At 44.1% G+C, this 71872-nt stretch overlaps 3 protein-coding genes across 3 annotated transcripts; 1 reads left to right on the top strand and 2 right to left on the bottom strand.

Annotated features, from left to right (window-relative positions):
• The first annotated feature begins 22281 nt into the window (after positions 1-22281).
• Positions 22282-22854, top strand: atoh1c (atonal bHLH transcription factor 1c). The gene has a single exon (XM_085361094.1). It carries the CDS (start codon positions 22282-22284, stop codon positions 22852-22854), a length of 573 nt encoding a protein of 190 aa, XP_085217220.1.
• Positions 22855-23358: 504 nt separating this feature from the next.
• Positions 23359-62136, bottom strand: LOC146627405 (wings apart-like protein homolog). Its single transcript, XM_085361650.1, has 20 exons — positions 61833-62136; positions 60706-61169; positions 53183-53924; positions 51045-51433; positions 47734-47858; positions 41365-41460; positions 41100-41270; positions 40874-41010; positions 40420-40531; positions 39889-40134; positions 39487-39598; positions 39295-39392; positions 37791-37867; positions 32831-32967; positions 32613-32728; positions 32294-32467; positions 30923-31139; positions 30746-30834; positions 30277-30372; positions 23359-26014 (listed from the first exon to the last, which is right to left on the bottom strand). The coding sequence occupies exons 2-20, from the start codon at positions 61145-61147 to the stop codon at positions 25949-25951; spliced, it is 3642 nt and encodes a 1213-aa protein (XP_085217776.1). The 5' UTR covers positions 61148-61169; positions 61833-62136; the 3' UTR covers positions 23359-25948.
• Positions 62137-65636: 3500 nt separating this feature from the next.
• On the bottom strand, positions 65637-67040 carry LOC146627404 (nuclear factor 7, brain-like). Its single transcript, XM_085361092.1, has one exon. The coding sequence runs from the start codon at positions 67038-67040 to the stop codon at positions 65637-65639; it is 1404 nt and encodes a 467-aa protein (XP_085217218.1).
• Positions 67041-71872: the final 4832 nt, after the last annotated feature.

Genomic DNA, 71872 nt, shown 5'->3' with positions numbered 1-71872 from the left:
CGACTCCGTTTCCTTCATCGCCGCTCTGACAGACCCGTGAGCAGCAGATGCAGAGCAACAGCTGTCAATCAAACGCGCCGTAGCCGAGGCCGCGATGGAGAAGGGAGAAGCGACTAAATCGCTTTTTTCCCCCCACAGCAGGAAAACAGAAGAAGCGATGACACATCTCAAACCCGGATGCTGCTGAGGAATATGAGATGAGATCTGGTATGCCAGTGAGCAGGAGTTACTGTTTAAGAGGTGGAAATGAACAAAAATAAGATACATCACAATACATCTCAGTATATGTAGTAATATAGATGAGAAAAGCGCGGAGCCACAACACCCATCAGACAGAGGTCACGTCGCTACCAAAGGCTCCACCGAGAGTTCAGCAACACGTCACCAAACAGAGACTTTAACCAAAACAATCAAACACCAACAAAGTTAAAAAAAAAAAAAAAGAGGACGACACAGGGTTTCTTTTTTTTGATGATTAAACAAGAACATGACCTGATATTAAGACTAAGGACCACACATCCAATAGTCTCAATGCTTTTTCATTTGAAATGGTCTCCATTTCTGTGTCTCCTCAGTCTGGTAAGTCCCCTGTGTGCGAGCCCGGCACATGGCTGTATCAGTTTTTACTTTATGTAATTTTGACTTTGAAGTTTTTCAGATTTTTATGTTTTTTGTTGGGTTTTTTTAAAGTTTCAGCCCTTTTAATTATTATAGCAGAATGATGGTGAGTGTCGCTTTGTTATATGTCGCAGAATCATTTCTCATCCAAGCCATTTACACACACCACCACCATCAGCAGCACCACCACCATCAGCAGCAGCACCATCAGGCTAAGAGCTGTTTCCTTTTTTGGAAGACTTCATGTAAACATGCAAAGGTTCAATTTCCAGAGTCCTGATTTCTGTTGCAACGTTATATGTTGTTTTGTCAGATGCTGCCCTCGTGCACTGCACGTGACGCATCTTTGGTGTCGGTGCTTTGATGCAGAAAATATTGGCTGCCAAGAGATAATAGGCTGGGACCTGGTTTCATGATTCCACTTGCTTGGCTAGTAATAGTCACTAACAATGACTTTGTTATTAGGTTTAAGTTTAATACACTCCCTAAATGACAGGCTGGGAAGGGACATCCTGTCTTTTTTAGTGACACGGTGCAGCCAACATTGAACAGCCTGCAAATAAACCAAATAAACCTGAAATAAGTGGAGCTGAAATACAATAAGCTTTAATAAGCAGCGGTGAGTGAGTTGGAGTGATTTTTGCCCGGGGTTTCACTTCTCAGGTAAATCAGGTTGACCTGAGAGGAAAAATACTGCAGCTGCTGCAGCCTGTGTTTCTCTTTCTTGATGGAAATCAATTCTTCAGTAAAACCAGTTCACCACGTGTCTTTGTACAGCTTCACTCCTGCTTCTTCCTCTCTGACTCCAGCTCTTTAAATAAAGTTTCACACTCCTGTGTCAGACTGACTCACAAGAAGGTTGAGGCTCCAACGCTGTCAGCGTGCAGTCTGTACGAGCCAACACTCGACTGGTCACCGAGCAGGCCGTGGCCTTTTGTGACCAGGTGGGAGCCAATCACTGCTCATTAAGCCTGTACTGCTTGTTTACCTGCTGCCGAGAGACAACACACAGAAGCAAAGTCTGTTACATACACGAACACCCACAGGTATCAAACAGAGATGGACAGAATTACCCCCAAGGCTATTCAACCCAACCCACACACACTACTGCACACTGCCAGTCCACAGCTGCAACACAGTTTTTGTTGTTTAATTTAGCACACATGTCATCCTCAGTCTGTACGTGAGGATGAGTCTCTGCATTGCAGATACGCAGAGTTAGAAAACTAACTGCAGAGCTGTGGTTCCTTTCTCTGGCCTCAAACTGAAACACTCCAACTGTTCTGCAAACGATTGTTTTTATTTTTACTATACATCCAATGACCTGTGAAGGCTTTTCTTTTTTTAAAATTGTTAGTCATCAAAATGCATGATGTGATTTTTACATCTTATGTCACCATTTCTGATTTTTTAAGCTTCATCATTTGAGCTTTGCCTGCTGCCATGTCGGGTTTGCAGCTAAAAGTGAGAATATCTGCAGAGAACAAAGTTTTCAGTCAACACTAGCACATGTTAATCCGTACAAACTTCACGGATGATCTTTACTACATGCCATCTTTTCTTTAAAAATACTCAGCTCAAACTTGCAGAGGTTTGCAAGGCGTAGAAGAAAACAAGTCCTAGAAAAATAAAAAGTGAGTGAGAGTGAAAATAATTGGCAAGTGGGCAAAAGGCAAAACCGAGTACAAAGCGCTGAGATCTGCAGGGGATGAGAATGGCGCTCCCCTGACTAATAAACCCGGGACTTATTCCACCGCCACCCCTCCAGCCTCCTAATGCAGTCTTTGCAGGTCTATAAAATCGGGCTGTTATTGTCAAGACAGCAAAACAAAAAGACACTTTGTGTGAAACGCTGAGATGGACGAGGCATCTGGTAAAGCTTTTTACAACGTTAACTAAATGTTAAAAAGCTCACTTTCCTTCTTTTAAAAGGGTAACTGCCACATCTAAAAGGGGAAACCCCAGTCATCGCACTCTGCTTGTCCAGACTCAGGTCCTTCTGCTCAGCAAAGCTTTCTAGTTCCTCCTGGTTATTCCTGAGACCCTCTCAGGCCAAATGAGACAAATATAATCTCTCCAGGCCCGACTCAGGGTCTTCTCCCAAGAGGAAAGCATTCAGGACTGAAGCAGCTGATGTTCAAGCTCCGCCCCCTCTAAGGTTGAGCCCAGCCACCCTAAAAACGTCAAATATTTGTTCTAGAGGTCGATCATCTTTAAAACACAGCTATAGAGCACGAAGATAGTTTTCCAAAAGTGACCCATCAGTTCATCAGTCTCTGTTCACACTCGGAAGCTAATAAGCCTAATATCAGTGGGACAGGCTGTATTTGACAGACATTCTGCAAACCTCCCGTTTCCAGAAATCCAACCCACTGTAGCAGATGATGGAACCAGTCCACTGAACTTGTCTCCTTCCTGTGTGCTCCATGCTTGAGCTCAGAGTGCAGGTACAGCGATGTTAAAGCAGCGAGGCCAGGCACACCTTCCAAAAGATGCTCAGTGTTTTAGATTCCAGCTGCCTCGCCGGGCACTTACTGATATTACCTGTAACACCCCTGCTTCTATGGTAACCATTCAACCACAGCCTGTCAGTGATATAATCTAACTGAAAACACCTGTGTGAGTGGATCAAGTCTCTACCGCCACTTTCAGTAATCTCACTTCATCGGCTCTTCTGTTTCCATCAGAGAAAATGCTGCTGCAGTCAGTGTGCTGACAATTTGTACGATTTTCCCCTCAAACAGACAAATTGTCGCCTCGTTTTTTCAGCTCAATATTTACCTGCTTCACTCGCTTTTCCACTGAACATTCACACACACTCACACACAGCTAGTTATGCCAGGCAATCAAATCAGCATCTCATTCCCAGCTGGAGCTATAGCAGCAGGACACACTCACACACACAGAGCTCATCACCAGCCCTACTTTCAGCTCCCTGGTGCCTTTAACTAGCCTGGAATTTCAAAATTGAGGGAATCGATTTTCCACACACAGTACCGTACGGCTTTAAAAACACCAATGAGCAGGGAGCTTTTAGTGGCGACTGCCCACAGGTGCACCGTTCAAGTGACTGCAGCAGGAACTGATGAAACCGTGCTAGTGCCTGGCTCAGTCATTTCAAGCCACACGGGTCAGGAAAAGGAGATGTTGGATCCAGAAACAGGTGCGGTGTCATTTTTTATGAAACGCACATCACAGACTGAGCAGTGAACCACACAAGCCTCTAGGTGCCAATTTCAAGCTACATGCGCATACGTCCACGGATCTAATGAGAGTGTTAGCTGTTGTATTAGGGTGATTAATTAGCAGAGCTGCTAAACAGACAGCATGATGAGAGTGAAAAGTTGGCTTGAAATGACAAAATTCTATATGTTTAGTAGCTGCAGGGGCACAACAATCACAGAGACTGTGTGTCTGGTCTGAGATTCTCTGTAACATCACAGCTCAGGCTAACACAGTCAGCAGAGCCCAGACCAGCAGAGAGTCGACAAGTTGACAAGTGTCAGTGGGGAAAGTTCAGTGGAGGATTCGGTACTGAGACAAAGTTGTGTGTCGTCAGCAGAGGAATGGAAGCAGAGACCATCGCGTCAGATGAGCTAAAGGGGAGCGCGGAGACAGTAAAGAAGGGGTCCAAGCACAGAACCTTGAGGGACTTCCTCGGAGCCTCTCATAGTGGCAAACTGTGCTCAGTTGGAGAGCTTGGACCGAAACCAGGAGAGCTGTCAGCAGCAGTGAGAGTGTCTTTAGTTATTTTGACGACATACGGACATGGAGTTGTGTGGCTGCTGCTTTTTCCATGATGCTACATTTAACCTGGTTATCTTCATAACCCGACCGGTGTGCTCCGGATGATCTCTTAGCTACAAAAGTTACATGTTGATACGAGGTGTGAATAGATTAGGTTCTCAGAGCATGTGCTGACAAACTGACCGGAGTCTTCACTAAAATCTTCAACCTTTCCTTGTCATCAAACACCGTCCCGCCCTGCCTCAAAACCTCCACCATCATCCCCATCGCCAAGAAGACAGCTGTGGCCAGCCCAAATGACTACAGGCCTGTTGCACTTACGCCTGTAGTGATGAAGTGCTTTGAGAGGCTGGTCTGTCAGCACATCAGGGCCGGTGTGCCTCCCACTCTGGACCCCCACCAATTTGCCTACAGGACAAATCGATCCACCGAGGACGCTATCACCATAGCGCTCCACACTGCGCTGAGTCACCTGGAGCACCGAGGAAGCTATGTGAGAATGCTCTTCCTGGACTTCAGCTCAGCATTCAATCATATCATCCCGGAGATCCTGGTCCAGAAACTGTCTCACCTGGGACTCTCCACCCCATCTGCCTCTGGATCAAGGACTTCCTGACAAATAGACCACAGTCTGTCAGACTCGGCCCCCACCGGTCCAGCACCATCACACTCAGCACCGGGTCTCCACAAGGATGTGTTTTGAGTCCCCTCCTGTTTACGCTCTACACATCCGACTGCTCCCCTACCCATCTCTCAAACACCATCATAAAGTTCGCGGATGACACCACAGTGGTTGGACTCATCTCAAGGGGGGATGAGTCAGACTACAGAGATGAGGTCAACAGACTGACTGAGTGGTGTTCAGTTAACAACCTCCAACTGAACACCACGAAAACTAAAGAACTTATCTTGGACTTCAGGAAGGGCAGAGCAGACCCGGCCCCACTCTACATCCACGGGAACTGTGTGGAGAGGGTACGCTCCATGAGGTTTCTGGGCGTGCAGATCTCCGATGACCTCTCCTGGACTGCAAATACCACGGCGGTGGTTAAAAAGGCCCAGCAGCGTCTCCACTTTCTGAGAGTGCTCAGGAGGAACAACCTGGAGGAGAGGCTGCTGGTGACATTTTACAGAGCCACCATAGAGAGCATCCTAACGTACGGCATAACAACATGGTATGCAGGGTGCTCAGCTGCAGACAGGAAAGCACTGCAGAGGGTCATCAACACAGCCCAGAAGATCACTGGCTGCTCTCTGCCCAGCCTGGAGGTCACTGCAAACTCTCGGTACCTCAGCAGAGCTGGCAATATCATCAAGGACCACTCTCACCCCAGCAACCAACTGTTTGAACTATTACCGTCAGGCCGACAGTACAGGTCACATAAAACCAGGACAAACAGATTCAGGGATAGCTTCTTTCCCAGAGCTATCACCGTAGTAAATAAGCACAAAAACAATTGAACCTATTCCATACCGTCACTGTCATTATATTAATGCTGCTATCCTGTATATATTGTACATACTATTGTTTGAGTACTTACGATTGTTTTTTGTACTTTTTATATTTTACATTTATATTTATAATTGAAACTTGCACCAAGGGAGTGGCACTCCAATTTCGTTGTACTCTGTACAATGACAATAAAGGCTATTCTATTAATACGCCTTACTGTAACCAGAAGACAGCTTTCTTAACCATGAACATGAATCTAGTGAGCAGTTAAAACTAGAAATTTCTCACTCTGGTACACACACACACACACACACACACACACACACACACCTTAAATGAGTCTGACGGTCAGAGCACAATCACACACTGACAAACATCAGCATCGCTACTTTTACACTTAAAGTGTGAGAAGTGTTTAATCCATCAACTCTGTACAAACAGCGCCCTCTATTGGCCAACAATAACACTTTGAAACCTGCTGTGTGCAGGTGGAAATCACGTTTCTATATCTAAAAGAATAAAACTGATAGGTCATAATTTGTTTATTTTCCATAACCTGTCAGATATTTGTTTGTCACAGCCCTTCAGTCCTCCTGTTACACCTGCCTGTTTTTCACGCTCTCTCTCCTCTCTGTGTATGTGTCCATGGTAACAGCGCCCTACCTTTCAGAGGCGGGATCCTCTTAGTCCCCGCCTTCCTGTCTGTCACACCAGGAGTAATCAACTCACCTGCTCTTCATCTGACCGATTGACTGAGAACATTCCTTCAGCCTGTGATTAGGTGTTAAACTAGGTGCAGTAGATGCTCACCTGTGTTCATGTGTGCGCGCCTCTCATCATTCTCTCTTCTGTCCAGGAGCCTGACCTGTTTTCCACAAGGAAAAAGAGACGTAGTGGAATCTATCCAATCATCAGCTTGGATATTGTACACAGAGACAGTGGATGTCTTCCCTTTTTGAAGGACACTGTAAACTGTTTCTTTACATCACTGTAAATAAGTTCTGTGTTTTCAGTCCTTCCCCCTCTCGGAGTGACGTTGTTTTCCCCTGATTACAAGGCACATAAAGTGCATAAAGAGGTCTAAGATTAGTTTTGCCTTTCCTTTGACTAAATTTGTACTTTTTAACTTTCTTAATATTTTTTAAGATAGAAAGTTAACAGAAAGACCCAGGGGGCCCAGGCCCCGCCAGGGAGGGAGCTAGTGGGCTGAGCCCAAGGACCTATGTGCACGTGTCATGAGGATATAATAATGAGAGTGTCTAAGCTGTGGAATAAAATATGGAGGCCATGAGGGCGCAGAGAAGGAGCACGCTCCGCCTGGAGCAGTCCTTCCCTTTAAATCTAAGCTCTCTTCTTCCTCTCCTGTCCCGTCTTTCTTATCTTTCTCCGTCTCTGAGTGACGTTTGCTCTCCTTCTTTTCTCTCCCCCTGAAATACAGCAGTTTTGCTAGAAACACACTGTGAGACAAACTGCACACAAGCATCCTAAAAGGCTGAGTCTGTTCATCTGGATGTAGCGTTTTCAGTGGGAGAAACGTTTCATCACTCATCCAGGTGACGTCTTCAGTCTCAGCTGACTGCAGGCTTCAATCTTATAAACAGAACATTTGCATAATGACTGAAACCAGCCCAGTGAAGGAACAATGGGCTGGGAGGGCAGTTCCTTTATCCACAGCCACTGATCATTCATCGATGGCCATGAGTCCCATTAACAGAGAGTTGGGGAATGGCTGCAATCACAGCATTGTAAGATGGGGACAGATGTACCCTTAGGCCCCTCCTCGATTCAGAGATGGTCTTTCCCTTTTCACATCAATGGCCTCTTTGACTCCGCCCTCAAACCAGCGTTCCTCCCTGTCCAGGATGTTACATCCTCATCACTGAAAGAGTGTTTACTGCACACAAACAGTTTGTGTGTTTGCTGATAGAAATGCTGCATTTCAAATTACCTAACACTTAAAAAACACTCACTTGTTTTCTCTAGCACTAGCTCGATGCTGAGGTAGCACAACTTATGGGACACCTGCAGTCGTTCCAGTGTTGTGCCCAAAGATAAAGAAAGACAACCCGACCCACTATGACACACAGCTTTGATCTCCTGGTGATTAATAAATGAACAGCACTTCCTTTCACGTTTTTCCTGTTTAGGCTCAAATCAGTTTGATGTTTAGAGGCTCGCAGTGACGTCAAACAATAACTCCACTAAAATCCGTTAAACCAAAAGCCTGTTTTTAAAGTGTGAGAAGTAGAAACTACAGATACTTGTTTAAAAATGTCACGAGTCAAAGTATAAAGTAGTCAGAAAAATAAATACTCAAGTAGAGTACAGATACCTGGAAATTCTACTTTGCTACTTCCCACCTCTGCCATTTTTAAAAATTCAGGTCAAAGTTTTCTTGAGTTGTTCATAACTGATGTAATATTTTTTATCTGCCTGATTCTACTTGTTTCACTTCCAAATGAGTGGACTGAGCTCCTCCACGGATGACCCAGGATGACCCAGAAGTACCCAAACCACCTCAGATCAAAGATCTCTAAATGTGATTTTTAAGAAACATATTCTAAGATAAATCTACAACGGAGAATAAGAACCAGGAAACTAAACTAAAGCTCATTTTGTGGCCATAACTCCACACGCTGCCTGAACGCAGCACCCTGTCTTCATTCAGGGTATCGACCCGGCGGGACGGAGACACACACTGTCACATTAAACAGGATGGATGCTCCTGGACTGCACACAGGGAGCTATTATACCCAGTACAGCATCATTTATAACCACAGTGCACAGTGAAGGGGAGGTGCGGTTTCCAATTTATTAGAAACACATAATACGACACATCAGAGGCAGATTTATCCAGTCCTGCCATCCACTTTAGTATTTAGTTTATTTTTTTTAGTTTTTAGAAGTATTGTACTTCCAATAATTCTACTTCATTTTAAAGAATATCACCTTCTAATACAGTCATTTGCCTCCTTTTGGTGCATTCAGGGACCTTTGGACACCTGATGTTTCCATTCATGCTAAATTAACAACAATGAAAGTGTTAAAATGGTCAGAGCTCACTATTCACTACTAAATCCTCTCAACATGTTTCTGTGTCTCTCCCACAAAGCCCTAAAGACTCCCATCCTCCTCCTCCTCCTCCTCTCAGTCCTGTCAGACAGTTTCTGAGAGCCACAGCTCCCTCCTTCGGATCGCTCGTGCACTCTTTTACTTGTGAGGACCCCTCTGAGGTAACTGTATAAAATAATCCCACTCTCCCCAACTCTTCACTTCCAAAAGGATCTCGGTCTGATTATCACTACTTTCCATAAATGTCCTCATTTTGGCAGCGCACTTGTTAGATTCCCATGCTCTCTCACCTTTCTTAAACTTCCCAAAAATTATCTTGACATTTTATCCATTTTTTTTTTTATTTTGAAATTTTCTGTACATGTCCTCATTTCTAAATGAGGACATGTCCTTCCCTTTTTTCCAAGTTATGTTGGTTTCATTGGACATCATTAACGGAGAGAGGCTGGGAAGCATGGAGGTGAGATATTGACATCAGGCATCATCATGATCATCATCGAGTCATTTGTCGTCTATGAAATGTATTATTCAAGAAAGTTTTGAATGTATTATTCTCACATTATGTGCTATGGGCAGCACTTGGAAACTGTAGGGAGAAAGAACTCCCATTTAACAGGAAGAGACCTCAAACAGGACCAAGCCCAGCCATCCAATGACCACAGGAGAGGGGCCTCATAGCTGAAGGCTCTGCCTCCCATTCACACAGAGAGCGGTACCTCCGTCTACGAGGTATTTAAGATTTTGTATGAGCCAATAAAGGGAACCTAATATGGCTAATGGTGCTCTTAGAAGACCCTCGTAAAAATGGATATCTGCTATCCAAGCAGGCTGACTGTGCTTGCAAGAAAGAGCCATCTTGATGATCTTGGACAACAAAAGAAGAGTTTATACAACCCAAAAATCTAGTCCCTCGCTTTCCAGATCTACATATTCATATCCAAACATCCAACTATAACATCCTCCATTTAATTTTACTTACAAACACAATTATTTTAAGGCAGAAACACATTAATAGAAACACGAAGAGAAAAGTGAACATTCAAAGTTGTAATTTGACTCCGCTTCCTCTGATGGACTCCCTCTCTCTCCTCTCAGGCAGTATTCATAATCCAGGCTGACGTTTCTGTCATCTCCTCTCCCTCCTGCCTCGCGCTTCTATAATTAATCGCTGGTTGGTGGAGGTTACAGGAGCAGCGTCAGTCGGGGAGAAACAGGTAGAGGCCAGAGGGTCAAGTTATCACAGTGAGAAAAACACGGATCGTCTGTCAAAGGCGGAGACAGCTGAGAAAAGTGGGAGAGACGCAGAGTTCAGAGTAGCAGGGAGGAGGAGTGAGGTCAATAAACAGCGGATAAAAGGAAATTGGAAATGGCAGCAGCAGGAGTGGAAGGGTGGGATGTGAGGTACAAAGGAGGAGGTGGGAGTGGTGTCGGTGCAACGACAAACACTTTGTTTGTTATAGCTGCAGTTTGCAGATTTCTGCTAACATGTCACATGCAGGCAGTCATAACATGTTTCCATCTCAGGACGGCGTCTTCTGGTGAAAGTGGGCGTTGGCATCATTTCTCTTATGCACCAAAGTTATGTTACTTTCATTCTGTGAGGACACTGTTATGGCTCAAACATTCAGTATGACTCAGCAGATGCGTTTGTAAAAAGCCAGCTCACTCGTCATGTTCGGTGGCTGAGAAATAAAAGAACTGACTCAATGATAGGATGACAACCTCCTTGTGACAGGGATAAATCGCCTGTTGCACTGAATTTATTTGCTTTCAGAGATGAACTGCAGGTAGTTCTGGTGACCAACCAGAGGCTGAGCATGCAACATCTCCACCTGATCACCCAGGTCACCTGGTGGGAGGCAACCTGTCTCCAAACAATAGCAGTCTGACTCAGACCGAGTTCAATTACACTCTATTTTGCACGTAATTGCATTTCAGGTTTCAAATTTAGACAGATTGGCAACACTTCCAATCGATCTGAGTCAGTTGGTTGATGAGTGTGACTCATCTGCAAAACGTTTGCCAACTAAGACAAAAACACATCCCTGCAGTGTTAGAGCCTTGCACTGGTTCCCTGTGCACTACAGTCCTGTACGAAGTGGCACTGTTTGTGTTTAAAGCTTTAAATGATTTTGCACTTAAATATGTGGTGGATATGCTACATATAGTTAGTCATTTTAAGAGGTTATTTAATAGAATAAAGGATGAATATTGTGCCGATAGTGTTAGGGCAGCTGTCCCTTTAAGAGTTCTGATACCTGGTGACATCACAGGAAGCAGGAAGTAGTAAGGTTTAGTGAAGTTTGCACATGGCCAAGGAGACTGCCATGAATCCACTAGTGATGGGATTTCCGGCTCTTTTTAGAGATCCGGCTCTTTCGGTTCGGCTCACTAAAAAGAGCCGGCTCTTTCGGCTCCGAACCGGCTCTTCAGGTTGTTTTGTTGCTTTAATTAATTTATTATTAACAATAATATAAAATTATGCACAAAAGGAATTACTAACATAAAAACAAGTGGTTTTATTTATATATGTTTATATATAAATATATGCGGTGGCCCCTAGAGACAAAACACGTACAAACTCCAAAACACATTTCTAGCATGAACTGAACTTCCAAAGCCGAGCTACTAGATCACTTAAATTACACAATTGAAAGCATGTGTGTATTGTTTGTGTATTTATACACAGGCACTCATATATATATTCAAATAATTTAAAAAAAAGTTCATTTACCTGTTATTACCACACACCAAATCCGGTCGTTGGTACTTGCTGGCTTGTGTAGCCACAAGATAACAAAGGCTCAACACTGCGCCCAGCATCCTGGAGCACTTCTGTTGTCTTTTGTACGTGTTTTGAGTTTTTATGTGCTTCTGAGTTTTTACGTGCTTCGGAGTTTGTACGTGTTTTTACGTGTTTTGGAGTTTTTACGTGTTTTGGAGTTTGTACGTGTTTTTACGTGTTTTGGAGTTTGTACATGCTTCAGAGTTCGTACGTGATTTGAAGTTTGTATGTGCTTTGTCTCTAGGGGCCACCGTAAATATACTTTTATTTATTCACTCCACATAAAATGTAATAAATAAATCATCTAATACAAAAATCAACTATTCACATTTCAAGTTTTAACTATTTACATTTTCAGCTTTTTCCTTTCACAAATTTAAAGTGAAAAGAACACAAAACACTGCAAACCACAACACAATTAAATATAAATTATAATATGAAAACTAAAAGAACATGCATATTCTCTGTCATATGGACCTGCATGAATAAACTTTCTCAATCCTTTATCATCTGCAACTGAAAATAGTTGTGGATGATTACTATACCTTTCTAATGTTGTTGTCCCTGCCTCTCTTTCTCTCTCTCTGGCTCTGTTCCTGTGCTACTGAGTGTAACTACCGCCCCTCCCCCCTCTGCCCAGCATAAAGCACAAGGCTCGCGTGCAGAGTGAAGCGGAAAAAAAGTGCGAGAGAGAGGCTGAGAGAAAGAAAAAAAAAAAAGAAAACCCACGTGACGGCTCGCGATAAGGAGCCGGCTCGCGTCGTTCACGTCAAAGAGCCGGCTCTAAGAGCCATTTCGTTCGCGAACGACCCATCACTAGAATCCACATGCATCTGCCTTCAATCCTTCGTCTTTTGGAGCATCGTCTGTATGTATATTGTTTATTTGATGCTTATCTGTAGTTCTGTGGTTGTATTTTGTGACATGAGGGAAGTTTAATGTGTAACTTTGATACGTTGTTGAAACCACATGTTTAGAGCACGGCTAATGCTTATTCTTGCAGCTAAAGTGCTACGCTATGTTGATTTAGATAATTGTAGACTTGTAGGTACAGTGTATATGTAAGATTTAAAGAATATACTGTAATTATAATTGTGTTATGTTTGTTTCAGTTTCACACTTTCTACATCATTAAACCTGTGGACAAAGAGTAATGGTCTTCAGAGTCTTGATGGAAGAAAAGTGTTGAACCTTGCTGCCGGTTCCTCTTCTGTGCAGTGTGAAGAGGGAAAGACAGTACAAATATACATTCCAACTAACCATGTTTTACATATCTGGCCAAAAACCAGACACACGTGTAGTATGCCAAAAGTGAAAGACAACAGAAGTCGTTGGTGTTCAAACATCCACGATGTCCTATAACTAAACAACAGCTGGTTATAAGCTAACATTATGCCAGCTAATGTTAGACTCAAGTGTCCTAAAGATCACAGATTCCCTGTGATAAAGAGTTTGGTTATGTTCTGACATGATATGAGAGTTTATTCACTAAGTATTAAAAGACAACAATGTTAGATAAACTTCAAAGTCATTAATTGATGCAGGCTAGCAGCAGCTAACAGAGACTAGCAGCAGCTTACCAAGAGAAAAGTTTAGGCTATGCTCGATAACTCACCGCAGTATCAATGTCACTGGACAGAAGTGAGCTTCAGTGACTCTTCGGCTCATATTAGACTCCTTTCCCAGTTTTACAGCCGTCCCCAGAGTAAATAAAGGAGGACATGTGTCACCCGGCATTGTCAGCTGAGGTAAACAGTAGCCTGACAGCCTTGCAGAGCTATGGAAAAACTTTGGATCCAGTCCAGAGTCACTTTGCTATTTAAGTGCACTTACTACAGATGAAGGCTTGTCAGGGACACTGGGGTGAAAAATGTAAAATACTGCAAAATGTGTAACTGACCATTAATGGAGCGGATCCATGTCTTATTTCCTGATTTAGTTGTGCTGATATTATTCAAACAGTAGGAGAAACCAGCAAGTACAGTCTGTATTTACTACCCTTGATCTTTCTTGACTGACTAAAACTTGTTTGTCCTATAGCAGTCACCGTAGTGAGGATTATTCACTTGAATTGGGAGGTCTTTCTGTCTGTCTTCATGCTGTTTTATTACTGCCTTTATGCACCAAAGTCTCTTTGAAGATGGCAACTGACCATGACACAGGAATTATACTTCTATATCAGAGATATGTTGCATTCAATTCAATTTTATTTATTAAGCACCAAATGAAAACAACAGCTACATCTAGCTGCTTTTGCCATGTTGTAACTCAGAGATTCCCAAAGTGTGGGGCCCGCCCCCCCAGCCATTGCGGGGGGGGGTATGAAAAGGGGAAGAAAAAACAAACAAACAAACGCTTGGACACTGCTAGCACGGGGCGCCCACACAAACGCAAAGCAGGAGATGAAGCTGAATATGTTTCCAAACCAACTTCATTCTAAGCTAAAGACTAGAAAATATAATGAAGCAAATCTTCCCTTTGGCTTCACCTGCACAAGTGCCGAGGTCGGTCTCCCTGCAGGATTGCTTTTCCTTTCGTCAGGAGCAGCTCTGGGCTCTTCAAATCCCAGACAAACTGTATTCCACATGCTTGATTTTTAGTTCACAAACACTTGTCGTAATGACTAACTACTCCTGACATGTTGGAGACGTTAGCTCTTTATACAGTAAAGTTACAGCGGGATACAAATAACATCAGGCTGATCCTGCCACGATTTGTTCCCCCGGTTCAAATCAGACAAACAGTATCCTACAGCTGTTTATGTTTTTGAACCCATTTTGCACAGAGAGGCATTTTTTAAAAATGTATTGACAGCAATGTTGAACATTATTACACAGGAAAAAACAACTACAGTAAAATAATCACACCGTGATGCCTCTGTCTTTCTAAATGGAGGGACAGTAACTGCGTGTGTATGTAAGCGTGTAAAACTGAAGATAGAGACAAAATACTGTTAATTTTTCTGCTATTCTGCAATTCATCTCATGTAAACAATAACGTGGCGCACAGCGTGACGTGAAAAAAGGCACATACCTTCAACGTTGCGTGACGAACTCTGTATTCCTCGTCCACACGTAAACGCAAAAGAGGAGTTTTAAAAACGAGCACTGCGCGAACATTTTTCTTGTAAAACAAAGGGGGGGGCTAGCAAAAAAGGTTTGGGAACCACTGTTGTAACTTATGCCACAACTGAAACCCCATTTTAACCCTACACATCATCCTTCTACGTAACCTGACGTGCAGCTCCTGATAAGTTTAAGTACACATCGGGTCCACAATGACATGAATGCTGCGGAAGGTTGCGGTGTACGGATAAAAGGCATTTCCAGTTACGACATCATCAGGCTTGGCCAACTCCAGGCCTCGAGGGCTGGTGTCCTGCAGGTTTTAGATCACCCTGGGTCAGCACACCTGAATCACATGATTAGTTCATTACCAGGCCTCTGGAGAACTTCAAGACATGTTGAGGAGGTCATTTAGCCATTTGAATCATCTGTGATGGATCAAGGACACATCTAAACCCTGCAGGACACCGGCCCTCGAGGCCTGGGTTTGGACACCACTGGTCTAAATCAAGTTTAAGTGATCACAGACAAAGTCCCTGTTTTCAAAACAACTATTGCAACTTTAATGCACACAGTCGAGGGATTTTGCTGCAGTCTCCAACTGCTGCTCTTTATAATGTGACTGTGGCATAAGCCAACAAGGAGTCTTGCAAACACAGAAGCACAAATGTACATTTGCTTCAGGAGTGACAGTGAATGCATCACAGCACAGTCGAGAAACAAACCATTAATAAAATAAAAACTCACTTTTTACTCTCTAACATGCACACACACACACACACACAGAGACTGCAAACGTCCTGAGGGGCCGATAGAGGAGGCCGATCTTTCATTAGTGGGGCAACACGCCTGATTAAACTCCTCGTGGCCACACACACACACACACACACACACACACAACACTGAGCTGGACTGATCAATGATTAATGATTGGACCTGCAGGGAGAGAGAGCAGGAGGCTCCTGTGATGTGTAGTGAAACAAATAAGTGTGTGTGCATCTAAAGAAAGACACAATGAGGGAGGAAGGAAGGTTCAGTGGTGTGAAATGAGACAAATGAGTGTGTCGGGGGCTTTGTGTATGTGTGTGTTCACTGTAGTGTGAGGCTGTTCTTCCATAGGTGTTTGGCTATTGATCTGCGCTTGTTTTCTGTGTGTGTGTTGGTGGTTCCTGTGTAATCACAGTATCAAAGCATTTTTGTCACTCCGGAGTCCTGACACACACCGAGCCGGCGGCCGTCGTGTGTGGACGACCGTCACCTGTAGCGCTTCCTGTGTGGCTCTGTCAGCATGTCAAATTGCACCTCTTTGATTGGCTCCCTTTTCTTTCTTTTTCATCTTTTGTGCAGCCGAAACTTTGTAGTCATGTTTGTTATATGAGACAGATGACACACACAGAACATGGTCGGCTGGTTCGGCTTGTTTCCTTCTTTCTTAGTTCTGTCTCCTCGTTCAGTCCGACATCTTTAGATGTTTCCAGCTCCGAACGCTTCTTCGGTTCAAAATCAAAACTTCAAATTGGTCAAAATTCCTGAAATAAAAGATCACTGTTCTCTCCACAGCTGTTACAATAATGTGTAGACGACGGTTAGTGACATACAGTTATGGTCAGAAGTTTAATGACTTTAAAAAAAACACGAAATAGGTGCACAAGTTTGAATTTTTCTACAGGGTCTACAGGAACAACACAGGTTCAAAGGTAACATAGAGGCTCAAATATACCAACATTTGGTTAAATTACACCTCGATCAGACAGTTTTGGTTTCCATCAACAAGTTTCTGGCATTTTCTTGGTGGATATTTGATTTTTAGAATTGATTTTAATTAGTTGGTTTATTGTCACTGTTTAGGTACAGTCTTAAAGGGCTTAGTATAAGTACTTAAGTATAAGTATAAAAAAAGAAAAATGACTACTCCATGTGAATGCTCACTGTTTTTAACGTGCTTTATAAATAAAGTTGGCTTGGCTGTTCTCCATCTAGCCATTGATTTGAGGTGAAGTTAAAGAATTTGGAGGTGGTCCTTCTTCTTCTTCTGCCAGTGTCACCAGTACCAAAACAGCCCCCGAACACGATGCTTCCACCACCATGCTTGGTACAGTAGTTTTATCTGACTGTACAAAACTTTACCAAAAGACAGTTTGGCAAGTTCTAGAAGAAGAGCCAAGTTACTTGGATGACACACTAGAATACATACATATTGTTCTTACGTAAAATTGTTTGTTTCACAAATGTGAATTGTTTGATTTTGGGATCTGTAGTTGTTTAGAAATGGCTCCAAGAGAGCTTCCACACTTCGACAGTTCTGATCTCCACTGAGTTACTTGGACTTTTAAACTGTTCTGAGTATTCATCAGTCCAACGAGTGCTGCCATTTTTATGCTGCAAAGAGAAACTACCAATGTTAGTCAATCACGGTCAAAGATACTGTAGAACCTTCAGCATGACGTGAAAAAAAATTAATTAAAGGCCCAGAATGACTCTGACCTTCATGCCGATGGTTGGACAGAAATGTCTGACCACAACTGAAATCCTGCTTTGTAGGGTGTGACTCAGAAGTGATGTGCCAATCTATGAGAACAGTGTTCACACTAAATCAAACCAGTTACTGTGATAGGCAGGAGGGGACCTTCAAGACCTTTAATTCCATTAATGCTCATTGAAACTGAGTCTTGGGATTAAACATGTCCAGTCAGCTTTCTCACTGAACACGTGTTAACAGACACCTCTGCACTGAATCGTATCTGTTATTAACCTCTGTCTCTCTTCCACAGCATGTCTTTATCCTGTCTTCCTTCTCTCACCCCAACCAATCACAGCAGATGGCCCCGCCCCTCCCTGAGCCTGGTTCTGCTGGAGGTTTCTTCCTGTTAAAAGGGAGTTTTTCCTTCCCACTGTCGCCAAAGTGCTGCTCATAGGGGGGCATATGATTGTTGGGTTTTCTCTGTGTGTATTATTGTAGCGTCTACCTTACAATATAAAGCACCTTGAGGTGGCTGTTGTTGTGATTTGGTGCTATATAAATAAAACTGAATTGAATTGAGAATTAAATAAATTTTATTGTCTTTTTTAATGAAAGTGTCAAACTTTATCGCAAACTTCTGACTTTTCTCAGCATTAGTAACAGCTCTCACGTCGTCCTACAAAAACACACTCTTTGCTCCACATTCACGTTTCGGGATCTGGTCACTCTGCCCGGAGTGAACTATCACATTAGTGTGTTTGGTGCTAAATTGACTCAGACTGGTTTGCTTTTTAGCCAATTTGGGTGACTTTTAGAGTGTAATGGTGCCTGGAAAAATGAGGAAGCTTGTTAAGATTTCAGCTTTTGGCAGATGGGTTTTCAGGTCGACAGACTGAGTGAAAATAACCTGCAAAGAGAAGCAAAAAAATGTAAGCATTTATCAGACAGCTGGTCTCTGACACAAGACACTGAAATGAACATTAAAAATTACAGAGTGATACCACTGCGGTCATGGTGACTGACATTCAGCCTGTCTGTTACTGACACGCTGGGCTTCCTGTTCACACTGCAGGCTTTTATTCCAAACTCAACAAAAAGAAGCAGACAAAGATGAAACGCATGCTTCGCCCAGGCGGACATTTATGATTTTAGAAATCTTTTTTTGGTCCCAGTATTTACAGCTGTGAGATAATTCATGTCTCTTTGGTATTTTATAGTTTTTTGTCAGCAGCAGTGAAAATGGAGTCATTGTGATAACGTGACCGTCTCGAGCCAGGATCAGGTAGCTTTGAACGGTGGTGAATAAATGTGGGGTAAAAGATTTGAGTTTATCTGGACAGAAATGACTTATTGTGTTAAAGTCCACTGTGGAGAGAAAGCTCAGCTGTGTTGCTTCAGCAACTCTGTGGGAAAAGGGTTTGATCTGCAGCCCATGTCGGTCCGCTGGCTCCAACGAGCCGTCTCATTGGGTTTAATAAGGCGCAGCGTGTTAACGAGTGAAGCCAAACCTCTTACCTCTAACTAATAACCGCTCGTTCCATGTTTGCTTCCCAAACAGAGGAATGCAGATGTGCTTTCTGTCAGCATCAGAGAGCAATTCATTCTTTTCATTTCAGGGCTTTTTGTTGTTAAATTACCTGCACATCAGTTTAGGAGAGCAGCTCGTGAACTGAGCGCGCCTCGAAACCTTTTTTGTCCAAAAACTAATGGAAACACCCTCGTATTGCACTGTGTACACAAATAACTTAAACAAAAATAAAGCTGAAGGTGAAAGATGTTCCCACCTGTAGCTGGTGGCACATGTGACATGTTTGCTACCTGTTTCATCCACAGGAGCAGATCACCTGTATGCTTTCCTCTCCTTCCAAATAATAATAATAATAATAATAACTGCATTGGCATATAAATACTTAAAGGCAAACAAAGCAGAACAACATGTCAGGTTAGGTTGTGCATAAGTAATTTTGAGTACAGTGTAATTTCTTGGTAATTTTGTGGGAAAATACAATAATTGCACATCTTACTCTGCAGGTAGACTGTAGCGTTTGTCGTGGCCTTAATGATAAAGTTTCCCCAAAAAACAATAGCATGCTAAAAAAAGACCCCTCAGTAATTCGAATTAAACAAAAAGAATCAGTTTAACTTGAGAATATCAGAGGAATGTTTTAAACATGTGAGCTTGTGCGCTTTCAGATCTGTGTGAAATCAGCTGAAACACACACAAAGTGTTTTTCTGTTTAACTTTAAAAAAATTAGAAGTTAAACTTTTTGCAACAAGCCCAGAAAAAGCCAAACTTGCAGATGTGCAGCAGGTCGGTGTGGCGTGTACGTGTCATCTGCACGGGCGCGTCACAGCGGTGGGAGGGTTTGATCTGCGGCCTGTGTCCGCTCTCTGGCTGCAATGAGCCGTTTCATTGGCTTTAATAAAGCGGAGCGTGCCAGCAACTGTCAGCTAAGGCGTGAAGCCAAACCTCCCCACGTGCTCCAGATTGGAGGATAAAAGGAAAATGAGCCAGGGGCCCCAGACAGCGAGGGTCCCCCCCACCCCCGGCCATAAGGAGTCCATTATGCTCCCGTGTGTCACGCAGCCATTTTTGTGGCATCTCGGTGGCACGCTGTGGCGTTTGCAAAGGCCCGGCCCGCCAGAGCGCTGGCACACGGCGGCCGGGACACGCTGCTAAATCCCATTAGAGTCTGTCCAGAGGATACGAGGCTGCCAGCGGCTGTCAGTCATCGTCAGGCTTTAACCTCCGGGAGCACAACACTTTTAATTAACCTTAAAAGCAAGTTCCAGTGACGAGCTTTAATACATCAGACAAATGTCTCAGCAGCCTGCAGAGGGAAACTCAAGGACGCTGCAGCCGTGAAACGCTGAGCTTTTTAATCAAGTGTGTGATGCTAACATCATCCCCCAGCCATTTAGGAAAAAATACTATTAAACCAAGAAAATGTCTTCACCTACGTGCTCTGTGTGGCATTTATTCATGTCACTGTTGCATGAATAATTAATGCTCAGCCCAAAGTCGGACAGGATTACAAGGCTGGGACGAAAACCTTCTTCTTCCTTAGTCCTTCGCTGGCTGGAGACTTGAATCTATATTTACACGTTTAGTTGCAAAGTGGAACAAAATAAGAATTTATTCAACTGCAGTCAAAACGATTTCTCCAGTGAAAGTGCGGTTTAAGGAAACAGATGTTGTTCCAGGGACCTGGAGGCGATGCGAGGTCAGAGATGTAGTAATCATCATGTCCTCTACTCCACTTGTCCAGGCGACTTGTCCACCTGTAGAGAAGCAGGGAGACATTTTTGTCCTTTGCTGAAACAGAGAAGAGGCCTAACTTCTTAGAACTTGGTTCTAAAGATGATCCAAACATCATTTGTTTCACAGTTTTCAAACCAGGGTTCTCTGCTGCAAGCTTAAATGTCCCAACACCGGCATGGAGGGAGAATCTGTTTAGTCTGGACACAAAAAGAAGGATTGAAGTTTTCTCCCAGCTCATTACAGACAAAACTTAGATTAATTCTGATCTGAAGGACAAATGTGTTCGCAGAAAAAAAAGTTACCTGAATTCTGTGGGGATATTACAGGTAACTTAAAAAAAGCCACATGAAAAACAAGATCCTAAATGACCGATTATGAGGGAAATTATATTTCTGTAAGAAATATAAACACTGTGGACTCTTCCTCACTGAGCGCGCCGGTGTTTCATCACCACAGAAGTAAGAAAACAAGTAAAATCTTGAATTTGAATAAAGTTTCTGCCTCAACACGTGAAAAAGAAACAGATGTGATGTCAACTTTCAATCAAATAACAGAAAATAAGACAAAAACCAGTGAAAACATCTGATTAATCACGATTAGAGATCATTAAACATGGCTGCTGTGTGACAGGGCGGCCTCAAACTTTCCATTTAAACATGCGCAGATTGGGAATTTATTAATTATTTGCTCCCAAACCTTCACTCGATGGTCAGCTGAACCTTAGAGTTAATAACCTGCGTCTCTTTTACAAAGTTCACATTTAAAATGTGATTTTCTGAAACACAAAACCTTCAGAGGAGGATGATTTAAAACAACAACAACAAACATAAACAACAAGAAAAAAAATTGTTGATGTAGAATTTCCTTCATCTTTGAATACTGAATGAATGATGCTCCGTCCTGTGTGGACCACAGTGCGCCCTCTGGCAGGCCAGTTCTGGTCCCAAACCACATGTAGATTTTTTTTCTTTTTTACTTTTCGGTTTTATTTTCATGTTTGTTTTTTTATTTTAATTTTACTCTGCAGAGTAATAATGTTTGAATGAAGAAGAGAGAATCTATTCATCTGCTGTTTGTTTTACAAATGATCCCTTTTCACTGATCTTCATCAAATTAATTCATAACTGAAATTTTGACTTTTTTTAAATGTGTTTGCATTAAACTGGTCGTGCAGCTTCTCAGCATGAATGATTGTTCCAACTGTTCCATGTTGGGATGAATGTTTCTGTGTGGGAAAGAAACTAATTGTGCAGATTTCTGGTGACAGAACAGAGAAATACTTCCTTCACTAACATCTGTGTGGTGATGGAAGCAGTGCGAAGTGTACCAGCTGTACTCAGACTAACATACAAACACGTTTTCTTTAAATCTGAGCGCTAAAATGTTTCACTGCTTCTTAAATGATCTGCTGCACGACACAAGTTTGCTTTCAGCTCCAAACTCTTATTACAAACGTGAAGTTTGTGTGAGTGAAACTTCACACCGTGGCTGCTGGCGCTCTCCGTCCTCCTCCTCTTCAGCCCTCAGCGGCGCACTGAGACGCTTCTAATCCTCTTTTGATGAACTCGGTTAATCGACTTCCAGCTGCGCATCTGGCAAAGTTCACTGAGCAGCACACGACCCTGTCCACGCCCCCGAAGCACGCAAGGCCCCCCACTCCATAAATTCTCCCATCAATGCTGAGAAACGTGAAGGGTCCCGGTGAGGCTCAGCGGCTGTGGCCGTTTGGTGAAGGAGGAGAAGGAGACAAGAGGAGGAGAAGAGGAAGAAGTAGACAGTAGGACAAGGAGAAAGGGGAGAGCGGAGGAGGAGCAGAGATGCCTCCGCGTAAAAGCCTCTTCGCTCCCTTCGTGTCCGTGGACTCTGAGTGCGGTCCCGGTCCCGCGGCCTCGGCTCTCCATGCGGATCTCCACGCGCTGCTGCAGCGGAGCCTCGCACCGGACCGCTCCGGGGACTACCGAGACCCCCCGCGCGCCATCGTGGAGCTCCGGCTTGGTCCCGCCGGGGGCGCGCTGCATTACCTGCCGCCGGACACGAGCGCTCTAGAGCGCGCACAGAGACGCCGGCGTCTAGCGGCCAATGCCCGCGAGCGGCGCAGGATGCTCGGACTGAACGTGGCCTTTGACCGGCTCCGCAGCGTTATTCCCAACACGGACAGCGACCGGAAGCTGTCCAAGTCCGAGACCCTGCAGATGGCGCAGATCTACATCTCCACCCTCAGCGAGCTGCTGCAGCAGGGCGCGGGCGGAGCACGCAGCCCGGGCACCGACAAAGCGCCGGCGGCCGGGGATCCGCCTCGGCCCGAGAGGCACTTCCACACGGCCAGGAGCAGCGGCGGAGGCCCGGGGTGCCCCGAGGAGGACGTGCAGGGGGGACGTGAATATCTGTGATTCTTTCAGCGTCAGACATTAAAGGACCAAAACGTGTTTCACGTGTTCGAGGACTCAGACACCGAGGACGACAGAAAGAAAAACTCTGTGCCAGAATTACTCAAAGTATCAATTTTTATTATTTTAAAATTATGTACAGGTAACCAAAGACATCGGTCTGCAAATTGGTACAAAGATCAAGTTTTCCTGCAGGCGGCTCGTTAAGAAGCTCTCTGTCTGTCCAAAAACAACAACACGGCTGGGAGAAAAAGGCTTAGAAAAAAGAAAAAATAGAATCAGATTCAGAAAAGTAGAGTCTACGGTCTAAATTTAAATTTAACCCCGGCCCACCCACGACCCTCCCCAAACTGCCCCCTCCGTCCCAAACTCCCTCCATCGCTCCCCTCCTACATGAGGAGGTCCAATCTATTTACAGGAAACTATGTACAAAAAGCTCTTCCATTCATTCTTCCAGACGTCTGTGAATAAAGCTCTTGTAAACTTTTCATAAAGGAGTGTGAAGTTTTAACGTGTGTGTGTGTGTGTGTGTGTGTGTGTGCGCGCGCGCGCTGATGTCCACAGACAAACAAATACAAAACCACATGAACAATGACACAATCTTTAAAGGTCAATTCAATGTCATTTTTTTTCCAGCTCTAAAGATGAAATCAAACAGCAGCAGGAGCTCACGGCGCTGATGACAAACGCCACAGAGCACAAAGGAACAGACGTGACAACTTTCAACGTTAGCTTGCTCAGACGATGCTCTCTCTCTCTTAATCTGGACCTTTAAAAAAATCTGTTTTCGAGAAAAGAAATTCAAAGGCGAATCTTTAGCTTAAAGCAGGAACGAAGGAAACCAAGCTAGCGTCAACCACTGCAGGTCCTCTAGCATCCACTTGAGGCTCCAAAAGCGAGTGGGTCCCCACACACTCGCATTAAAATGCGACAGATTTACAGCAGTAATTAACACGCGCAGCCTGCTGGAATTTAAAAACCTGTTTTGGCCTCTATGGACAGCGTCTGTGTCCTTTATCTCACAGCAGTGACCTTTAGTGCCACGGGTTTGCGTTTCAGCGTTGATGAGCGACTGTGGGGACCTGAGCGTGGCTGCAGACAAAGAGCCAACACTAAAACGATGCTCACGGCCATCTTTCTTCTTTTCTTTCTTATTCAGGTTTCCTTTATAACAAGCTTATTAGCTGGAGGTCATTAAAGGGTTAATAAAGCAACTGAAGGGACGCCTCAGTTTGAGGCGCCCAGTGAGAGTTAGACCAAGGCTGTATGGTTTTAATGGAGTGGGCGGGGCTTATCCGAGACATCTTCCAATGAAATTATTGGAAAAAACAGTGTTTCTATTGTGTGAAAGACTCACATGTTCCCCTGGAGTTTCGCTCTTTTGAGAGTCTCCAAACTGACGAAATGTGACACTAAACTTAAATAACTTTTTTTTTAGCTTTTTAACAACAATGAGGCTGGAAATCTTTTCAAACTAACTCATATCTATTTATTCTATTAATAAAGCCTTTAGTTACAACGCTGCACTTGAAGGAAGGAGGAACAGAAATGACTCGTTTAAGGCTCCAGACTTCCCTTTCCCCCATCAGGGAACATCTCTGGAACTTCAGCTGCACTGACGGTGCACAGAGGACAGGAAAGGCCGGGGCGGGTTAAAGCTACAAGTGCAATGGCTGACGTGTAATGAGTGGCTGTTTGTACTGTAAGCGCTGCTGGAGTTTTGACTTCTTCACAGGTGCGCCATCTGAAAAGGCTTCAAAGATGAAAACCACAGAAGGTCCAACGGAAAAGCACGGGGCCGATTTCTATCATTTACAAATTCCCAATCCAACCTCAGCATCGCTGAAATGTACGTTAGAGAGTGATGCACTCTTGGAAAGTCCAAACACAGGATTTGGAGTTAAACTGCGGGTTTGAGGATCTTGAGCTCCAGCTACAGTGTTTCCTCCTAAAAACACCTGAGCAGGAGGGACAAACAATCGACCTCCTCTGTGAAAACCCCTCTGCTGGCGGCCCAGTTCAAAAGCAAAGAGCCTGGCCTTCACCTGTCAGACTGGGGGGGCTTACTCGGCCGTCTTTACTGTAACTGAAGTCTCCACCATGAGCGGCGAGCTCAAAGGCCTGGCGGTAATTGAAAGGAGCAGGAGGAGGACAGGTTCTGGCCCAGAGGGCTCGGGAACCCGCTGAGACACGAAGCTTTTGATGTTGAGCGAGATCGATCGTTTGAAAGGGAAAAACTTTCTGCTTTTTGGAAGCAGAGGTTGTCCAAAGTTTCTAAAACCCCCAAAAGCTTTGAGAGTCAGGTGTGAAGTCGGCACAAAGGCGCCGCCACGAAACGAGGTGTCATACAAAAGCAAGCAGTCCCACCTCGACTTCACCGCGGGTCAGGCTTCCCACCCTCCGCCCACAAATGATCAATACGCGTGGTTTCTCAGCGCTAAAGCACCTCCTTCAAACAGAGCCAAGAGGTTACAGCAGCAAAGAGGAGAAGAAGAACACAGCGTGAGAGAAATGAGGCGGCCTGTGAGGAGCCGGGGTCGACGTTTTCAAAGTAAAAGCCATCTCTTCTTTTTAAAGAGCTCAGCTTGTTTGTTTGGCAGTTATCAGCTCCAAAAGGCCGCGCTCAGGGCCGCGAGGCTTTGATGGCAGGCTGGGGGGGGGGGGGGCAGCTTCACTCCAATCTGCCATTGCTCAATACGAAAGGGGTTTTCACGAGGGAGGGGCTGAGAAGGTGAGGAGACGCTTTGAAATGGAATTTATCAGAGAAGAAGAAAAACATCGCTCTGAGCAACTTTTTTAAACTGAGGAAAAAGGAAGAAATAACAACCAAATACTGACTTGGATTCTTCAGAAAAACAAAAGCATGTGATCTCTGCTGCAGCTTCAAAGGGTTTATCCTTTAAAGTCACAGAGGAAACGAGCTGTTTCCAGCGCTGCCGAGGTGAAGCTCCTTTAAAAGGAGGAAGAGGACGACGTCCCGTTAGTTTACTCCAGCGGTCGACTCTGAGGTGGTGGTGATGGTGGTAACGATGATGAAGGAGATGGTTGTGTTGCATGTGTCTTTTTGTGTGAGTACGTATTTGAGACAGACTTCTCTCTAGCAGTGCTCCAGATAGTCAATGACCCGGGAGATGGACTTCTGTCCTGTGGTGCCGACGTCACACTGCAGAGAGGAAGCAGGGGTCAGAACACACACACACCTGGAAAATTAGACGTGCAGATCGTTTCTTTCTCACCATTTCAACAAACTCACTGCTGGTTTTTTATTTAAATCACAGATTTTACTCTTGAATAAACTTGTCTGATAATCGTCGTTGAATAATGAGCATTTTCTCTCATTAGTCTGCGTCTGACAGACGTCGGGCGGAGAGCAGCACAGGGCAGATGAAGGATTACGTCGAACACTAATCAGAATATATCAGTTTGATATTGTGGAACGAGTTTCAGTGTTGCGTTAGTCTGGACTTACAGCAGCCTCACGTCCACCTTTGTGAAACAGCGACTACGTTTCGCAGTCAGCAACAGCTGTGATAGTTCTGCTTGGAGGTAATGATGATGTATAAACTAGAGATGGCACGATACCACTTTTTTATGTCCGATACCGATATCATAAATTTGGATATCTGCCGATACCGATATGAATCCGATATAGTGTTTTTTAATCAACAAAACTGTTTTTTAAATATCTTGCTGCATTTTGTATAAGTTCATACTCAAGTTTAAAACAACAACTACACTAAAGCTATTCTGTTATACCTTATGCAAAAAAAATATTTCATAGTTCAGCAATACTGATCAATCTAATAAACTTAGACCTACACCATCCTCCCTATTCTGGTATTTTAAAGAGTACTTAGCGTAAATATTAAGCAACCTAACTAATAGGGTTCCAACTCCCAGCAACAACAAAAATAAATAAATAAAAAATAGGGAACCACCCCTCACGCGCCACCTCATGATGCTTAATCGACGTAATCAACCTTAATTTGATGCAGTGTGAAAAAAAATGCACAGAAATCAATTATTTTTCAAGAAATATTAAATAGATTCAACATCTTTCTTCAACAAAATTGCAGACTGCACAGATGGTACCTTCCCAAAGGAAAATGTACTATGGCTTACTAGGGTATATATATTAGACTTAATAGTCACTATATACAGTAATTGACTTCTATTCATTTTGCATCAAATTAAAACTTTGGGTGTCAGATAATTATTTATTAAAAGCTCGACATTTTAAATGAGAATAAGAAAGAAAAGTATGTCTTTGTGCCCCCTTTTCCCTGTTCATGCCCTATCGGCCCCCCTGGCTAAACTTTGCTAGATCCGCCCCTGCACAGTTACCAGCGTCAGCTACGTAGAAAAAGATCCTGGAGTAGAAAGTAATATTAAATACATTCTAACAACAGCTGATCAAGCTTAAACGTGCTGCTGTTGTTCAGCCGCTGGTTTCCTCTTTCTGGTGCAAAGTGGGCCAAAAACAAACAAGAGAGCCGATCAGCTGATCATTGATCAGTTTCATGATTGAAGTAGCAGCCGGAGAGCGAGAGGCAGTCGCTCGTTAAGCTTAACGCAGGAATGCTTTACAAACATTCAGAGATGGACTTACACACTTGCTTTACTTCTCTCGGGGATAACTTTGTCGGAGATGAAATGCCGGGTTGCTAGCGAAGCTCCACATGCTATCCAGACCACCGACAGGTCCCGCATGCCACAGCCGCTCTATCACGTGATGCATACTGCTCCGACGTGCTAACGTTCTGAGGCGAGTTACGGCGTGTTGCAAATTTTGTGAGGTGCTTTCGTGATATTTAATGGATCGGATTACTTTTTTTTTTTTTCTCCGATATCTGATCCAGTAATTTAGGTCAGTATCGGACCGACACGATACGTAATATCGGATCGGTCCATCTCTAGTATAAACACATTATGTTGAACAAGCAAATGCTGGAATTGTAGCTAATGTGTCCATTAATGTAACGCATAACAGCCAGTATGCTGTCAGAGTAAATGTACGCCGTTTTTATTGCCTTCACAGTGAAAACAAGCGTAGATGTAGCTTCATTCATAAAAACAAAGCCAGTTCCGAAGTGCCTAAAAACCTGCATTCTATCTGATGACCACCAGATGGCGATAACTGTGGTTGCAAGTCGACTTGTGGTCCTAAAGCATCCTATGGGAAAACGGCTCCCCGTCTAAGCCTCAGTACACAATTTCCTGCTTTCGTAAATCTTGGTCATGCCACGTTTCAACAAAGCCAGTGGTGCTTGCTCATTGGCTAATGGCTTGTGATTGACAAGTCTTTAGCCAATGAGCAAGTGATTTCAGGATGAGACCCACCCCTCCTTGTCACATCCAGTTTTTTGTGACAAGATGGCTTCAGAATAGTTGGCGTCAGCGTAGCGACGTCCCTCCTTTATACCGTGTTTTTTCGCAGCTCTGATGCGTTTCTACAAACTCGCTCGGTTCTGAAATCTTCCCCCCTTCATGTATTTGGGTAAAACGACCCGCGCTTCCGGGTTTATGTGTCCAACATGAGCAGGATATACGGTGATTTGATAAACTAGCTTATAAAAAAGGCCAGGGGTCAAAATTTCAACATTTTTGTTTCTTATCTGCTTCAGCAACATTTCTTTATGTAAAACGATGATCATCTCCACAAGACGTTTTAAGCTTTAATTTAAAAAAATACATAAATGATCCCCAAACATACAGCGGGGAAAATAAGTATTTGACACATCAGCATTTTTATCAGTAAGGGGATTTCCAAGTGGACTATTGACACAACATTTCCACCAGATGTTGCCATCAAGCCAAATATTGAAGTCATACAATCAAATCAGAACATATAAGTATACAAGTTAAACCATAATAAATAAAGTGAAATGACACAGGGAATAAGTATTGAACACACTTTATTCAATACTTTGTAGAAAAGCCTTTGTTGGTGATTACAGCTTCTAGACGCCTCTTGTATGGATAGACCAGTCGTCTGCATTGCTCAGGAGTGATTCTGGCCCATTCTTCCACACAAACGGTCTTTAAATCTTGAAGGTTCCTTGGGCCTCTTTTATGAACTTTAATCTTCAGTTCTCTCCATAGATTTTCTATGGGATTTAGGTCAGGTGATTGACTGGGCCATTCAAGCAACTTGATTTTCTTTCTTTGAAACCACTTCATTGTTTCCTTGGCCTTGTGTTTGGGATCATTGTCTTGCTGAAATGTCCACCCTCTTTTCATTTTTAGCTTCCTGGTAGATGGCAGCAGATTTTTATCCAGAATGTCCCGGTACATCTCTCCATTCATCCTGCCTTCAATAATATGAAGTCTGCCAGTACCCCTTGCTGAAAAGCAGCCCCAAACCATGATGCTTCCACCCCCAAACTTGACTGTTGGTATGGTGTTCTTGGGGTGGTGAGCAGTGCCATTTCTTCTCCAAACATGGTGTGTAGAATGACTGCCAAAAAGTTCAATTTTGCTTTCATCTGACCATACTATAGTCGTCCAATAATCCACAGGCTTCTCCAAATGCTGTTGCGCAAATTTTAACCGAGCCTTGACATGCTTTTTGTTCAGCAATGGAGTCTTGCGTGGTGAGCGTGCATGGATGCCATGGCGGTTCAGTGCATTGCTTATAGTTTTCTTTGAAACAACAGTACCTGCTGATGCAAGGTCTTCCTGAAGTTCTGTCCGAGTGGTTCTTGGCTCTTGGAGAACCCTCCTGATTATTCTTTGGACTCCTCGGACAGGGATCTTGCGTGGAGCACCTGATCGTGGCAGGTTTATGGTGAACTGATGCACTTTCCATTTCCGGATAATGGCCCCCACAGTGCTCACAGGAACATTCAGCATTCTGGAAATGCACCTATAACCATTCCCATCAAAATGCTTTTCAACGATAAGATTACGAAGATCTTGAGAGAGTTCTTTGCCTTTACCCATCATGAAGTCTTTCCTGTGTGCCTTCTGGGTAATGAGGAGCCTTTATAGGCCATCAATTAGGACTAAAGCAGCTGATATCAATTAGTACTGATAGGGGACAGGATTTCTCTATCAATACTGACAGATTTCAGGTGATCTCCTGGCTTTCTATGTCATTTTGCCCCTTGTTATCTCCATGTATTCAATACTTATTCCCTGTGTCATTTCACTTTATTTATTGTGGTTTAACTTTTATACTTATATGTTCTGATTTGTTTGTATGACGTCAATATTTGGCTTGATGGCAACATCTGGTGGAAATGTTGTGTCAATAGTCCACTTGGAAATCCCCTTACTGATAAAAATGCTGATGTGTCAAATACTTATTTTCCCCGCTGTATTCAGAGTACGTTTGGATCCGAGTCATCAGGACTTTTCTCTCCGTGCTCACTAGAACAGAACTAAACACATTACAGGGATTCTTTTATTGAAGCTGTGACTCACAGTGAGGTTCATGAAGTTGAGGAACTTTTTCAGCATTTCTGTCATGATGGAGAAATCTCCTTTAGGCAGGTTCTCTCTCACAGTAGTCACATTCATCTGCAGGACAGTCAAAAGAAATCAATCACACACACGAAGATGAATCAGACAAATTCAAACGAGCTCTGAAGCCTCAGAACAACAAGTGCTGCTGTGAACTGTACGCCTCAGTGTGTCATGAGGCTGCATTTATGTGTTTTTGAGGGTAAATGTGTTTCTACTGTGTTTAAAATGCAGGTGAAAACTTTGAGAAACTGCCTACAGACACACAAATCTGTCAGAGTCGCATTATGGGGACATAAAGCACATACCCAGCATGCAATTCATTCATGTTTTGATGTTAGTCTCCAGGAAATAAATGAGTCAGGGTGACGTCTTCTCAACTTACAGATACACAACTGTGTGTGTGTGTGTGTGTGTGTGTCAGACTCACCGGGCTCCCCTGGCATAGGCAGCCCAGCAGCAGTGCCGTGTAGGAGGCCACAATACTGTCCTCCATGTGCTTCCCTGCATGCTGCAGAGCTGGGACAGAAACGAGGATCATGTCTCACTTTTTGCTGCTCGATGGTAACGATCGTCAGGAGTGATCAAAGCCACACTCTGGTTGTACCTTTGTTTAGGTCCAGCTCCTCGTCCTCCTCGTCCTCCTTCTTCTTCTTGCCTTCGTCCTGTTTGTCGGAGTCGTTGTCGTTGGCGACCCACTGGATCTCGCCGCCCGTCTCCTGCCACTGGCCGCTCTGGTCCAAAGCAGCTTTCGGCGCCTCCTTTATGAGGTCGTCGGTCTGGGCCTCGGCCAGGACGGCGGCCCGCTCCCGCTGCAGGAACAGCTGAGGGCGACAGAGAACATCAGAACCAACGCCAAGCGATTTATAGGCTGTATATACACGATCATCATTTTGTGTTCAATAAGATTTGAAGCTAGCCAAAGTTTCCCAATAACTTCCTCTCAGATTTCGATACCATCTGATTGTTTTTACAGCAGAGGGGTCGCCCCCTGCTGGACAGAATAAAAGAGCAGGTTTATGCACTTTTCAAATGCAGAAACTACATCCATGAAAACAGTTCACAGATGGTTTCCTGACAGGCAGTGACTGATATTTAGGACCGACTTAATGGAGCTCATGGGAAACGCTGAGTAAGACGGCAGAAGAGAACAAAACGCAGACGAGACAAACTCAACTCAGAGGATCACGCGAGCATTAATTTTCACGCTAAAACATAAAAGTGAGCTTGAAATATTCCTCACAGCTGCTGCTGGAGACATTAATCATGATTGTGCTCCATTAATCAAAGACGCAGTGAGGGAATGATCAGCCTTTTCTTTTAATGCTGTGAATCGTCTGAACACCAGGAGACAAATTCAATTCAGTCTGATCTTAACTGTTTTAGAGGGAAGCAGAAAACTAAACTCTACACCTGACAGATGACACCAAAACTACCCACGACGAGACGTCGCTCATACAAAGGTTTATTTTCTCCTTCCAAACTGAGAAGGGTCCACACTGAGCACCGAGATGAATCTGAATGAAGGTCGGCATGTGAGAAAGAATTTAAAAGCATCCAGTATTATTTTAGAGCCTATTCTGGGAGGGAAATTTCCCCTTTTCTGGTGAAATAAACCAACTGAAGTGACAGAGAGTGCAGCAGATCCACACTCGCTCCTCTCTGAGCTGCAGAAAGTTTTAATACAAACGAAAACTTTAAAAAAAATAACCGGATTTACAAAAACAAAACATTTTGATAGTTTGTTCCTAAAATATGGACATTTATGTTTGTAAAGTGGCGACTTCACTTCAGTACTCTGATGTCGAACCTCTGCTCCTGAGGAAGATACTGAGGGACTTTGAGAACACAGTTCAGAGCCGTCACTATCAAATCCTCCTGCTCTCCCGTCTTCGTGCTGCCCCACTCTGCAGACCGAGTTTCACACACGTTTATCGTACTCTTCTTTGGGTTTTTCCATCCACTCCTGAGTTTGTACCTGTACAAGAGCAGCGATGGCGCTCAGCGGGCCCGTGCTGGCGATGTCCTGGTGCTGAGGGTTGAGCAGGACGGTGGAGTCACAGGGACCCTGGCCCCCTTCCATCTCCATCTCCATAAGGCAGTACCTGTTCCTGGCACTGTACTCCACCAGGTTGATGAGCAAACCCAGACCCTGAACGCAGCAAACACACAGTGGCACTCATGGGTCAGTCATTTTAACTCTGTTTGCACTGCTGTCAACATTAATACCACTTTAAGTCTAATTTTAACCCAAACCTGTGATGGAAACGGTCACATCACTCATGTTTAATACGCACCAGTACTCTGATGTCGAACCTCTGCTCCTGAGGAAGATACTGAGGGACTTTGAGAACACAGTTCAGAGCCGTCACTATCAAATCCTCCTGCTCTCCCGTCTTCGTGCTGCCCCACTCTGCAGACCGAGTTTCACACACGTTTATCCATCAGATTAATAATGTTTAAGTGTTTCAATAAGCCGCAGTAAAGTGTGTTTGGAGTGTTTTGGTGCACTAACCGTTGTCATGTGTCAGGTTGAGCAGGACTCCTATGATGGCCCTCATGCAGTCCTCCACCGCTTTCCCCACCGCGGCTCTGTCGGACTTCACCTCCCTGCTGTAACGCTGGATCATCTCCTCACACCTGCTCAGCGCCCTGACAGACAAAGAGAGGCCCAGTAACTTCACAGAACTAGACTCAATATTTCTTCCAAATAATTACTGACCTTACTTACCAAGTGCTAAACACATAACTGAAAGGGCTGCACACTGATAACTCTGAACAAATGTCCCATAAACCTTTGTGTTACCAAGAAATTCAAGCTAAAATGAGCCGGTCCATGCGGGTTCACCTGGTCCTCCTTTTCATTTACAGTCACTTGATCGTCATCAGTGCAAACTGCGCTCACATCCAGATGTCTGAACATGACTCGCCTCCTTCCTTTTCTACTCCATCATAAAACAGAGCAGCATTCACACACACTCACTCTTTCTTGAGGACGGCTGCAACCGCAGAGGGGCAAGGCAGGGCAGCAGCCTGATGTAAATAACCAAATTAAATCTAATGACAGTGGTGACTGAAAACAGAGCAGAAACCAGAGTCTGAACATCAGGACACAACGAGAGGAAGGAGAAAAAAAAATGGCAGGTGGTGTGTCACAGGAAACTGATTGTGGGGTACAGAGAAGGGAAAAGAGGAGAAATGACTTAGACATGAATGTAAAAATGAGGCAGAAATACTTGGTCCACCTTTGGAAAATTAACGTGGAAACTTGCAAATGCTAAAAACTGCAGTTCCTCAAATGTCCACTCGGGGCCGGCTCCATGAGTGAGTCAGTCCCCACAGACTGCAGTGTTCAAATATCCAACTGTACAGCAGGAATGAACATGTTCACAGCCTGATACAGAAATACGGTTTAGTCCTCTCAATCGACCCCTTTCTGAAAATCAAGACATTTAAACTGTTTTAAGGCTTAAAGTTTGCATTATTAGGTGCGCGACTCATTGTACTGACACGGATGGCCGTCAGTGAACTGCACCTCTGCACCGTGCTTGTGCTACTGTAGCCTTTTAGAGCATTTTAATGCAATTGTCTGTCAAATAATAAGACCTGCTGTGCAGTTAATTTTGCTCAAAGACCATCCGAGAAACCTGAGCTCCAGGTTATCTGTGTGATGAACAACACTGTTTGTGTTGTTTGATAGCTCAGCTAAGTGCCTCTGGGTGGAAAACCCAACATGATTGTGACCAAAATACTAACACTGAGACAAAAAGGGTCAAAGATGTGACTGTATGGTGGCTACATCCATCTGTTAAAACACGCTACAGACGGCCCTGTTAGCAGGTTTGCTCCGACACAGAGTTTATGCCGAGTGTCCCTCCTGCCTTAAATCTCCCATTTATGGGGCGTGGAACCGACACCAGGACTGAACGAGCTCATCGCATTCATCGTCTCGCTGCAGCTCAGAGGTGCTTCATCAGAGTTCAACAGTTCCAGATTTGCTAAGTCTGGCCTTAAGCTGGGCTTTCACTCTTCTGGTTCACTTACAGGGAAATACAGTCAAGACAACAAGTGCAGGCAAAAATAAAACAAGGAGCATCATTAACTTCCTTTATATGATAATTCTATCAGCAATGAGTCCGGGTCAGGAGGGTGCAGCACACAGCTGGGCGCTCTGTGACAGGCTTCATATTCACAACTTTTACATTTCGCTCTGCTTAATTTAACAGAGTGATGCGTTTGTGTCCAGATGCAGACGAGGCTCGTCAATAAGCAAAAGGACGGGTGTGTGTGTGTGTGTGTGTGTGTGTGTGTGTGTGTGTGTGTGTGTGTGTGTGTGTGTGTGTGAGTGAGAGAGAGAGAGAGAGATGGGGTTGTTACGGGGCTTATTAAATTAATCCTGCAGACAGCTGAAAGTCTCAAAGCAGCTCAGGGTCGAGTTTGGTTTGAAACAATGAGGGCAGCGTGTGCGGGAACCAGGAGGAGTCAGGAGGAAGAGGAGGAAAACAGGAGTGAGTGATGAAGAGTAAACACTGTTGGAGTGTGTGAGAGTAACTTCACAGTTTCAGCTGCGTGTGTGAGAGAGAGAGCTTAGATGGCGGTGCTCGCTCTCCCACTCACCCCGCAGTTTCTGGGGTTAATCGAGTTAGCGCAGCGGACAGCTGAAGGCTCAGACTGAGGCCTGTGTCACCCGCCTGAGGGAACAGCAGCTCTTTGTCGAGCCATTCGACCTTCATCCTCATCATCCTCGACCCCCACCCTCACTGCAGACCTTCTGCAGAGGGCAAAGGTCCGGTCACACAAAGGACGCAAGAAGGTAAATTAACTCAGCGCAGCGCGACAGATGCTGGAGTTTGACTTGATGAACAGTGAGTACAGAGATTGGTGCATCATTCTGCAGCTGAGAGGAGCTTCAGTTTACCGACGGAGGGACCCGAGGCTGGGCTGACGTCAGGTGCTCACTTGACCGGTTCATGTTTACGTAGTCGGATCAGCTGGGCCTCGCTGTGCCGCGCATGTTCTCCAGGTGACTGCGTTAAGCCCCTCCCACAGGCCAAAGATTCAGGTGAGATTAAATGGTGCAACACGGCCAGAGGTGTGAATGTGAGAACGGGTGAATGCGACTTGCTGGATAAAGTGGTCATAAAGACCAGAAAAGCACTTTGTGCCAGTCGTACATGTAAAACCTGGAAAGCTGGTGGAAAATCAGACGTCACAGGACAGAAATGTGATGAATCCACAAATGATTAGAGGGAAGATTTTAACTGTTTATTCTTCAATACAAAACAGAGCATTTCACTGCTGTAGACAGCTGTAAAATTTCCTCAAACTTAGAGTTTGAGGAAGCTCACTAATAAGTTCTCTTTGTTTATTTAGTATGAATTATAATTAAATTCAACCAATGTATAAAATAAACCGTAAACGCACAAAATCTGGTCTGTCTGTATGAATCAGAACACCTCGACGACTAAAACACACTAAAGAATGAACAGAGACCAAAGCGGAGACTCTGCTGACAGCAGGGGTCAGGGTCGAAAGGTCACCGCTATGACTGACAGGATGTCACAACCAGGAAATGAAGCAACAAAAAGATGATGGCGATGACACACACAGGATATACAGGGAGTGCAGAATTATTAGGCAAATGAGTATTTTGTCCACATCATCCTCTTCATGCATGTTGTCTCACTCCAAGCTGTATAGGCTGGAAAGCCTACTACCAATTAAGCATATTGGGTGATGTGCATCTCTGTAATGAGAAGGGGTGTGGTCTAATGACATCAACACCCTATATCAGGTGTGCATAATTATTAGGCAACGTCCTTTCCTTTGGCAAAATGGGTCAAAAGAAGGACTTGACAGGCTCAGAAAAGTCAAAAATAGTGAGATATCTTGCAGAGGGATGCAGCAGTCTCAAAATTGCAAAGCTTCTGAAGCGTGATCATCGAACAATCAAGCGTTTCATTCAAAATAGTCAACAGGGTCGCAAGAAGCGTGTGGAAAAACCAAGGCGCAAAATAACTGCCCATGAACTGAGAAAAGTCAAGCGTGCAGCTGCCAAGATGCCACTTGCCACCAGTTTGGCCATATTTCAGAGCTGCAACATCACTGGAGTGCCCAAAAGCACAAGGTGTGCAATACTCAGAGACATGGCCAAGGTAAGAAAGGCTGAAAGACGACCACCACTGAACAAGACACACAAGCTGAAACGTCAAGACTGGGCCAAGAAATATCTCAAGACTGGTTTTTCTAAGGTTTTATGGACTGATGAAATGAGAGTGAGTCTTGATGGGACAGATGGATGGGCCCGTGGCTGGATTGGTAAAGGGCAGAGAGCTCCAGTCCGACTCAGACGCCAGCAAGGTGGAGGTGGAGTACTGGTTTGGGCTGGTATCATCAAAGATGAGCTTGTGGGGCCTTTTCGGGTTGAGGATGGAGTCAAGCTCAACTCCCAGTCCTACTGCCAGTTTCTGGAAGACACCTTCTTCAAGCAGTGGTACAGGAAGAAGTCTGCATCCTTCAAGAAAAACATGATTTTCATGCAGGACAATGCTCCATCACACGCGTCCAAGTACTCCACAGCGTGGCTGGCAAGAAAGGGTATAAAAGAAGAAAAACTAATGACATGGCCACCTTGTTCACCTGATCTGAACCCCATTGAGAACCTGTGGTCCATCATCAAATGTGAGATTTAAAGGAGGGAAAACAGTACACCTCTCTGAACAGTGTCTGGGAGGCTGTGGTTGCTGCTGCACGCAATGTTGATGGTGAACAGATCAAAACACTGACAGAATCCATGGATGGCAGGCTTTTGAGTGTCCTTGCAAAGAAAGGTGGCTATATTGGGCGCTGATTTGTTTTTGTTTTGTTTTTGAATGTCAGAAATGTATATTTGTGAATGTGGAGATGTTATATTGGTTTCACTGGTAAAAATAAATAATTGAAATGGGTATATATTTGTTTTTTGTTAAGTTGCCTAATAATTATGCACAGTAATAGTCACCTGCACACACAGATATCCCCCTAAAATAACTAAAACTAAAAACAAACTAAAAACTACTTCCACAAACATTCAGCTTTGATATTAATGAGTTTTTTGGGTTCATTGAGAACATGGTTGTTGTTCAATAATAACATTATTCCTCAAAAATACAACTTGCCTAATAATTCTGCACTCCCTGTACAGCAGCTGAGGTAATCTGGGCTCAATGTGACCGGGTTTAAAGATTCTGCTGTTACATCACCACATTTACTGATTTTCACAATAACAGTGGAGAGCTTGCGTCCATCTCTGCTCAGAAACCCGACTGGAACGGCACAAAAAGATGATAAAAGAGGAAAAGGCAACAAAACAGCGAGTACAAAGTAGAAGTTTTCAGCAGACGTGCCACCTGATAAAAACTGCTGAATCTAAGCACACAGAGCCGAGCGGCTCCACACGAACACATCAGGGGTGAGGAGCGTGTGTAATCACTCACTTTGCAGAAGAGATGATGAGCAGCGAGTCCTTGTAGGCGATCAGGTAGCTCTGGTTCTCGGGGTTGTGGACGGTCACCTATGAGTGCAAACACACAGTCAGCAGGAGAGCACCAATGAACTCGCTATTTTTACCCTGGCTCTCTGCTCCAGTGTGAGGACGCTTCTCCAAACAGAATACGTTTGAAACACCATCATCACGTTCAAGCCAACTGTCAAATTGAGTGATGGTTTTGATTTTCAAACATCAAAACAGGTGTTAAACCTTTTCTGAACAAACATGTCGGGAAACGTGACGACGAGCAGAAGCTGACAGAAGCTTCAACGTGACTGAGCGGGTGGGACCCAGACCTCCACGTCTAATCAAACTGCCCCAGCTGTACGATCAAAGAGGTCAGCAAATAGCTCATTGATGGTTCAAAAGAACCAGTAGTTTTATGCTAGCTAGGAAGAACCTAACTCTTCATCAGTATCATCTTAAGCCTCTTTTCCACAAGTACCTACTCAGCTTGGCTTGACTTGGTTTTTAGCGTTGCTCATTAGGTGGTAAAGCCTGGTTTTGGTGCCTGCTCAGGTGGGGCTCCAAGCAAGCTGAGAATGCAATAAACAGACAGCAAACTGCTGATTGGCCAGGGAGTGACATCACTAGATGAGTCATGAGAGCGGCGACTCCGCACGAATCAAACCCCCAAACAACGAGGGAAATGACTGCACACAAACCAGTGCCATGGTCCAGCACTGATTTAGCATCACCTCGGCATCCTCCATTGCCGTGACGGTACGGGGCTTTTGGTCTGCGTTGCTATAACAACAGCACCCTATTTAAGTGGTACTCAGTCGTAACAGAAAACTACCAGAGGGGAGTGGAGCCGAGCAGAGCAGGTGCTCGTGGAAAGGAGGCATTTCTGTTGTTTGGATGTTTTTGGCCAGACCAAACTTTTTGGTGCTTTCTGGCTCAGCTGTAAAGAAAGAAATAAATAAACACTACAGATTTAACGTAGTCGTACTATGTGATCGGGAGGGGCACAGGGTGTAAACAGCATTTGTGCAGCGATGCCACTTTGCCACACTCAGGGAGCTGAGAGGTTGTAGTCGGTGGTCTGCTTGTCACGGTCGTCACTGGTACAAAACATTTGAGTAAGTGGACGTCAGCAGGCCCAAAGATAATTGTAAAACTTTAATAAGGTTTCCTCACAGTTCATTTCCCCCTCCCATAATTTAATTTGTCTTTGTGTAGAACAACAAACATGTCTCCCAGCGAAGGAAGCATGTCGGCTCAAACTTCCTCGCCTGTTCGCACCAGCCGAGTTTAACTGAACGCTTCTTTTCACTTTGATACTTTATATTCTCTGTTTTTGGCATCAAAGTAATAATGTGTGTGTATATCTGTTTTTTTATTTCCAATTACATTTTGCTCTGAGCCTCGCAGGCTTATAAAAAAGAACACAAGTGGACTTTAAAAACAAAACCCTGTCACGTCTTTTCTTATTTTGATTTGGCACTTACACTCTCCAGCACGCGTAAACACCGCTCAGCCCCCCACAAAGACGACACCAGCTTCTCCTTATCGTCCTCTTGGTTCAAGTTATCCACACATTCCTTCACTGTGGGCAGAGAAACCAAAACAAGGACACGAGGTGAGAAATGAAACGCTTGACAGTTTTCCTCTTTCTGCTGGACTTCTGTGTAATGGTCGACCTTTGTCTACTATGTGGTCCAGTCCTCCCAGCAGCCGCAGCTCCTCTTTGAACCAGTCACCTGCTCGTTTCGAAGTCAGAGACAGCAACGTCTCCATGGCCAAATGACCCGTCTGTAGGGAGAAGGAGGAGGAGTCAGGAGCTTAAATCTAAACTCTCAAGCATCACTTCACACGTTTAACACGTTGGAGTTATTCTGTGCACCGTGGGCAGCTTCCTGTGGTTGTAGAAGTTGAATTTTGTGTTTTTCTGGCTCAGCTCTAACAGATCTGTGAGAAACATCCTGACACATGTGGGAGTCTGTGAGTCACCCCGACTGGAGCAGTCGAAATAATCGCTCAAAGCTTTTTCCGCCCTCTGAACACGTGTAATGTTAACGTCGCCACCGCGTGCGTTTGTGTACCGTGATGTTCTGCAGGTCCAGGTGCTTGTTGTGCACCGTGTCGCACAGCTTCCTGATCTTCTCCTTTATTTTGGCGATCTCCTTGGCACTGAAATGGACCGTGGAGTCCGCCCCATTCCCGCCCCCCTGGTCCTGGTCCAGTTCGAGCAGGCGGAGCATCAGGTCCAGGCAGGACCGGTCCAGATCCATGTTGAGCCGGTCTCTGCTCAGGATGTACATGAGAGAGGCTGTACACAGAGCCAAGTTCTGCAGAGGAGACAGAAAAAGAAACTTTAAATTATTTACTGTTGTTCTCAAACTTCCTTCAGCTCTCTCAGAGGTCGCCTTCTTTGGTTTTTTTGAACATTTGTTTCCAGATTACAGACACTGGATTTCAGCGTATTTACTCACTAACCTGACCCAGAATCAGTTCTCACCAAATTATTTGTTCATTCTGTTAAACAACAAATTCTGAATTTTGGATGTAAAACAACAAATAACAAAAGTGAACAGCACTGAGTCGGGGCTCAGTGCTCAGCTGCTGACCCTCACCGGGTGCTGTGGGGCATCGTTGAGCGTTTTGAAGACCTGAGCCACCTTCCCTCTGGCCCTGAGGTGCATCCTGAAGCTGGGCATGGCGCAGCGTGTAGCCAGGCTGATCACACTAAAGACACAACACAGAACATCAACACACAAAATGAGTGTTTGTAAGTGTGAAAACGAGGTTTAAATGTTGAAAATGTAATGCTCTGCCTCCTTCATTAGCGCCCCGATGCTCATCCCAAATTTCAAACACTTTATATCCCACTTCCCAAATCTGAACTCCGATACGTGTTAGACACTGCAAGGCAACCTCCACAGCTGGTTTCATCTCATTTGTATTGTTGTTATAACCAGAAAGTGAGTGTACGAGGGGTGTAAATATCACCTGTAATCACTGGCTGCTGGACTGTTGTTGGTAAATATGGGAAAATTTTAACTTCCCATGGAACGTGGAGACTCTCACCTAAGGCATCGCGTGTTGAGAGGCTGTCCGCTCTTCAAACCAGTAGCTAGGTATTCAAAGTCATCGGTGAACTCCTGGTTTTCCCCGAACTCCACCACGTCGTTGAAATGCTTCACGTGTTGGACGACTGTGTACAGCTGCAAAGCACAATGAGAGACATGTTGATGTTTCTGGTGTTTCTTCAGCGTGATGTGCAACGAGCTCAAGGAGAACATTTTCTGTGCACCTCTTTATGTTCTTTGTGACACTTGAGTGCAGTGACGGTGTCCTGGTATGGATCTGTAGGGACAGTGACACACTTTGTGACCTTTGGAGGAGGGGGCGGAGCCTTGAACACACCATCGTCCTTCTGAGAGTTAGAGGGCTCCTTACTGGAGCCTCCAGCTGAGGCTGAGGCCTGGAGACGGAGCAAGGTTGACATGAGTAAGCTGCAGCTGCTTTGTTTTTGATGCAGGCTGAAATCGAATGTTTGGTCTGAAAGCGAGACTTACGGGAGTCGTCTGTGATCGCGCGAAGAAAGGCGGAAGGGGCTCTTCTTCGCTCTCCAATGTCCAGTGCCTGGCGTTGTACACCGCTTTGGTGGGAGACTGAAAAACAAACAAACATATAAAAACATAAACATCGCAGAAGCTGGAAACAGACATGCAGTTCCTCAAATGGCCACTTGAGGCTTCAGCGTGCACTGTGCTGTGGGTGCTTTTTACAGCAGTATTAATGAAATACCTGACAAACAACGAGCCCTGCTGTGTCGTGGGATGCTACTGAGCACACAAATATGTGTGTGTTTGCACAGCACCAGCAAAAGGATGCACTTGTACAAATCTAACACCGTAGTTAAAGTCAAGGCTTCAAAACCGGAGCCAACAAACCAAACAAAACTAAAGTGTGAGAAGATTACACTGAATAATTCAACTGTTACTAAAGCAAAGCATCTCAAATTCAGGAGAGTTTGGTGGATAACAGACAGAAACCAAGACGCTCGAATCCAGACATGTTCTGAACCAAAGTGTTTAATGTGAGAACCCACAGCAGAGGATTTTTAGGGCAATATGGTACAGGGTCAATATTTATTTTAAATGAGAACAAAAACTAAGCAGCCGTTGTGAACTCCGCTCCGTTTATCTGGAACCTGTTATAACCGGTATGACATGCATTTCTGCACACGTGCAGTCGACGTGCCATTCTCAGGGGGGGGGGGGGGAGAAGAAGAAAACTGACTTAATTTATATTTTTTAAACCTTTTCTGACTCCTGATTTTCTCCAAATTTCTAAAAATATTAAATTCAATATTTCAAGTTCTGTATTTTTACTGTGTCACCAGACAGAAGCCTTTGCTGTTCACCGTGGACCAACTGTTCTTTTGTATCTTTATGATTTTTTAAAAGAACTTTTGGAATAAAAATCAATAAATAAAATCGACTTGAAACAATCGAGGAGAGCAGATAAATAAAAGAGAACATAGTGGATAGAAACTGATGCTCAGGGTGAAGCAGAAACGGAGGAGGGGAAGCGCATTAAACTGAGCAGAGTTTGCCAGCGTTGATCAAACAGCAGGACACACACACGCACACACACTTAAAAAACAAACACACACAGCCTCCCACGCCACCGTCCACCCTCATCCTTGGCTCATCTCCTGTCCTCTTTGTATATTTTTGCCAAACCTGTGGTTGGTGGTTGCCGGGGCATTCATAATGAAAAACAAAAGAGGACGAGCGGAGAGAGTTGGCTGAGGAGAAGAGCGGTGAGGAGGTGGGGCGGGAGGGGATTTCTGCACCGCGGGGTTAATAAGCAGAGACAAAGGGGAGTTTGGGGATGAGCTTTGCTGTGCTGGAACATCAACACACCAAATTAAAGCCTGCGACAGTAATCTGAATGACACAGGCAGACACCCAGCCCACCCGCCCCGCCCACCTGCTGCTAAGAAGTATGGGACAGATGAGAGGGGGGTGAACGTGCTGTGTCTCTGCTATGGGCCAGATTAAAAATATTAGAAAAAACAAAAACACGCTGTTTTTGGCATTGCGGGTGTGCATTAGGAGCAAACTACAACTTCACTGCCAAACCTCGTGAATTAGTTATCCCGACTTCACCGGAGGGGTCAGAATGGCAGGAAAACCATGATCAGAATATGAAACTAGTGTAGTGTGGGGAGCATATTTGGTTCGGACAGCTCTCTGATTCTGGCTTTCCCACCAGGGCCCAGTGCCAGAGTGAACATGGAACTGAGAAAGCGAAGAGCAAAGGGCCAACAGTTTGGAGACATTTCATGCATGCCTACAGATTTTCTCTGATAAACTTTTCTCTCCCCGTCAGCTTCTCCCTCTCATTATGCTCGGTTACCACTGATTGGTAAGCTTTCGCTGCACTGGCGCCAACGTAACACGTTGATGTTAACTTGATGAACATCGTTTCATTTCTCCCGTCTGTCCGCTCCTCTCTGCGTGTTTGGGCCGTAAATAACACTCAGTCTGCAGTAAAGACTCCCCAAACATCAGGACTGCAATCACAAAAAAACTTTGCCGTGGCGACGTCATCGTGACTGTGTCCATCGGCAGGACGGGTGATTACTCATTCCTGTCATCCTTCTCTGAAGCTCACTGCTTAGAGCACACGCACAGTTGGTGCTTTGCCACCTGCACAGCAGCAGACTCACGGAGGCGGAAAGTAAAATCAAATCCTATGTGAAGCGGATACCAGCGCCGTGTGACCGAACCATGGAAGTTAAGGCGGCGATGCCGCGTGTTACTTTGTGTTAAAGAGCAGGCACGCTCCAGTTATGCTGTTGTGTGCTTGTTTCACCCCCAGCACCCATCCTGTGTGTGTGTGTGGTAATTTTGTAGATTTTATACAAGAGTCTTTATGGTACAGCAGTGGAATGAACGACATTAGGACAGTGGAGAGGGTCACTGTTATGGATGTAATAACCGCTCGTCCCTTAAAAACATTCCCCAAACAAAGCCAGCGCCATCTCCTAAATATGGATGAGCCTGTCCAAGTGTTGTCATTATGGTAACATCTAATATCTCCCAGAGTCCTCAGCTCAATAACCTAACAACGCCCAGGCTCATCTGATACAGTTTACTGTAATCAAAGCAGAGTTCTGACGACTCCACCGTAGGCCGCTCACTTCCGAGGGTTATTATTTTTATAATGAGCTGCACTCCTCTCTCGCTCTCGATCACGTTAATGGGAGATGGAGCGAGATCTGGGCTGTACTGCGGCCCGGGGGAGGGGGTAATACAGGGAGGTAAAAAGTATGATGAAGCGGTCAAGACAAAGCGATGGAGACAGAAATTCAACTGAGAGGGAGGAAAGTTATTTTAGGAGTCAGAGCATGAAACTGGAGAAGAAGAGAGGATGAGAGAGTACATTAAGTGCGTTATTATGCTCCTATGGGCACCGTGTCTTCTAATGCCATTACTGCTTGTCTGTAACAGGGAGGAAATTAACTTCATACTTTGGCACTTCAAAAGTTCTCTGCAGGTGCACAGATTCAAAAGCTATCTCATACCCAGGACAGGCTTCAGACTATCAGAGCAAACCAATCAGGTCATTTCAAAGCGTGCAACTAGACTGCAGTGCAATAAATACGTTTGTGCAGAAGACACGAGGAGCAAAATGAGCAAAGCATTTCCCCTTTCTAAAGCAAAGCCTGTATATAAAAGAAGGCTGCTGGAAGTGCTGTGGATTCTGAAGAATTTCAGTTTTAAAGTGTCTTGTGATTCGGTGTGAAGTTAGTATGTTTCCCACCTCCAAAGTTCCTTTTTCATGTCATACAACCTGTATGTATCGGAGATCTATGAGGTATGACTGTAAAGTTTACATATAATTAGTAGGGTTGGGCAATATGTACAAATTTGCCAACCCGCAATCGTCAGTCCAACAATCGCCGATGGACGATATATTCGCGCATGTGCAGACTTTTTGATGGGCGGAGCAATGTAATCACGCGCAGACTGATTTGTGCGTTTACAACGCAGAAGTCGTCCAAACATAGACGAACTAATCCCCCCCCAAAAACCGCTGTCAGCGCTAACGTGGTTTAAACGCGGTCATCACGATTACAATTTTTAACGCTCTCGACCCATCTTGAGCGCAGAATTAACAAAATTAGGACAAACTGCCAAAATGCGTTGACAAGAGACATTTCAGGGATTTTGACTCCAGATGGGTTAATTGTTAATCGCTTTAGTCGTGATGACGGCGCATTAACGCTGACAGCGCTAAAAATAATAATAATAAAGTCACCAATTTGGGATTTCTTAGGTTTACGTCTTTTATTTGGTTTAAAGCCAAAGGATGTAACCAAAGCTGTGTGCCGCTCGTGCAGATGTATGGTGCGAGCAAAGTACTCAAACACTACTAACTTGCATGAGCATGCACGTGCTATGCTAGGCTATCACCAGCTTCTACAGCTCCATCAACAAGCACTTGGGCGCACGCTGAGGTGGGGGCATTTGCTCGCAGATGAAAGAGGGTGCTGTTAAAACAGCGCTATTATTTTTTTTTCTGTTGACTGCTTTTATTAGCGCCATCATTATTAGCAAACTCACTCATGGGCAATCAGATAAATAAATCCCCCTTGTAAAAAGTAGTCGTTATATTCGTCCAATCGTCCAACCCTAATAATTAGAAAGGAGGCCATGAAAACTCAAAAAGCTAAAACACAGGTAGCTATCACTGAAAGCAGTCATGCCTCTATAGGAAAAATTAAACAGGTGAGCAATAAGAAGAACACCATGGAGTCTTTGCCTGCTGCAAAATTCAACCGTAACTTTTAGAGGGAGCCTCAAGTGGACATTAGAGGAACTGCAGATTTTTTTTCTTAACTTGAGGGTTTGTTGACAGTATAAGAGACATCGAACATTCAACGAATCCTGAGCTGAAAGCAAGTCTCCAGCTGCAAAGATGGGATGGAAGAACAACTTCCAGGTGGAAAACCCCTGCCACTGAAATGAAAGTTAATTTAGATAATGCCTCACATAGATCATTTTGGCATGGGACCCACCTGACATGCTGAAAGAGCATATGAGGTTGCATGAGGCAAATATGAGGCTAATTAGGCAGATAAGATCAGCTGCGATCAACACATCTTTCTTTTTAATCGAGTTTCAGGATTTCAGCTACAACTTTAATTCCTTTATTGGCTCTGCTGAGTCTGCTCACAGTGCTGCAGCGGTCCTTTGCCTTACACAACCTTATAATAAGATGACTCCAATGCATTTGCAGCATGTTAAAGTGAGGGGAAAACAATACTGGATCAGCAGATTCCCAAAGATAGGGCACTAAAAGGACAATCAGCGGAGCAAAAGCAGCCTGCGGTATTAACTCCAGAGGCAGAAACTCTGGTACAAATTACCACATTCCAACAAATCCTGACACGCTGCCACAAAACTAATTTGGATGCAGAAATCAGTCTTACTAATTAAAACGATAATCACGCGTCACCTTTTCAAACAAAGTTAAAACGCCTGCAAACTAAAGAGAACACAATTAACACGCGGCTGTAATAGAGAGGCGTCGCAGAGCTCATTAGGACAAACTCGGAAAAGTACGGAAGCGGCAGAGAGGCCTGATTAAAAACACTCCTACAGTTTAATGCAAGTAAGTCCAATTAATCTCTCACTTCAAGTTTTTCACCTGATGAGAGGACAGGAGATAAACACCGCCTCAGGTATGAGACGCTGGCAACTCATTTACAGTAATATTAAGATGTGCACTTCCACCGCTGCGGCTCGCTAGCATCGATCCGTCTTCGCTATGAAACGGGGACCCGGCTCTTATCAGATCAATAGTCTGATTTGCAGACGGGGAGGTAGAGGCCATTAGCAGGCAGATAAATAAAAGACTAGGAGTCAAGAAATGTTCAGAAACAACTCTGTCTGTCCCTCATCGATGCACTGATAAACCTCAGCTCTGCCCGCCCCCGCACACACACACACACACACACACACACACACACACAGTACTGAGTCATACAGAACGTGGGTGGACAGTCTCGTCCCCACAGGTACATTGAGATCTCTTTCTGTAACAAGTCCTGGTTTTACATTTAGAGATGAGGATGTTTCTCTGAAGAGGTTCATATGGATTAACGAGCTTCTTGATGAAACTCCTTTGTGTTTGGTTTCAGCTGATTTTCATCCGCTCATTCCGTCTGAATTCTTGTTTTATGAAGATGTTCACTGATTGGTTTTACGGGCTCTTCACTCTCATTCATCCTACAAATGTTTGCTATCAGGTTGGATGACACGCTTTCTTCTAGTGAGCACTTTGTTAAATGCTCCTGATTATAATTATGGTGACACTTTGACTCTAATCTCTGCATATCACAATTCATGTTATCCTTCTCATTATCCAGCACGAATATTACAACTGTACGCAATGATCTGCTACTTGGCCTCTAACTAAGCCTAAAGGAGACAACAGCACCAGTAGATTTTATTTACTAATCCATAATGTATGAACCGTATTATGATTTTGGCTCTTCTCAGTGGCTCCTCAAATCCTAACTCTTAAGTTTAACTAGACCATTACTTGTATGACCTTTATTGTGTAACTGATGAGCCAGACTTTCTATTATCCTCCATGTTTTCTGATGTTTATGTTTCATATCTTTGCAGCTCTGTAACTGTGTGCTTCTTTGGACCTGTCTCCGCTGTAAAGGATTTTACTGCCAAGGGGCTTCCTGGTTAAATAAAGGCAAAATAAAGTTTTAGTCTGGCTCTCTGCACGAGATTTCCTGGCCCACACGTTTGCAGTGCATCCAGGTGACATTTCAACACACTTAAGTCACTCAGCCTGTCACATAAACACTGCAAACCCTCATGTGACTCAGCAGCGGTGTCACGTCTGACCTTCTTTTGTGCACTGAAGATCCTCCGGAGGGTGTCCGGGTTCTTCTCTGCAGGTTTGCCCTGAGGCGGCCTCCTTGGGCCGCTGGCCACCATCCTGAGGCCGTCCTCTGAGAAGTCCAGGACATCTGCAGGGAAACATTTTTTTTTTAAGTAATTAAATTTGAGATTATGTCACATCTATTTATACTTTTAAAGCCCTTCTCCTGGCCAAACTAATTATTTTTAACAGCACACATAGAAAGAAGCAATATGCTCATGAGCTGCCTGAATCTGAAAGCACACGCTTCTTCATCATGTTTAAATCCAGGAGTTTTTCCACATGAGAGAGAAAAAAAAACATGTTATTAGAAACAAGGTCAAATGAAACTGTGTGTTTGTGAGCTTTAGCTCATTTCCAGCAGTCCTAACAGTGAGCGCCTGCTGGATAGTGAAACAGGATTAGCTGATTGTGTTTGTTGTTAGAGTGTGTCCGTGTATTCAGTCTATGCTGGCGTGTTGGCTTTCTCTAATGTTTATCCATACACAAAACAACAAGAAAAGCACACACAGCTCCAGTTTTATTCCACCCGATCGTGCCATTTTTACTTTATTCAGCTTTTTTCGTCTTGTCGTTTTGTAAATATATTCTATTGAGCTGTTATATTCTTCTGCATTTAAGATGAGTAATGTGAATGCTCCTCAAACCACCTGCGCTCATAGAAGGAAATACTGTAATAAAAAGGAAAATCCAGATTCAGAGACTCAGAGTTTGATGTAATAAAAGGTGTTTGCTTTAGTGTGCAAGAGACACGAAAAAGAAAAAACCCTACGAGCTGAATGAGGTGCAGGGCAAAATGTGTTGGTGTATTTTGTGACGCTAACCCACTAAAATAAACTGTTCAAACCTATTAAAATCTTTGCATTTCCCTTTTTAAACAAGCTGTGCTTAATGTTTTGGCTGCTGTTACACAGTAACTTCCTTACTTTTGGAATAAATGAAGTGTATCTCATCTTATTCCATTTCATATGGAATTACGGCACACTGTCGTAGCTACAGACTCTATGATGTGACCTTAAAATAATGACAAAATAAAAATCTGTGTTCACTGGAGGACCGCTAAGAATCTCACTCTCTCTTTAAAAGGCTGTTCCAGAAACAGCGCGACTGGCAAACTGGTGTCAGAGGGTTTTCCCAGTCAGACTCAGACAGGCATGTGTCAACAGGCTCAGGGCAGGCGTGCAACAACCCCGTTTTATCATCGCTTCACATTAGAGCTGGGCGATATGAGATTTTTTCATATCACGATATGTTTTTTTCATTTCAGGCGATAACGATATCTATCACGATATAAGCCAAATAACTATATTTGTAAGATTTAAATGTGCCGTTGCTCACAAGTAAAATGTGAAATAATCAGCAGCTTGTTTTGATTTAAATATTTATTTCCCATAATAAGTTCAACAGGGTAGATGTACTTAAGGAACATGAGACTTTTTCAGATAAATAAAGGCAAATATTGCAAACTACACAAAAGGCAGCCGCTAAAGCGTTTAAGTTTCAAAATAGAACAAACGAAACAGACTAAATTGTCAATTCCACTTAGAAACAAAATATTAATTGTAAAAATAAATCTTAGTTTGTGTTACAGAAGAACAGACAAAACTGACTAACTTTTGTCAATATCAAATAAACTGAGAACTAAAAGGAAATTCTCAATCTCTCCTTGTTGTATAGCTGAGCTTTTCAAACAGTTTTAACAGTTACTTTAGTCTGACAAAAGCCGAATGACGAATTAGCGCTTCCAGTCAGAGACTGAGGCTACGTCCACACGTACACGGGTATTTTTGAAAACGGAGATTTTCCGTTTTCGTTTTAAAAAATAATCCCGTCCACACATAAAGGCAGAAATGAAGGAAAACGCTGCTATGAACATGCCAAAGCAGCAGGTGGCGCTAGATTCCTAACCGTACCGAAATGTTGGCCAATCAGAAGTCTAGAAGCCTCGGTGGGAAAAAGTAAACAAAGCTGGGGCATAGAAGCAGAACCGAGTCGTATGTGTGGAGGGACAGTAACTGTGTGTATATGTAAGCATTTAAACACTGCAGAGAGTAGAATTAACAGTAACAGTATTGTAGAAATTCATTTCACCGAAACAATAACGTGGCGCACAGTGTGACGCATGCACCAGTTTATTGTATTTCCAGACTTGCTTTCGGCACAATTTACAGTGCACGCTACTCTGTTTTTTGTCAGACTTGAAATAGCCGAAATACCTTCACACTACGGAACTTCTATGGCTCTTCCGTTCGACAATCTCTCCGGCGTTGGAACCATCATCTGTTTTCTCTTCGGTCACGCTCGGTTGATTTTTCTAGTCGGCACACTCATTTCCTCCATTACGCGCTGGCTGCTTCCCAAACAAACACACGTGCGGCTTGGCACTTGTGCTGTATGTAACAAGTCACGCGACGTGACGCTGCGGCTGTGATTGGTTCGGCTCTGCGCTACTTAGTTTGGATTGGCTAAACTTTTATTTTTTTTATTTTAAGAGGACAAGAGCGGCGAGGTCTATCGCGATAGCTTAATTTCTCTATCGAGTAAAAGTTATATCGCGATACATATCGTTATCATTCTATCGCCCAGCTCTACTTCACATATAAGGCGACGTCCAACTAAACTTGAACATCGTTTCAACTTTGCAAAACAAATAAATGTTATTCGACCAATTTATTCGCCAGAGTTTCATTTCGGTCTTCACTGCTGTCGCTGCAGTCCGTTCCCCTCTCCCTGCTCTCTGAGCACACACCTCACACACAGTGTGAAGCAAACAGAGGCGCCAGACATGAAATAACACAACAGGACCTTCCCAACAAGTGTTACACTGAAGAGATCGAGTGAGCGAGTCGAGCCGACGCTTTTCAGTCGTGTTGGCTTACGTTACCACAGATTATACTTAAATCAGAAATTTTAAATATGAAAAGACAAGAAGCACTCGGAGAATGCTTTTTAAGTAGCTCTATAAATCATTATCATCACTTTGACCTGCAGATCAATGTGTTGACCTTGAAGGAAAGGTCAAACTGAAGGAGAGGTCCATAATCAAGACACCTGATCCAGGTCGGCGAGCTGGGATCAGAATGTTATTTGATACTCAGCTCAGTCCTTCCTTAATTAATTGGATGATATGCACAGGATTAAAACAACAAGCCTGCTCATGTTACCGTAACACTTTGCACACGGCTCTGTGGCTGATTTTGTAAAAAAGGTGGTTTCACGAGATATCCTCATCACTACATCGGCGTTATCAGTCAGGCAGTGTTGGTGTTTTAACCTGTTCGTATCCTGCTCTCCTGCTTCTCAGAGTTCTTCTTGCTCTCCTTGACTGCCGGCCTTTCCTGGACCTCCAGCATCTCCTGGACCTCCAGCCTTTCAAACGGATCTGGCGGGTCATCAGCTGGCATTTCCTCTATGGTGACCACCGGGGTCGCTGTGGTGATGGCGGCCTTCTTTTTGGCCCTCCTCCTCTCCTTAGCCCTGCCGCCGTCGTCTTCAGCACCGTCGCTGTCGCTCATGTCGTCGAAACCGAAGTATTTGATTTTGTAACTGGACCGGCCATCCACGCTGTCGCTACTGTTCTCCTCCTGCTGGGCCTCCGAGTCCTCAAAGCCAAACAGGTCCAGCTTACTGTCCTTCTTCGACTTGGTCTGGGTCTGCCTGAACCTGCGGAGAGGACATCCAGAGGAACGGCGTTAATATTCTGCTGAGACGACTTAATTAAAACTGAATGTTAATGTGTAAAAGTATACTTGTGGAGAGGATTTTTCATTTCAGGCTTCAGTCTAACGTGTTTCATGATTAGCACGAACATGAAATGGCAAACCACCATATTCTAGTTAACACTTTCCCTCATAAAATGTATCGTTTTCAGCCCAGGTAATGAAAGCAAAATCAATATCAATTTGATTTCTTGCAGCATTTTAAAAGAAAAAAACCCTGCAATTCAGATGGATGGACTTTTTTCTGTGACCAAGGTCATTTAATTCAAATGAAAAAAATTAAATCACCGAGCGCTCGTTCTTCTTGGCAAAACAAAGGGCATTACGCTAACTGCCAAAATATTACAGTGGAGTGGAAGTAAATGAAGTCTCAGCAACTGAAATGAGACCAAAGAGGCCCACGGCCTCACGCTGAGACGGAGATATGGTAAAGATGTAAAATGTGTGAAATGAAAGGCATCATAGATGGTTTTCACTGAATAATATGTCCCCGTGCCTGTGAGAAGTCACACAGCATAAACAACTACCTACATGCATTTTTATGTATTTGCTTTATGTTTTTCTCCTCTCAAACGTCTCAAACCTGATATTAAATGACTCTTTGCTTGTTATAATAAACTACTTTGAAACAGTCTGATTTAAATCTGTATTTTCTCTCCAAGTCTGTTACAAATATTTTATTAAGCAGTTTAATATAAAATATTAAAACTCAAAATATGCTTTTAGTGGCTGCAATTTCAAATGAAGTACTCTGGGTGCTTCGTGCTGGCATGTTCAGCATCCAGGTTCTGTTTATGGACCTACTGAATCACTTTCTACAGGTCTGCTGTGGATGTGGACTAAAGAGAATGATCATCAAGCTTTGTGTCCATCACCAGATGTCGCACAACTCAGTTACTTAAAAAAGAAAAAAAAAAAAAAAAGAGACAGAGCGAGTTGTTTGACTGAGGGATGAGGTCGATCTGTTGTTCCTAGAGTATTTAGAAGTAGAATGGGAGGCAGAGCCTTCAGTTTTCAGGCCCCTCTTCTGTGGAACCAGCTTCCAGTTTGGATTCAGGAGACAGACACTATCTCTACTTTAAGATTAGGCTTCAAACTTTCCTTTTTGCTAAAGCATATAGTTAGGGCTGGACCAGGTGACCCTGAATCCTCCCTTAGTTATGCTGCAATAGACGTAGGCTGCCGGGGATTCCCATGATGCATTGAGTTTTTCCTTTCCAGTCACCTTTCTCACTCACTATGTATTAACAGACCTCTCTGCATTGAATCATATCTGTTATTAACCTCTGTCTCTCTTCCACAGCATGTCTTTTATCCCGTCTTCCTTCTCTCACCCCAACCGGTCGCAGCAGATGGCCCCGCCCCTCCCTGAGCCTGGATCTGCTGGAGGTTTCTTCCTGTTAAAAGGGAGTTTTTCCTTCCCACTGTCGCCAAAGTGCTTGCTCATAGGGGGTCATATGATTGTTGGGTTTTTTTCTCTGTATCTATGAAGCGCCTTGAGGCGACTTATGTTGTGATTTGGCGCTATATAAATAAAACTGAATTGAATTGAATCTGTTAGATGGAAAACTGGGATACTTTAGACTTCCTGTAGTTCTTGTGGGATATCAGCAGGTGTAGGCAGTTACACATCAAACTGTCCACACTGTGGAACACCCTGACACACAAGGACCGCCGGTGCCCGTTAACCAACCTTGTATTCTGTTGTTCCAACTTCTTCCGCTGCCACCCGGCCTCTCCCAGCTGCGTCGTGCTGCCTGAACCGGCGCTACCGCTACCACAAGCGGGTGCTGCATCAGTCCCAAACTCCTCCACCACTCGGTCCTGGATGGTGACGTTACACATAGATATGGAGGATGGGTGCAACACTGTGTAGTCCCTCGTCCTGCCCTGGCTCCCTCTGCCACCTGTCGTTTTGTTATTGCTGTCAGATGCGGATTTGGGAAGATCTGAGCCAAAAACAGTGGCTGCGAAGCTGCTGGAGTCCGAGGCTTTGCCCTGTTTGTTGGGCCTCCTGTATGTCCGACAGTTCGAGTTCCTTTCAAGTGACGATGAGGTCGACATCTGGGAGTAATCCGACGTCTCAGTGAGGTCAGGGTTGCCCTGCAGGTCGTCGCTGTCGCTGAGGAGCAGCTGTGGAGGAGAGGGGGTCTTCTCGTGCCGAGTTTGCACCGGGTCACAGCCGCCTGCCGTCGTGACGCCCGCCGAAGCCCATGACAGAGTAGGGGCAGGGTTGCGGGGTTCCTGTGTGGGAGAAGGTGGCCGGAGGCCCATTATAACATCCCACGAGTCATAGGTGGATTCTGCCTTGGAGCCAGTCTTCAGGGTGGTGGTCTGGGCGAGGGGCTTCTTGTCGCTCTCAGAAACGTTTTGGTACCACGTGTAGCTGTGCTGGTTCTCTGACGACGAGGACAACAAGCTCTGCTTGGACTTTCCTGAGAATGAAAACAGAGTCAGAGTCAGTGCATCAAAGTCACTGAAGGTACCGGTCATTTTTATGCTGGTCCAGTTCCAGTTTTCACAAGCAAATTTGTATTAAAGATCAAATGGACTAAACTTTAATATTTGAAAGAGGAAAAGGTGCTGCACAAATAACTAGAACAACAATGAAAATACATCTTTGCTGACTGAAAAAACATAAAAACTAGACCTGTGTGCTTATAAAAATAATGAAAAGAAGATAAATATACACATAAAATGTCAGTCTTTATATGCCTGGAGGGGGGAAAAGAAAAGACCTTCACACAGAACCTTGTCTGAAGCCAGCAAAGTGAATTAAAAACAGAAAAATAGTAATAATCATAATAACAACTAATTAAAAAAAAATAAAAAAAAATATAATAACTGCAGCTTCATTCTCACCATGACAATGAACCCAAACACACAGCCAATGCATTACACCTGGACACACACACACACACACACACACACACACACACCTCAACGTTACTGAAACTATCCCTGAAGACTACGATAGGAAAGTTGCCTCAGAGAGTTCAGGCTGTGCCGAAGGTTAAAGGTGGCCACACCCAATACTGACTTTCAGGTTCATTAGAATTTTAACTGGAATTTATGCTACTGAAGGAAATTTACGCTGCAGTTTGTGACTATTACTCTTATAATCAGTAAGTAAACTGACAATAAACTTCAGGGTTTAAAGGTGAGGCTTTGCTTTTGAAACCTGTTGCAGTTTGTCTACAAACCAGAAAACACAGAATTTAAAAACTAGACAAGAACATGTTGGTTAAACTGAGAAACTTTTCTGCCAACTTCCACCTCCAATGTTCTCTGAGCCGGACTCGAAGGAATGAGACACCGCGTGGTTCTGCATGATGTGTTCTTGAAACCGAATGCTCAAACTTGTTTAAGCAGCTTAGATCTGCTTAAACATCTGCTTGCCAAATAATTCCCCCTCATTTTATTTCTTTAAATTTGAAAAAAGAAAGCCCCCCAACCACACACACACTCTATATGCCCTACATTCACTTTACATTTTACCGCTGAACTTCACAGACACCTCGGCACAATGATGATGCACCCAAAGCTTACACCATTTCAAAAAACACCGTTACGCAATAAAAGCAGGTCACACACACACACACACACACACACACACACACACACACACACACACACACACACACCTGGAACAGCAGCCAGGTCTCACAGCAAACAGTCATTTGCCAGCAGCTGTAATTCTTCAAGAGAATCAAAATGGGTCTGGAGCCACTTCCAGGACAATTCATGCCGTTTGGTTATTAGCACCCCCGGTTATTTGTGTCACTTCTGCCGTGGCACATAACTCACAATGCTTCACTTTCCCCTCTGAGCAAACAGGAAATTGCTTCACGCTGTAGCGTCACATAATATCAGCTTCTGCGGTTTTTGATTCAAGGTTGATTGGTAGCAAATCTGGAATGGAGGCAATTTCAGTTACTTCAGCTTATGATTCAGACTTTATTTGACAAATTAAAAATAAAGAGAGAAGATCAAACACACAGAACGAGCGAGGCCCCCAGAGGACTGCTAAAGGTCCTTAAAGGCCCCACACTCCAACGCCACCAAGGTGTGTACGTCTGTGGACACAGGTCTTTTTCTGGTTAAGATCTAAATGCTGTTTGTTCGTTTTTTCCCCAAAGTGTTTAATCTGATATCAACTGAGTGTAAAACGTATAAAGTGCTATGATTCCTCCATGACTTCAAATATTTTACTGTCCTTTCAAAGCGTGACGTGAACCGAGAGCTGCAGATGAGTCATTTAGTCTTTTCTTCTCAGCCCTCCAACGATTTCTTCTAACTTTATCAAAACAAGTCCACGTGAACGACGCCGTGCAGCTCTGAGGGTTTCCGTGGCTACAACTCAGGTACAGACACAGGTTAGCTATTAGTGTCTGCCAGTTCTACGAAAAACACTCAAGTTATTCTGACTAAATTAACCTAACACATAAATTAATTATCGGACACCTTCATGACGGCTAACCACAAGCAGGGTTGGAAGCAGGCCTTTCTGAGCGCCCTCCAATCCCCTTCTTTTGAACGTGCACGTGTAAAACGTCAAGTCTTAACTAAAGGATCCCAGATAAGCTCTGAGTTTGGCGTTTTTGGAAACCAAAGGGCTCGGGTTTGTTTTTCCAGTCATGTGCTGTTTTTACTGCTGACGCGGTTGCAAAATGTTCTAGTGATTAACACACTTTCAGTTCTTTGGCAGATGGCAGAGCGAGGAGCAACACACACACACACACACACAGTGTGTGTTCTGTAGCCTACGAGAAACTCAAAATGTTGCTCTGAAGCCGTTTGATGATGGAAGCTGATCGCCTTGCATTCCTTTAAAGCCGGGCAGATAAAAATAAGAGTCTGGAGAGGTGACACCTCGGGAAGGTGCAAAGCCGGCAGTTTGCGTACTTTGGCTTTGCGAGGCAGATGGGGCTTGATGTCAGTATGTGTTCCAGCCTGTGTGGGTGTGCGACTGTCTAAAGGGTTTGCAGAGCGGTGTATTAAAAACAAAAATTAGGCAGCACAGAGGTACTCTGTGTTTAATCTTTAACCAGGTAAGAACCACCAAGTCAGAAGGACTCTGGGCTCCAACCTGCACGAGCCTCCAAATGTTTGTCTTGAACTAAAAGTTTAAAGATTCCTTCACTAAAGGAAGAAGAGTCCTACTCTCTGTTACCCTCAATATCATTTAATAACCCGTGTTCATTAACTGTGGAGCCAGCCATTTCCCCCATCAACGAAGACTTGGTTTGTCACCAGTCGGCTTCATTAGTTTCCCTTTTTTTTTCCCCCTTTTTTCTTTTTTTTTTTTTTTTTTTTTTAAAATCAGCATTAGTTTAGGACCGAGTTTAGTGTTTGGTTTAGGCTCTCGTCTTTGGCAATAACTTGTCTTCATTTTATTAAAATGCCTTCAAACGCAGCAACTTTGTGAGCTCCAGTAAGTTGGATTCTTTCTACAGCAGTGAAACGTCACAGAAAGTGACTCTGAACTCTGAGAGCGCAACACGTCTGTGACGGGCAGATAAGAGTGAATGTAACCATTAAGATTCTTCTTAGATTCATTGTATCTGAACTTGCCCAGCAGGACAAGTCCTTAAGAAAAAAAATTCTGTGGCAGATAAATTAAATTTTATTCCTCCAAACGGTTTTAAACGATGACGCAGCAGCGCTAAATGAACAGGTGTAGCTTCTCAGAATGCCAAATATGACAAACAAAGCAAATTTTCTCATTAAAGTTCAAAATAAAGCTGCATCTTAAAAAAAAAAGAAAAAAGAAAGACTTCACTCTGACTCACCCTCACACTGCAGTAGTACAGTACAGTAGTTTGCATTTGCTCAGCTGATTATTAACCACCTGGTTTCGAATTGCTCAGTTTACCGGACAATCCGAGTCCCTTCAGCTTCAGAGCGCCCTTTCAAAACAGCACAACTGCACCACCACCACCACCTTCTTCCCCCGACTCTGACTCTCAGTAAATGTTGACACAAGAAGCCCAATTTCTGATCGTCTGTGGCAACAGAAGAATCGAGCTCAGCTGAGTGATCCCGCTAAAACATTTTCTCCTGCAAATTGAATCCTGAACCGTCTTCTCCTCTGTTCACATCAGTGGCGAGTCTTTGATGGTTTCTATTAGGGGTGGGTTTTTAATAATCGGTTTATCGATTAAAATCGATTCTGGACCTTGTGAATCGGAATCAAATCGATTCTAGAAATCAGTGACGACACCCAGCCCTAGTTTCTATCGTTGCCCGTCACATCACCACATCGCAGAAAGCACTTCCTCATCATTAAGTGCGAACGGTATGGGGAGAAATTTGACTCAAAATAGCTAATGCTACGGTATGATCCACAAGCGTACGCAAAGATTTACAAATATGTGTAGTGATTTGTGTGCAACGTTTGAGGACTCGTAAACGTCTGCGGCTTATGATGCAATTTAACTGCGCGTAAAACGTGCCTCAATGCGAACCTGAATAAATACTGATCACTTAAACACAATTTCTGAAGTTCAGCTTTACTAATCAGATTATTTTCTCTTTCTAAGACCTTTCTTTGAACGCAAATGTCTAAAACTAAACGTAGCATCCCCGTCACTCACAAAAGCTTAACTGCGTGTGGACGCATCGCCTGACACGCACAGATCACGTCACATGCCCTCGTGGGGTTTGGACACAAATTTCATGCTGCCAGCTTTGCACAGATCCACAAATGTAAGCTGCTGATTTATTGGTTTTCTTTGTTTGTTTAAAGAAAGCAGGCAGTCCTAAATAAACAGAACAGCCTGTGACCCTCAAGTAGAAACAGAGTTAACAATTACAGAAACTACTCATTAGCCTGTGACAGTTAATACATGGCTTAAATAAGCTGCTGCATCCTGAAATGTTCAGGATTAGACATTAAGCTAACAATAATGTAAGCCTGCTGTTATTACAGAATAGTAAGATTAGCATCAAAGTGCTATTTCCATTGCCTGGATTACATGTATATTCAAACGGTACAGAGATCAGCTGCATATACTCACTGCGGAGCTCAACCATTACGCTCCCTCCATCTGGAGCTGTGCACTGACCCAGCAGAAGAACAACCAGCACGTTGCAGCAGCTTATTTAAATAATATTTTAACTTTTATAGCCGGGGTAGGAAACTCCAGGCCTCGAGGTTTTGGATCTCACTCTGGGTCATCACACCTGACTCAGATGATTAGGTCATTACCAGGCCTCTGAAGAACGTCAATACATGTTGAGGAGGTCATTTAGCCATTTAAATCAGCTGTGTTCGATCAAGGACACATCTAAACCCTGCAGGACACTGGCACTCGAGGCCTGGAGTGGCCTATCCCTGCTTTCTAGGCCCCTGCAGAGGTCCCAGTTTTACACTGGGACGTCAACAAAGCCTACATTCGTGCATCTGTGCACCACGAGGACATGTGAGGTGATCTGTGCGTATCGGGCGATTCGTGCACTCGTATTAGTTTTAGACATTTGTTTCCACAGAAAGCTTTTTCTATGGGAAAAATCTGTTTGGTGAAACTGAACTTAATATATGGTGTTTAAATGACCAGTAATTATTCAGGTTTGCATGTACACATATGTAAACCAGTCCTGCATGTGGTCAGATTGTTTTGTATTTTGCATTGAAGAAGGTAATCATCTGGGAGTCTCCCAATGCTGCTGAGGATCAGACGATATGGACATAAAAAAGGAGAGCATTCGGGGAAGAGCGGGAAAACAAATCACAGAACTTCCTACAATTTCTAGAAATGTTTCAGTAACTCGAATCAGCTATGAGTTGTATGCTGGCGGCGAATATCTGTGGGTATATGAGGCAAAACCTCACTTCAGCGCACTCTTATGGGCCAAAACAGGGAACAGAACAACGGCAGAGTCCGTGGGAAAAACTTTGAAGATCAAAAATGCAGCCTGAAAAGCAGATGGTGGCTGCAGTGGACGCTTTTCATTGTTTTTAACACTCTTCTTCACTTTGCTCTTCTGCAGAGCTGACTGATGGTAGCTCAGACCTGTGTAGCACAACCTCAATCGACAACAGCTTTCTCTGCAGGTAGACGGACCATCCACAGACCGCCACTGGACTGCAAAGACGCTAACCCCACTCAACCACAATTCTACTCCAGAGGGTGAAGAGCTCAGAGTAGAGCTGCTGCTCTTCCATGAGGCTGATAAAGCAGTTCGGGAATCCGACAGGACGCCTCCTGGATGAGCTGTTTTGTGACATCTTTGCTGAAGGAGACCTGAGAGAGGTGTGTGCCTCTGCTCATATTAAATCCTTGTTAAATACAACCACACCAATGTTATGTAGGTCCCATAAGACATTAGAGTTTGAAAGGAGGAAAGTGATGAGGGTTAGACATCTGCCTTCAAGAACAGGAAAGTAAACAGCCTGCAGCTAACCTTGCTGGAGTCTGTTTAAAAACCACAATACCCCTCATCTCACCACTGCAAACACAACGGTGGCACGTTCAGCGTACCTGTGGTGTAATAAAGCCAGCCAAATGTGCTTGTTACTCACAATCTTTACAGCCCTTTGTAAGCTGACAAGCTTAAATGTACTTTTGATTCACAGCCACGTGCTATTGACTTGTTTAACTGTACAAACAGACCACTCTGAAAGAAGCTGTCGTCAGCCCTTTATTTTATAAAAAGAACCATTTCATCAATGACATTATCATATTTATCGAGTCAACATCTGCAGCCTTTGTATGCAGATAATACACATGTTTATGGCAGGGTTTAACTTCAGTGTCATGCTAGCTTCCCGTCAGTGTGGCTCGGTGTACCATCAGTGTGAAAACAGCCCTCTGAGCCATCTGAGGTGCTCGCTGGGGCAAAGCTCGCTGTGAGGAGCGAGCTCGCATCTCTGGCAGGCAGCCAGAAGCAGTCACAGAAAGCTGAAAGCGAGTCAAGCTGACAGGGAACGGCTGAGAGGGGTACAAACGGGGAAACTGATTTCTCTGTGTCTGAAATGATATCACTGCCAACTGAAAGGGAAGCAGCTGGAAGAAAATAACGAACATTAGACTTTTCTTCCAAGTTTAAATGACTTCACCCTGATGTGCTTGACACGCGATGCAAGACACCCGTGTCCTGAGCTTACTAGCTGGCTCATTTAAACTAGCAAGGCTGTGAATGTCACCTCTTTGGCGTTACACTGACACACTGCAGATTTAACTTTCAGGAAAATCTTAACAGACTGTGTATTACCTGTGCTGGCACTGCTGCTGTTGAAGAACCGAAGGGTGTCATCCATCGCCCTCGGCTGGGTCTTAGATGCTCCCTGGAAGCTGGACCTGCTCCCTGTATCCGGGGACACCCCAGGTCGTTCTGCCTGGGGCGGCTCTGCTGAGGCTGGCTTGGCGGGAGACGACTTGCTCCCGCTCCGGGACGACACGGGCTTGGATTCCTCATCACTGTCAAACCCAAACGGGTCATCCAAACCTTCCCCGCATGGACGGGGCCTCTTATACACCTCCAGGACTGAGTCATTCTTGGGAGCGCCAGCACGCTTTGAGCCCACCTTGGCCTTGTAGGTGGTGTCACCCCATTTGGTGCTCAGGGTGCCTCTCTTGGTGGAGAGAACTTCGTCAAACTTGGACGTGCCCTCACCACCCTTGCGGCTGTAGGTTTTACCAAATCTAGATGTCATTGTTGCATCTGGGTCATATTCTCTGAAAGAGGAGGACCAAGGAGTAGAAAGAGAGGGCATCTTAGGCGAGACGAACATGTATGTGATTCTCTAAATGTAATTTACAACTTGATCCGGAGCCGCCAAGAGAAATACACAGAATCAATCAACATCTGTAAAATGAAGCTCTGCTTTTTTAAATTTTATTTACAGCCAAACTGACAATTAAAAAAAACATATTTTTTGAAAAAGAAAGTCGTTTATTCTTAGGTTAACACAGGGCAGAAGTGCCAGCTAACAGCCGGAGTACTTCTCAGCCAGCTGGTTATACAAAACAAGGCTACCATTAGCTTAGCACCATGCTAACCGTGCTCATTTGCAGCTTTCTGCACAGGTTGGTCGCTAGCATAAATATTAATGAAAACATAACAAATTTTACAAGTGGATATCACGTAGAGCAGACTGGGTTTCCATTTAAATGCGCGGTGAGAGCTCTTCTACATCCCTGAAGTTGGTATTCAAGCAAGTCGAGTGTCAGCCGTTAGCATAACCAGTAAGCTCAACACAGAGAGCGGAGTTAGCTCGAGGCTAATGGCTAACAATAACTAAAAACTGACATGGCGTTACGTCGAAACTCCAAAAGAAAAACTCAGAGAATATCCTGCATTAAAACTGGCGCTGTCTGTTTTCTGGTATTTTCACTTACTTGGTGAGCTAAAGGGCCGATCCGCACAAAACACGCTCCAGCCGCAGGACGGCCGTTAAACGGGCACAGGAGAGCCGGGCCTGCTTCCCCGATTCAAGCAGCCCTGCACAGTATAAACAAGGCCGAACGGACGCCGTTAGAGGCCGATCGGTGAGTTTGAAACCGAATGTGACAAACCACAGACCAAGGCTGTTGAGAAAAGAAGCCCTTTAAAGATCCATCTAATGAAATCAGCTCTGCTTTCGAGTTAAATCTCACTCGATTGTCTCCTCCGGGCTGCGACGAAGGCTTCCATTGGACTCCCCCGCGGTGTCAAGCTAGCCGCGAAAATACTGTAACCGGAAGTCACGCGGCCGACATTTCAAAGTAAAAGCGTAAAATAGGCGCATGTGAACGTAATTTCCTTTAAAAGTAACTGATCTGAACGCTTTTGTAAAGACGGAGCAATTCGAAAATGTGGATTTAATGGTGAACTATTCGTCTATATATTATTCACTGTGACGCGGATTTATTATTTTGCTAAGTTTCTGTAAAAGCGAAGTTTTTTGTCCAATTTTACATTTTTTACATTAAGCGGAACTGCTTTACGTTACGTTTCAAACTTCACACAAGTGGCTTCATGAATCTTATCGTTTCAAATGCTGCGTTCAGGTAAACTCGCAAAATTCACTATTGTAGACACTAAATGCGACACAAATAATTGTAGAGGCTTTTAAAGTCTGCAAAAAAATCCAAATGAGTTCAAGAATCACCAAGTTAATAATTTAAACCAATCTAGTGAATTACTAACGTATTGTTAGTAACTTATTGTTAATAATTCACTGAAAATGCAAAACTACTGTACTTTTTGTTTACTTGGTAGTCACAGTTTAAAAAAGAAAAACCACAGTGATATACACGATGAGCAGTTTACTGAAAAAGCAATCTTCCACTGTTCACCAGGCTGTTCATCAGCTTTTAAATAAAAAGCAACAGAATCAATGCAAAAATACTCAAATTCATTAGTGCACCTTGTTTAGCCGTTCACATAAATAATACACAAACCAGCGTCGAACAAGCAGCAGTGTTCATTGTTGCCTTCTGTAAACAGATCCCTACTGTGATTTATACAGGTCTTATAAATATTTTCAAAGTGTTCATTTAAGGTACAACATTTGGCAAGATTACATTTAAAGTCAAAATCATTTGTTGTGCAACACAAATAGTTCCTCTGTTGTGTGTTTCATGCAACAGCTGTAACCCAAACTGACCCAGTTCTGGATGGAAATATTCAATATCCTCTGTTGTGTCCCGTGGTGCAGTCCCACATGAGAGAGTGGTATCGATCAACCAGACTGAGGCCACGGCAGTCTCCACGTTACTTGTTAGAGGCTTGAAACTCGTTAGCTGGAGGAAAACAATGCCACTGTCACACCTGTGCTGGGTGGAGGGGGTAATGTCCTGTCTCTAAATGGAAAAGCTACACTGTGTGACAATTTGTCCACTGTTTCAAAGACAAGCTTCCCCTTATCAATAAAATATAACACACTCTTCTCTTCTCTCTAAATCCATCAAACACGATAGAAAGAATAACATCTCAGAACATGAAGCAGCATCTTTGTGTTTGTATTCTGGACTGTTGAGCGCTACTTTGATTATGTGATATGCCCTGAAAATCAAAAAGATTACATAAGATTAATGATAGCATCAAAAAAGAAACATTAAGATGATGAAACAACTGAACACTAGATGGTAGTTATACTTCATATAATTGTGTCAAAATCCATATTCGTGATGGTGATGAGTGTCTCTTTGAGGAACAGACAGAACGATGACAAATAAAAGAGTCTTAAGAAGATTCGCTGCTTCTGGTCCCCCATTTGGTGCTTTGACGATCAAGGTCACAGCATATGATCACTGAGCTCTATGTGAACTGTATTGTCATCCAGGAAGAGACCCCTCCCATTAGGAAAGGATGCTTTATCAAAGATTAAAAATAATCACTTCAACAACCTTGCATTAATTTGTAATGCGCATTTCCTCTGTGGTGACCCAAAACATGGGACTATTGGATTTTCAGTTCTACGGTGTTGTTGTCACAGAATGGAGAAGCCTCTCTTTTTGCTTTTCCAAAATTAATGAAGTTCAATAGATGTTTTCGGCACAACTTCACCTGCTGGTGCAGGGAGTCGAGCACAGAGTCTGAAGAGTATAAAGTTCCAGCGACGCTGGAAGTGCACTGAACAAATCCTTTACTTACTCGTTTCATCAACACTTTAAACTCCGAGTGCTGCTTCTGCTTTAACCTCTTCAAGTTACTGGAACTTCCTTGGAGAATATCAGGGCCATCATCAGTATACAGTTATTGTTGAAAGGTCTCTGCTCCTTTTGAAGGCTGTCGCACTTGGTGCTGTGTTGTGTCAGCAGTGTTTCCACAGAGGGTGTCACCGGCTCACCTGGAAATATAATTTGTGCCCATGCCACCCACACCCATGCTGCCGGGCTACTGTTAATCTTACACCACTGAATAGTAGTGTGGAATTTAACTCAGTGCTTTTAGGCCTCAATCACACAGGCCTAGAGACCCGCTGGCAACCTCTGGTTGCTAGGGAAAAATCTGTATTCTCCGACCATTTGGAGAGTGATGGTAAATGGCCTGTATTTGTATAGTGCTTTACTTAGTCCCTGAGGACCCCAAAGCGCTTTACACTACAATCAGTCATTCACCCATTCACACACACATTCACACTTGTTAAGCAATTACAATCTGTCAAAGTGAAGAAACGTTCCTTAATTAATACCTTTGTATGATTCTTGTTCTAGTTTTCCTTATTTTCTCGTGTTTTCACCTGTACCAGTTTCACCTGGATGCTCGACCTTCTGGCTGTCACCAGGTGAAATTGGTAGCAGACAGTTCTGCAACAGAGCTCTCCGTGTTGTTGCTGCGGTCGCTGGCAGACTGCTGCTGTTAACTAGAGTTTGCATTAAGGACACAAAAACTTCACACTTACTCTCCGAGCTTTAGTAAAACTTTAGTAAAAGTGTGAGAGTTGGCAGAACATTTGGCCTTCTCTATGGAAACTACTGGTTACCGCGGCAACCTGCTATGATCAAACAATTTAGAGGAGATCCTGGTGCAGCTCCATGCACTTCTTTAAAAAACACTTTCGTGCCAGCAAAGTTTGTAAGCCACTCGTGAACAACCCAGGGGCTCACTGACTTTAGGCCTGTGTGACGGGAAACTTATTTAAATACTATTTACTATTTCATTCTACTTACAACCATTATATTCTACACTTAAAGCTTAAGCTAATTCTTATTTTTCAAATTTTAAAATATAGATCTATTAAATTATTGTGCTGTGTTGTGGGGGACAAAGCTTCACATTCATATAGACGTTGGTAAAATCATCTGCTGCTTAAACTTTTGTACTACTATTACTTTTGCTTAGGTAAAGAGTCATTGTAAAATGTTATTGACTACACTTCTTATCATCTGCACGAGTCTGTTTTCTGCTCCAGTTCTGGTCACTGAACAATCCTGGAAACACTCCTGGTAGCAAACTACGAAATGTCAACTAAGGTAGCACAGTGTATATAGTGTATATTTGCACTTCAGCTTGCCAGCATGTGCAAACTGAAGAGCAGCAGTATTTACACAGTAACAACGCGCCCTGACAAGGCTTTATGAAACCATTTCGGGCTATGAGCACGTTGACGAAGGATGCCAGATTTGTGTAATCGTGACTGTGCCTCCATCTGTCCTGTTTCTAATCTGTGATTAAAGCTGTGCTCTTACATGGTTAAAGCCCAGCTAGCCGTAACTTCACTCCTCCTGATCTGTCAGCTTTCTCACACACACTTTTACAGGCACTATTTTCAGAAGCTGTGGGTTCCTGGTGCAAAGATAGGGGCACAGTTTTTCAGTGAATATGTGTGTGAAAGTGTGAATGTGTGTGTTTGTATCAGGCTCCAAAAAAGACAGCTTCCCTTCGTCCCAGTCCAGATGAACTCTGACCTTCTTGACCTTCTCTGTGATGGAGAGAGCGATGTATTTGTTGGTTGGGGAGAACGCTCTGTATCCGGCATGGCTGCATTCTACGCTCCACACTGTGGAGCCCACAAATTCTCTCCTGCACATAGACTCTGCTATCACCCCAACCTCCCAGTCCTTGTTGTCTCCAACCTCCACGTCCCAGCTGTGAGTTCCCGAGTTAAAGCCCTCAGAGCCCAGGACAGAATCCCAGAATTCAAACCTCTCCGGGTTTTCTGGAAGGAGCCTTCTCTTTCCGTGCCTCACGCCAGTCAGATCTTCAGACAGAATGAGCTCTGGATTGGCTGAATTTGGATCCAGAATCACAGGACTGTAGGAGACCATGTCTGTCATCTTATTCCAGATGTTGAAGGTCAGGTTGCCCAGGTGTTTGGCCACATCTATCAATGCTCCTGAGCCCAGCTGTGGATCATCCAGCTGGGGGTGCTGCTGGACTCTTTCCACCACAGCCTTGTAGGTCCTCAGGAAGGATGGATCTCCAGCTCTGAGGTGCTCCTCTGTGGCTCTGACTGTGTCTGAAAGATTCGCCATCTCCCTACACAGAGCCTCCATCTTCTCCTTCATCACTTGGCTCTTCTGCGCCTCTTCCTCCCGCAGAGCTAACAGCCGTTCCTCCTCTTCCTCCTCTAGGAACTGGTGAAGCTTCTTAAACTGCTCCTTAAGCCTCCTTTCTATCTGCAGAGCCTGCACTTTAATGTGCTCTGCTGTTTGATGTAAGTTCACTTTAACTTCATTAAAAAGCTTCAGCTTGTGCTGCAGAGGGTTCAGGAACGTGTGAAGCTCCTCTCTGTGTTCCTGTGCAACTTCATCAATGGGTCTGAACTGATGGTCGGCGTGGATTTTTGCATCCCGACAGATGATACACGCGGGCTGCTCATGGTCCAGACAGAAGAGTTTGAGCTTTTCAGAGTGCAGACTGCAGAGACTGTCAGACCCCGATGAAGCTCTCTGACTCTGCAAAAATCCCTCACAGAGGTTCTTCAGTGCCCGGTTACAAGGTGGATCACTCCACTCGCACACTGTCCGACAAACCAGGCACTCTTTGATTTGCTTCTCTTTCCACCAGCTCTGCAGACAGGCTTTACAGAAGCTGTGGCTACACAAGAGGAGGACGGGATCTTTAAAAATGTCATGACAGGCAGGGCAGCATAAATCCTCCTCTGAACGGAAAGCCATTTTCCCCTCAGCGACAAAGACACCTGGCAGAGACGGACAGCAGGGAGGAGGCAGTGCCAAAACCTTCCCAACAAATCTTCGGCAAAATCTTTCCTTCAAGCGTTCTTAATTTGTAAGATCCCAGTGCTCCCGGTATTCTTGCTGCTGCTCAGCGCGTCAGTGTAAAGGTGACGCTTTCCTTCCCTTTACTGTCAAGAAGTCGTGTTTCCTGATAGTCGTGTTTGTCAGGTGAGCCAGAGTGGGTGGAGCTCTGTCAAATAACTGTAACACTCCAGAGACTTCTCTTACACCGCTCTCTGGAAACTGCAGGTGCTTGCACCTTCCACATGCTCTTAGCTTTCAGTCATGCACAGACACCAGCGGCATGTGTGAGCATGCTGTAGATCCGTTAAATGAGATCATGAGATCTACAGCATCTCTTGGATGAGAGAGCGGACTGATAAGTTCAGCTTCTTCCATAAACACAGATGTCTGCTAATCAGTGCAAAGTAACGGAGTAATAAATAAGAAAAGTGCACTCTCTAAAACTGGAAGCTTCTGTACGCCACAGAATTCCTTTAAAGAAATGCTCCAAGCGGCACGAGCACATTGGAGAGGTCCAAGCTGTGTCAGAACACCTGTCAGTCAAAGAGACCACGCACTTAACTTCAGTATCCAGGCGAAGCTGCAGAAAGAAACTATTCAGGCTTTAAATATGTTTGTTTCAGCTGTAAATCTCCAAAGGTTGAACAGAATCAACCTTTTGGGATCTACTTACCTGGACGGTTGAGAATGCATCAAGACGTTTTAGCTGTAAAGTTTTCATCTCAATAAGTGTAAGAAAACTCCTTTTTGGTTAGTTTGCCACAAAAATCTCCTTTATTGAACTTAAATACACAATGACTTCCTATTTTTCTCCCTGGTTGTCTTTGCCTCACCTGCTGCATGTCGGTGGGGCTGAGCACACAGTTTGAGGAGCTTTGTTCCACATATTTATTTTGTCCATCTCACAGCGCACCCCCTGGTGTCATTTCAATAAATTGCAGTACAGTGGCATTTCTAAGAAGCGAGCATGCTGTCTGCAGACACGCTCTGCTGCTCTGATGTCTGACATGGTTTGTTTTGCTTGAAAAAAGCCAAATTATGGGAGCTGAAGATGCTTCCCTTTGGTTGCTGCATGTGCAGAAACACGTGGGAGATGTTAAAGTGGAAAGTGTTTCAGCTTGAACACAAAGCTTGCAGGTATGCTGACTCAACTTCACTTTAAAAGGAGGAAGGTGTGGAGGAGGCAAAAATCTGGGCTATCCGGTATGTTCCTAACTAACGCTAAGTCAGACCTGCCTCACACACACCCAGCAGGCTACATGTTACATGCTACTGCATCACACCATAGATGTATTACCATAAAGCAAACAAGAATTTTCAAGAAGCAAAATTTTTCCACGAAGTTGAAGCCGTGCCTCCATTATGTGTCACTGAATGTGATCTGTTCTGCTTCTCCTCATATTCTGTGTACACCTCTGATGGTGGATGTCTGTATTAAATATGGCCAGAGATTCAAATCATAATGTCCATAACATGGATGCGGCCCAGATTAAGATGCAGAATGATTATTTTTGAGCACCAAATGAGAATTTTGCATTTGAATGCTTTGTGAAAAACTAGTTTTTGAAGAGAGATGGGGGGACAACATCAGAGATGGATGGATGTCCCAGTACTTGTTGACATGCACCCCGCTGTGGCTGTCTGTTTCTCCGGGCCACTCAGGTCATGTTGGCAGCAACCCTGAAAAATCTTTCCAACAGTTACTGAGGAGCACTAAGCCTGGATGCTGTGGCCCCTGTGCCAGCATCAGCCTTCCTGCCAGCCTTCAGACCAAAGGTTACTGTACCAGGAGGAGGTGGGGGTTTGATATTCTGACAATAAACAGATTTCAGATCTTCGCGCTGTTGCCAAACGCTCCCTGAGCAGGAGCTGGTTGTTGAGAACCTGGCAGAGCTTTGCAGTGACACCTGGAGAGTTCAGGCTTCACACAGCTCTGAAGAATAAGCTGGCACAGCAGCTGGCAGCAGCGCTGGCAGTGGCTTCTTTAAAAACAACTAGGCCTTTGACATTCGGCAGACAGACAAAGAGAAAGATGAGTGCAGCCAAATGACTTACCACCCAATCAACTCACTTTCTTAAAGAGATTAAAATAGAGGATTCTGGGCAATACAGTCAGTCTGCTAACAGCCGACAGAACAAACATCTAAGGGCTGAAACTGACATATAATAAATCATCGTCTGCATACAAAGAAACTTTTAGTTACAGAATAACCATTTGTCAAAAAAAACCCAAAACACTAAACTAACAAAGACAGCTTGGTCACGAAGCAAAACATCACACTCACAGGCAGCCTGTTTGTTTTATTACAATAGCTTTTATGTGAAGAAAATGAGGTACAGCATGAACAGGAAGTGGGAGGTGTTCAGTGTCCACGTCAAATATTTCACAAACTGCTTTGTTACACTGGAGCTGGATCATAGTGTTAGTGACTGCTTTTACCAAAGGAAGCAAAACTATCTGAATAAATGAATCTCTGCTCCTGGCTTTTATGATGTGAACCAATATAGATTTTTTAGTTTTTTTGGCTAACTATGCATCTAATACTCTGTTAAAGTTTGATTTTAAGACCCTCAGAGCTGGAAATATTAGGCTTCTGGACAAAAAGTGACATGGAAAGCCTTGTTTGGGCCCTTTTAATAGGTGGTAAAACACATACATAGTGGCTGAAAACCCATAATATCAGCAGCTGAAACATACCGAACAACATTCAGGACACAGAGGCATTCCCAGGTTGTAGGTCTGCTCCTCCCAGCTAGACACGAGGCTCTACCCTGTGGGCCTCTTCAATGACTGTCAGGCTTTCAGTCACTATTTACAGTCTGTGGCTGTGCTGTAGGTGAAGGCAGGAATGTTGATCGACCTGAAAGTGGTTCTAAATACATGTTTTCCCCCTCACACATCCTTCCACACAGATATACACAGGTACATCCTCCTGTTAGGCCTTAGTGATGGATTTATCACTGCAGTCATGTTGCCACAGAGTGAGTGAGCTCAAAGAAAGCTTTTAGCTATTCTATGCTGTGATTGAGCAGGAGTCTCGGGGAAGTTTGGGTCAGTTTTGCAACACTTCCAGCCGTAGATGTGAAAGAAAAGAAAAGGCATTTCATCACTGTGATTCTAGTCTCTCACCACTAGATGTCAGAATTTACAAATAATCTATTTCTGCTTCATCGTCTTGTTCTTCTGCCTTCAGCCTTTTTATTTTTCCTTCATTTTGGAGCTGCTGATGTCTCAGTTTCTGTCAGTGTGTTTCAGGGGTAGAGATGTGCATTGTGACAGCTTCTCATACTAATAGCATATAAAGGAAAATATTAAAAAATGCAAAAAAAAAAAGAATGAGTTGCATTTAAAAAATCAGTGAAAAATAAAAATTTTGGATATTTGGGGTGGGAGCACAAAATGCACAGTTGAGCAATGAAGCGATGATTGTGTCTTAATGTTACCTGTCGTTGGTTTGAGGCTTAGAGTTCATGTGTGGTCAAACTTTCACAGGTCTCTCTGCAGTGCTGTGAAAAACGAAATACAACCCACAGCTCAGCAGCTTGTAGAGGCTCCTTCAGCAGCAGTAAGTCAAAGTCATTGATGTCTGCACAACTTTGTTGCTGTGGAGGAATTTTGTCTCACACTGCTTGACTTCAAAGAGGTTTTCAGTGTTCGTTTATGCACAGCTCTCTGAAGGTTGCACCACATCAGTTCTTTTTCTGCCATTTTCTTGTAGACTTGCTGCTCTGCTTTCATGACCTCATTTTGGCCAAGCTTTAGCTGTGAAGCAGGTGGCCTCACATTTGCCTCAAGAATAATTTGTTATGCAGACGAGTTCATGGTCAAATGAGTGACAAGGTGCCCAAATCATCATGCCTGCTCCACTGTGCTTATAGGTGCTGTGTGCTCTTTTTAGACAGCAGATGTTTTCTCCTGGCAGCCCGTCCAAACATGTTATGTTCAGTTCATAAGAAGATGTTGTGTAGAAGGGAGTGTTTTTATTAGAAGTGCTCGCAGCCTTTAGTTTAGACAAATGAAGACAATCAGGTCTGAGAGAGGTGACTGTAAACACCGCCTGCCTGTGTGTGTTTGCACGTTTGTTCGCCCACCTGTTTATTTGGCTCCGTCCTGTGTGTGTGTGTGTGTGTGTGTGTGTGTGTTGGTTTTGTTTTCTTCCTCCTCCTCATCGTCCTCACAAAGAGACTATCCACACGAGCAAACAAATGAAACAACACCCACACACACTTAAGGCCAGTCGCGGGCTCTGGGAAGTCCCCTGGTTGTGTATGAAATGGTATACCAGATCATGTGGGGTATGCATTTACTTTGGATGTTTGCAGTAACATAAAACATTAAAACAAACAGTCATTAGTTCCAGGCCTCAGGATTGTAATATCACAGCTTGAAACGTTTCCTTGTGCACATAGATCTGGATAAATACGTCCTGCTGAAGAGCCCCTCTTAAGCACGTCGCAGACTCTGTGCTCGCTGTCCTTCAGCTGACCTGCTGACATCCTGCTGCACAGGCCTCCGTGCTTACAGCTCTGTTATTGTTTCTGTGCATCTACCATAATCCTTTGCAAAGAGAGCGAGAGACGAGGAGGGAAAAAAACTTCATCTCAGTTGATTGGCTGGAAATCTGCAACATGATCAAGCTGCCAACAGTAGGAATGTGTCACATCTATGCTCCCTTCAAAATAAAAGCAGAAATGTGACCATTCAGACAAAATTCGGACTACATTTATATGTTTCTATGAATTATGAG

This window comes from Diplotaxodon limnothrissa, linkage group LG8, assembly GCF_057381915.1.
Source record: "Diplotaxodon limnothrissa isolate DT_005_m linkage group LG8, D_limnothrissa_male_GT1.1, whole genome shotgun sequence".
In the NCBI taxonomy this organism is placed as follows: domain Eukaryota; kingdom Metazoa; phylum Chordata; class Actinopteri; order Cichliformes; family Cichlidae; genus Diplotaxodon; species Diplotaxodon limnothrissa.
Note: the sequence above shows the minus strand (reverse complement) of the source record. Positions and strands in the feature narration are given on the sequence as shown.

What these genes read in the sequence shown, in the direction of transcription:
- atoh1c (XM_085361094.1), top strand. Translation starts at nt 22,282, where the DNA reads ATGCCTCCGCGTAAAAGCCTCTTCGCTCCCTTCGTGTCCGTGGACTCT.
- LOC146627405 (XM_085361650.1), bottom strand. Translation starts at nt 61,147, where the DNA reads ATGACATCTAGATTTGGTAAAACCTACAGCCGCAAGGGTGGTGAGGGC. An exon ending in GGAGAGCAGGATACGAACAG is followed by an intron (nt 47,859 to 51,044) that starts GTTAAAACACCA and finishes GTTTCCCTGCAG; the next exon opens with ATGTCCTGGACTTCTCAGAG. An exon ending in TCAACTTCATGAACCTCACT is followed by an intron (nt 26,015 to 30,276) that starts GTGAGTCACAGC and finishes TCCTCTCTGCAG; the next exon opens with TGTGACGTCGGCACCACAGG.
- LOC146627404 (XM_085361092.1), bottom strand. Translation starts at nt 67,040, where the DNA reads ATGGCTTTCCGTTCAGAGGAGGATTTATGCTGCCCTGCCTGTCATGAC.